The sequence below is a fragment of the Oreochromis aureus genome, linkage group 11, assembly GCF_013358895.1.
Source record: "Oreochromis aureus strain Israel breed Guangdong linkage group 11, ZZ_aureus, whole genome shotgun sequence".
In the NCBI taxonomy this organism is placed as follows: Eukaryota; Metazoa; Chordata; class Actinopteri; order Cichliformes; family Cichlidae; genus Oreochromis; species Oreochromis aureus.
Window position 1 is genome coordinate 570,749 of NC_052952.1, and position 72,089 is coordinate 642,837.

Here is a 72,089-nt window from a genome sequence, read left to right on the forward strand (position 1 = left end):
ACAGTTGTGTACTGTATTTATTCTTATCTTATTTTATTCTAATTTTTCCTTCACAACTTTTGCACTGTCCACTTCTTGCTGTGACAAAACAAATTTCCCACGTGTGGGACTAATAAAGGTTATCTTATCTTATCTTATCAAACCTTTAGCTTCCAGGTACACTCTATAACTTTACATTTTAATCTCACAAACCTCTAAATTGTCTTTGGGGAAAATCTAACAATGTTTGAGCTCTGTTTAGCGGTCTGTTTACTTCATCAACTTCCTGTTTTGTTTTAGACTCCCATCTTAGAAAATAAAGTCTAATGGGTTGGTTTAAAACTTAGACTTTCCATATATAAAAGTACTTTGGCAGGGCTATACAGGGAGTGCAGAATTATTAGGCAAATGAGTATTTTGTCCACATCATCCTCTTCATGCATGTTGTCTTACTCCAAGCTGTATAGGCTGGAAAGCCTACTACCAATTAAGCATATTAGGTGATGTGCATCTCTGTAATGAGAAGGGGTGTGGTCTAATGACACCAACACCCTATATCAGGTGTGCATAATTATTAGGCAACTTCCTTTCCTTTGGCAAAATGGGTCAAAAGAAGGACTTGACAGGCTCAGAAAAGTCAAAAATAGTGAGATATCTTGCAGAGGGATGCAGCAGTCTTAAAATTGCAAAGCTTCTGAAGCGTGATCATCGAACAATCAAGCGTTTCATTCAAAATAGTCAACAGGGTCGCAAGAAGCGTGTGGAAAAACCAAGGCGCAAAATAACTGCCCATGAACTGAGAAAAGTCAAGCGTGCAGCTGCCAAGATGCCACTTGCCACCAGTTTGGCCATATTTCAGAGCTGCAACATCACTGGAGTGCCCAAAAGCACAAGGTGTGCAATACTCAGAGACATGGCCAAGGTAAGAAAGGCTGAAAGGCGACCACCACTGAACAAGACACACAAGCTGAAACGTCAAGACTGGGCCAAGAAATATCTCAAGACTGATTTTTCTAAGGTTTTATGGACTGATGAAATGAGAGTGAGTCTTGATGGGCCAGATGGATGGGCCCGTGGCTGGATTGGTAAAGGGCAGAGAGCTCCAGTCCCACTCAGGCGCCAGCAAGGTGGAGGTGGAGTACTGGTTTGGGCTGGTATCATCAAAGATGAGCTTGTGGGGCCTTTTCGGGTTGAGGATGGAGTCAAGCTCAACTCCCAGTCCTACTGCCAGTTTCTGGAAGACACCTTCTTCAAGCAGTGGTACAGGAAGAAGTCTGCATCCTTCAAGAAAACATGATTTTCATGCAGGACAATGCTCCATCACACGCGTCCAAGTACTCCACAGCGTGGCTGGCAAGAAAGGGTATAAAAGAAGAAAAACTAATGACATGGCCTCCTTGTTCACCTGATCTGAACCCCATTGAGAACCTGTGGTCCATCATCAAATGTGAGATTTACAAGGAGGGAAAACAGTACACCTCTCTGAACAGTGTCTGGGAGGCTGTGGTTGCTGCTGCACGCAATGTTGATGGTGAACAGATCAAACACTGACAGAATCCATGGATGGCAGGCTTTTGAGTGTCCTTGCAAAGAAAGGTGGCTATATTGGTCGCTGATTTGTTTTTGTTTTGTTTTTGAATGTCAGAAATGTATATTTGTCAATGTGGAGATGTTATATTGGTTTCACTGGTAAAAATAAATCATTGAAATGGGTATATATTTGTTTTTGTTAAGTTGCCTAATAATTATGCACAGTAATAGTCACCTGCACACACAGATATCCCCTAAAATAGCTAAAACTAAAACAAACTAAAAACTACTTCCAAAAACATTCAGCTTTCATATTAATGAGTTTTTGGGTTCATTGAGAACATGGTTGTTGTTCAATAATAAAATTATTCCTCAAAAATACAACTTGCCTAATAATTCTGCACTCCCTGTAGAACACATTTGTGTGAAACAGAATATATTAATAATGACCCCTTTTAAACCTGACACTTCATGACTTTTCCACGTCACAGTGTCAGCCGGAGAGAACTGCAGAGAGGATGAGAGCAGAGACATAGCTGAATCAGAGGTGGGCTGAAAATGCATATAATAAGAGCTACCGACTGGCTAATTCCTCTTTGTAAATGCAACCCATACAAGTATTATTTCACTTTGATTACAGCAAAGACACAAAGAAGAATTGAATATTTTTGAAACACAATCATAGCAATGATTTAGATCGCTTATTATGGATTGTATGATGTAGTTAAGTGTAATTTCAGATATCTTTACATATTAGCTAGTTGATTTAACTGAAAGCAGCAGACACACTCTGCTGTGCACCTGGGGTCATTGACTGTAATGCTGTTGCTTATGGTGCCCACCTGCCTCTTTCTATCTTATCTTTCTTCATGTTCTTCCAATAATGAAGTCTGCATATGGTATCTTAGTCCCTGCTTGGAAAACATGAACTCTGTACTCTAGCGGTGGTGCTGTTACTTGGTGTTCGTGTGTCAGATGTGTCAGATGTTTAGTTACTCCTCGGCCTCCTTTAGCAGTAATGATACTTGTAATAAATGTATCCTGTTTGTAGTTCTGGAGGCCAGGATCACTGAATTGGAGACTCAGCTTCGCAACCTTGAAAAACCCATAAGCCCCTGTAGCCTGTGCAGCCAAAGGTACATGGACTGATTCTTATTTAGCACTTTACTACTCTTCCAGAGTACTCAAAGCACCGTATACAACAACAACATGCCTCATTCACACCCACTTCTAAACTCAAGTGCAATCTAACTAACATTCACACTCCGATGAACGCATCGGAGAGCAACTTGGGGGGTAGTATCTTGCAGACTGGGGAAGCTAAGAATCGAACCACCAACCTTCCAATGAGTAGCTGATCTGCTCTACCACCTGAGCCACAGCCAGTTCCCTGGCAGCAGCAAGATGGCTTACTTATTTGACTTATTTGAGGGGTTTTTAACATAAATGGATGCGATAGGGGTCCCTAGGGCAGTAGCAGCATAAGAAGTATGGTGACCTTTTTGGGAAAAGGTCAAAAGGGGGAATTTTGAATAATATAGGCTTACCCGCATTGGATTCTCTACAAGGGTCATATCACAGTTAAGATAGATTTCTGAGTAATTGTAGAAGATCACCAAAAAAGGAATCGTATCTAGCTGTCACTAACTGTAACTGACAGTCAGAACATGTAATGTTATCTTTTATTATAAGACTAATAACGAGAAAAACAGGAAACAGGGCGTGAACCCTGACTGAGTAATTGTAGAAGATATAAAACTGTGTATCAAAGTGCTGTTTTCCTCGTGAACCCTGACATATTGAGATCTGCGCGGAAGGTGGTATTGTGTACAGCTCCCTTGCATGCATGATAAATAAATAATTGTGGATTGACTGGACCTGCTCTGAGTATTGGTTGTTTGTTCTCAGCCCAACATCAAAGAATTCGGGACAACCCCCCGGTCAGCTATTGAGCGGGTGGGTAACAGACGTCTCCGAAAACGTTGGAGCACTTTTGCAAATATGTGATGTCTTGATAAACCAAGCAGATATTTGAAGTTTGCACAGCTACATTCTCGCCTGAAAATATGTTAAAAGTTTATTTTGTGACCCAGAAAGATTAATAAGAGTAAGATTAAAACTTAGTAGCGGCCGCCATTGTTGGAAACTGGAATTGGCTGGGCCGCGCTATGAATTCTGGGATATGGTGGGCCATGAAGGACACACCCGACCCATCCTTTAAATTCGGGGAAATGAAGGACGCATTTGTCGGCCGCAATTGAAGGAGTCGACGAATTGGGACAGCCTTCGTCGCCTGGCTGTGATGTAATCGGCCTTCAAATGCGGCCTCCGAAGGATGCAGCCAATGTTTTGGGACACAGCTTTTCTCCAGCTGCAGGCAGTCAGCACCTGGGCTGGTTTCCTCACCTGTGGGTGATTGTGTCATTAGCTGTTCCTGATCAGCCAGGAAGTTGTGAATCTTTTTGCTTAGGACCTTCAGCTTTTATCTAACAACAAAATCTTTCTGTTGTCTTTTGTTATTGAATCTTTCACTGTAAATAAAAACACTGAGTGATAGGATGTCATGTGAAAGGATGCCTCTTGTGCACCTTTTAGGTGAGGTGTTCTGGGCATCAGAATCAGAATCAGAATACTTTATTGATCCCAAGGGGAAATTATATAAGTGCTCCAAGGCAACCCCAGGACCCATGAGTTTGAGTATATGTTAGAGTAACTGGTGATTCAAAACCAGCCTTAAGGGCATGGTTATCTGTTTCTATGTGCTGGCTCATTCATATGGTGTATCCTTATGACAGCCAGAGGTTGTCAGATGGATCGATCACCAAGTTGTAGTATAATCTGGTGTTGAGCAGTGGTTTCTTGATTCAGACCTAGTTTCCCAAGCAAATGTCTCTACAGGGCCATTATCTTGGCCATGCAACTCACCAGACATCTCCACTTCATCTGGTCCTATCAAGAAATTATCACGAATATCTGCAGTAGTTTGTTTTCTCTGCATCTTAGACACTATTAGTTTGGGAGCTTCAATAAAGAACTATACTGGACCCACTCCCTACTTATAGCAAAGACTTGGGCTATCCTGCAAAGACATTTCTTTGGAAAAGTACTCTAAAAATCATGTCCATGTTTTATTGGTGCCTTTGAAATGGGGTTTAAATTTGCTAAAAACCACAACCTTACATTCTGTCTCATAATGGAAACTGTCTCCATCAACTCACCTTCCAATTTCCCTCCACCTGGTTGATTGACATGCAGCCATCCTTTATAGTAAGAAGACTATATTGACTGTCCATCGTAGGGGCTGGGGTCTCCACTATCTAGTTCACTGGACAGGTTATGGCCCTTAGATCTACCTTTCCTACCTTCCCACCCCAGTGAAATCTGTAACCTGTCATCCTTCTCTGTCAGTCTCAGCCTATTTCCTCCCTGTGCTCCAGTTCATCATTTCTGTGCTATCCAGCTACCTTGCTTTTTTCAGTTTTGGATACCTGCCTGGTGTTGCTGCTGTAATATCCCCACAGCATTCCAACAGCTCTCATTTTGAGTGTTGATTAAGGTTCAGGTTCTTACTTCAATTTGTCACCTGTCTGTAGCAGAGGAAGTAAGTATATATGAGTGGATTGATTTATTTACACAGGAATGGCCCTTAAGGTCTTAATTGCCATAGGCAAGATTTTAGACTTCAGCAAGACTTTATATTTACAACTTTTTCCTCTTTTCTTGTAAAATAGTGGAACGTTATACTTCATCACACTTCTGAAAAGGGCATCTGTATCTCAGGTCATAGACAAGGTTGTTCACTTAGCAGCTCAGTCACTGTTGTCTCCATATGCCAGTTTACTACTGGAAGAGATAAATTGTGTGTATGAACAGGTGAAAAATGTTATAGTGAATATTAAATATTGCTAAATTAAAACCATTTTCCACTGGTGCAGTTTTTTTGTCTTCCAACAACACAAACAAACCCAGGTGATTCCTTTCAAAGCTGTTCACCTACAGTGGATAGACAAGACCTGTCGCTAATGTGTCTGCTCTCAAAATACTGTAAGCAGTACTGTTGATGTGACAAACAGCAATATCACTGTTTGTCACCCAGCTGCTAAGGAGCGACTGCTATAGACCAAGCGTCTGAGGATACAGTACATCAGCTACATTTCGTTACATCTTTGACATACTCAGGAATGACGCTGCGTTTGATGTTATCACAGAACTAGGTGGTTTGTGCCACCCTGTCATGCAGTGAATAGATATTAAAAGCTCTTTATAAATGCACAGCATTTACTGTGTACTGTTCTCTGCTACAACAATGCCCTGTTTCACAAAGAATGAAACATTAAGAAAGATTTAAAAAAAAAAGATAAGGAAGATAAAGAAAGATTTTCCAGTTTGGTGAATGTTATGAATGTCCTGCACGGAAATCTAAAACATTTGAAATGAGTAAAATGTCTGCTGTTAGTCAGGGCTTATCACCTTCATTCTTTTTCTGAGCACTATGTAGGTGTAGTTTAGTGGTGACTGGAGGACATGAGGCTGACTGTGAGGGGTTATGCTTTCTGCTTAATGAGTAATATTTCTGTTACAGGCAGATAATTTTGTTTTTAGAGTATAGTAAAATATTTAGTGGCTAGAGTATTAAACAACTTCAGCTTAATTCATTTAGCTAGATTTGTGTGCGCGCGCGCGTGTGTGTGTGTGTGCGTGCGTGTGTGTGTGTGTGTGTGTGTGTGTGTGTGTGTGCGTGCGTGCGTGTGTGTGTGTGTGTGTGTGTGTGTGTGTGTGTGTGTGTGTGTGTGTGTGCAGGTGTGTGTGTGCGTGTGTGTGCGTGTGTGTGTGTGTGTGTGTGTGTGTGTGTGCGTGCGTGCGTGTGTGTGTGTGTGTGTGTGTGTGTGTGTGTGTGTGCGTGTGTGTGTGTGTGTGTGTGTGTGTGTGTGTGTGTGTGTGCGTGCGTGTGTGTGTGTGTGTGTGTGTGTGTGTGTGTGTGTGTGTGTGTGTGTGTGTGTGTGTGTGTGTGTGTGTGTGTGTGTGTGTGTGTGTGTGTGTGTGTGTGTGTGTGTGTGTGTGTGTGTGTGTGTGTGTGTGTGTGTGTGTGTGTGTGTGTGTGTGTGTGTGTGTGTGTGTGTGTGTGTGTGTGGTGTGTGTGTGTGTGTGTGTGTGTGTGTGTGTGTGTGTGTGTGTGTGTGTGTGTGTGTGTGTGTGTGGGTGTGTGTGTGTGTGTGTGTGTGTGTGTGTGTGTGTGTGTGTGCGTGTGTGTGTGTGTATGGCAGACTTTTCTTCCCTAAAAGCTCTTAGTTTTGTTTCATGTGAACTTATTTCTAACTCTTTCCTCACTGCTAAGAATCATTGCATAAAAACAAATTCTATGGTTTTTGTATTAAACTCATGTAAGATGTTGTGTAATGTGTTCATTTGCTTTTGGAAATATATTTAACAAACATTATGTCTAACTGACATGACACAGCAGATAACACTAAAGTGAATTCTTCCATCTATCTATTCAGTTTTCTTCAACTCATCCATCCTGTTGTTTACTTGGACGTAGTCACATTTTTATGAGCATGGATAAAATGTTACCACTTACACGTGAATGTAGGCTGTAACCTATGCCAATGCTGCCGTTTGAAGAGTTTATCATTTGAAATTTGACATACTTTATATATTTGAAATATATTTGACATTCAGTAGAGACAACAGACACAAGAACCGACAGGGAAGTCAACAAAAATTCTTTGTTATGTTGATTGTAACATAGCTGTTTAGGTTGCCTCGAGGTGCTTTATGCTGTGAGGTCAAGAACCTACAATAATACAGAGAAAGCCCCAACAATCAGACAATCCTCTATAAGTATTTGCTGACAGTGGGATGGAAAAACTAAGGAAGTGAGAAACCTCTGGCAGAATGAGGCTCAGTCAGGGGCAGCCATCTGGTGTGACTGGTTGGGATTGATGGGTGGGAGACAGGACAACAGACACACTGTGGAAGAGAGCCAGAGATGAATAAGAACTAAGAACTATTCAGTCAAAGTGGTGTACAAACACCACTCTGGAACAGAGGTGAGTGAAGAAGAAGCCCCCAGGAGCCTAGATCTATTGCAACATAGCTAAGGAAGGGTTCAGGGTCACTTGATTGAGCCCTAACAAGGAGCTTTATCAAAAAGGAAAGGTTTAAGCCTAATGTTAAAAGACAGATCTCCTGAATCCAAACTGGGAGCTGGTTCCACAGAACAAGCTCTGCCTTCCATTGTTCTTTTAAATACCTAAACAACCACAAGAAAGGCAGCAGTCTGAGAGCAAAGTGTTGTATTAGGGCGAAGGATTTTAAATTCTGTTCTGGATTTTGGAGAGATCCAGCGAGATCTGTGCTCCATCAAATATCGGCTATAAGACTGCACTCTGCTAGATCCATCACTTTGAGCCTTGTGGTTATCTTGATTGGTTCTTGATCCATTATGCACTTGTGTTGTGAGTTGGTGCTCTATAGATAAAACTGAATTACACTGAATTCTGTTACACTTACACTTTATGCAAATCCAGGAAACTGAATTTGCTTCTGCACTTTTTAATACAGTGAAAGTAATAAAGACATAACTTTCTTTTATACCTCATCCTCTTATGTTCAGTCTCTATGGGACATAAACAAGTTGACTCATACAGAATCAACTTGTCCTGCCCAGAAACAACAAGGTGTCAGAAAAATCTTCAGTGTGAAGGAAAATCTCAGCTGATCAAGTGAAATATTTTCAGCTTGTTTCAGTGTAAACCTTTTTGCATCTTTGTATGTAATTGTTCCACATGAAAGCTTCACTTTACTTCACTTGGATCACTCCATAGCACTAGAACCAGTCATGAGTGTTACTATTTCCAGGCTGCTCACTTATGATTTTGGTGAAGAGCAGCACAGTGGTGCAGCGGTTTAGCACTATTTCCTCTTTGGGTCATCCAGCTTCAGTCCAAAGACATGTAGGTGAGAAATGGTGATTCAGAATTTGAAGGTGACAGTGAGAGGTTGTCTTTATGTGTTGTTCCTGGACCCTGTGACACCTGTAGGAATGGCTCCAGCACACATATACGGATTGTCACGGTCCTCCGTGTCTCCCCGACAATCTCACTCAGGATTGTTATTGTTAGTTTCTCTCTCTCTCTCGCTCCTCCTCACCTGAGTGGAACTCACTGCGGGTTCCCGCCTTTGGGCCATGCACCTGCAACTAATAACTCACCTGCTGCATAACCAGCCACTACTTAAAACGGCGGCTCAGTGCTTCTCATCGCAGGATGGTTGTGCGACTCTTGTCGGTGTAGCTCCGGCTCATTCCTGCTTTTCGTGTGTTTGTCTCCATCGATTGCCTCTTGGACTCTAACCCGTGTTTTTCTTTGTACGTAGACCTTCCTGGACCCGTCCTTGTTTGCTCCCCTGAATTACCGAGTGTGACTGAGACAGTTCGTGAGTGTTTGGCAGAGTGACGTGACCCTTTCTTCTCCTGGGTTTCCCGGAGCTCATTCCACCTCACATTGTGTATATCAGTTGGTGTCGCGTAAATAAACTTTGTTACTTTAAGATCTTTCAGTCCTGTGCTTGAGTCCGCTCGTTCATGCTTGACATGGATGGACATATGGATGCTTGTTTCAGGCAGCAGTACGTAGTTACCAACAAATCTGCATACCAATACACTGGAGCACGGGAAGTTTGAGCTTACATGAATAATGTTGGGCTGCAGATTGATAGAGTGCATTATGATTACACACCTGCCTATATATAAAGTTTTTTAGCTGGATGAGTCACAGTATTGAGGTCAGCTGATCAGTTTGGCCTGCTGCTGGGTTCCACTCCTAGTAAGACATGTCTTACTGGGAGTGGAGTGATACTGGAACTCTGATAGTTACTGTAAGAGAAGAGGGGCTTTGTCAGGGGCAATGCATGGCTTTGCAGAAACTGGATCAGTTATATTACAGCATGATCAGGCTGACCAAAAGTGAACACACTAATCAGTCTAGATAAATACAGGCTCTGTGACAGATGGGAAAGCAACCTTTTCACAGATTCAAAGAATTTAATAATAATAAAAATAAGTTCAAGTTCAAATTTATTTATATAGCACTTTTAAAACAACAGGTGTTGACCAAAGTACTGTACAATAAAATGGACAAGGCAATAAACATTAAAAAGAGAATAGTGTTTTAGAAGAGAATAAAATCATAATAAACAATAATAGTAACAAAGTCATGATGAATCAAAAGCCAGAGAATAAAAATGGGTCTTTAGACGAGTTTTAAAAGTATCCAGTGTTGGGGAGGATCTGATATGCAAAGGCAATGTATTCCAAAGTTTGGGGGCAGTCACTTCAAATGCCCGGTCTCCTCTGTGTTTTAATCCGGACCTAGGGACAACCAAAAGCATTTGGTCTGCAGACCTCAAGGGTCTTGGGGGAGAATACCAGATTAGGAGATCAGCAAGATATGTAGGGGCTAGTCCATGCAACAACTTAAAAACAAGTGTTAAGATCTTAAAGTCAATTCGAAAGCTGACTGGCAGCCAGTGTAGTGATGCAAGTACAGGAGATATATGATCTTGCTTGCATGTGCCAGTTAGGAGCTGTGCTGCAGCGTTTTGGACTAGCTGCAGTCGGCCGATTGATGAAGAGGTGACACCAGAATAGAGACTATTAATTCAATTCAATTTCAATTCAATTTTATTTATATAACGCCAAATCACAACAACAGTTGTCTCAGGGTGCTTTATATTGTACAGTAGATCGTACAATAATAGATTCAAGATTCACTATTACAGAAGTCGAGGCGAGATGAGATGAAGGCATGTGTCGCTTTCTAAAAATCGCTGAAACAGAGAAAAAGCTTCACTTTTGTAATTAGGCGAAGATGAAAGAAACTGGTTTTGATATTTATATCACCATTATATCAAATGTTAAATTGCTGTCAAAAATCACCCCTAAATTTCTTGCAAATGGTTTTTTATAATTTTCTAAGGGGCCAAGGTCATAAAGGTCAGAAGGACCAAAGACAATGACCTCAGTTTTCTGTTCATTTAGCATCTCTTTTAAAAGGAAGAGGAAACGAGGAAAAACACAGGTTTGGAGACGGGTTTGAGATTGCTCAGAATCTTCTAAAAATATATTTTTTATTTGGTAAAATAACCTAATGGAAAAGCTTAAATCAGAAGACAACTAATGTTTAGTGGCTAAAACCCCACCCTGACCACAGACAAGCCCCTGATGACCTGGTGATTGTGAAGAGGTTAATACGTCGATTGCTTAATTAAAAAAGTTCCTTTCAGAGGTTGTATTGTCTCCATTACCTTCATTTCTGGAAGCCAGCATTAATCAGTGATCACTGCAGCACTCTGTCAGACAGAATTATTCATCTCTAAATAGTATTTTCTCATATCCTATTCTTTTTTATCTTATTCAAGGGTTTCAGATGCCTTTTATGTCCCATGGGTAAGAGTAGTAGAGGTTGTTGGATCACAGAGCTGTCATTGACTATTTATTTGTAGCCCCCACAATTCAACTTTTCATGCTGCATACTGTGGTGGGCAGGAGGGGAGGGGAGCAATCAAAGCTCCCTTTCATTTCAACTCCAGACTGTGGCTTCAGATCAGGCCTTCATCACTGCAGGGATGTGCTCCTCCACCACCAAATTGTACGTCTGTGATGGTTGCAGTTATTTCTGTCTGATGGACTCATTTTGTTCCCTCCATTTCTTATCCTGCATTTTGATTGGCCCAGAGCTAAAATTCTGTTTATATCAAGCAGTGAATTCAGGAATTGGATCCAAAAAACCACAGACAAGAAAGGACACTGCAAAGCATGGGATGTAATTATATCTGTTTCAATGCAAATCAAGATGTGTCAGCGTTTTTCACAAATTATTTTCTCTAATGCTGACATACCGTCGCATGCTTCTGTAATAGAAGATAAAGTGTTTGTTATGCCTGCGGTGCTGGTGTTTTTGTCAACACACACATGTGCATACATGTCATTCTATCTATCTATAGATATAGATATAGGTATATATAGACTGTTGATGTCAGTGCAATAAATATATTATATATGTATATCTATATCTATAGATATAGATACATAAATAAAGCTCCTTATTATGCATGGATGGTTAGAACTACTATCCAGGATGAAATAAAAGATGAGTACACCAGAACGATGGCCACAACTGATCTTGTGATTAGTGAATATCTCGGGCAGCAAAAACCTGAGAAAGAAGAGGGACAAGAAGAGGTATGATCATGGAAAGGCCCCTGCATGGCATGTACCACCTGCAGAAGAAGTGACTCATATTGAAACATCCTACCAAAGACTGGACAAAGCTGGACTGAAGCTGCAGAAAGGACAAGCTCGACAGAGGCTCTACCACATCAGGCAGGACTGATGCAGGCTGTGCAAAGATGCCCCTGAGACAATCCAGCACACAACAGCAGGGTGCAAGACGCTACCCGGCAGGGATTACATGGAACGCCATGACTGAGTGGCTGCCATATATAAACAGGACCACCTGTGCTGAGTGTAACCTGGACATTCCAAGGTCAAAATGAATCATGCCCACAAAGGTGGTTGAGAATGACCAAGCTGGGATCCTGTGGGATTTTCTGGAGCTCCTCTCTGAGCCCTTGGTACTTCTCCAGCTTCTCGTGTTCCTTCTTCCTGATGTTGCTGTCACTTCATATAACTACATCTATCACTACAGCTGTCTTTGTCTGCTCATGCACGAGGGCAGCAAGTAATTAGAATTAAAAATATTTAGTTACATTATGATGTATAAATGTAAGTGATTGCAACACATAGCTGATCTTTTTTTTTATTGCAGTGTGGAGTTTTTCCTGTTTGGCCCCATGATAGTGTTTGGCTATGGCATGCTTCCCAGTACGGATGGCTCCCAGTACGGATGGCTCCCAGTACGGATGGCTCCCAGTACGGATGGATGTTTTATGTTCTGAAATTCATTGTGTGCTCTTTATTTGTCCAATGTAAACTTGGACACAGAAGCATTTAAGAATTTAGATGACTGCTGTCGTATTGCAGTCATATTGTACATTGTACTGCAGAATAGTTTAGAAGTATAATGAGGTTTTGTAGCATGTCTGCCACTGCAGGAACTGCAGCGTATACACAGAGGAAACAGTGCTTGCAGATCACTGCATGGTTCTGTACTGCTTTGTACGACGGTGCCCAGCTTTGGGTTGCTGTTAGAGCTTCGTCAGGAGTGATCCTGAGGCATGGGATACACATCAAACTGTGACACCTCATTCTTGCTGTGGCAGTCTACACAGAACAGCATAAACCCATCTTTGTTCATCACAACAACAACATGCTCTCTGTGAGTCGTCTATTACTCTCATCTCCAGCACAGCATGTTGGGTAATCTATAGGACCATGCGTCCATCTCATCTCTGCCTTTGACCCACACCAGGGTGTGTTCTTCTCCAGTGCAGGTGTCACACCTCATTATGTATATCTAACATCACATAATGCTATGACTGTACTGCATCAGTGCACACCATGTGACCATCAATTTTTAACACTTGGTTGAGGCCAAGGTAGACTGCTTACATCATTGTGGCACAGACTCCACGTGACCCTAACTATCATGAGTGCACCCTGATCTTCTCCAGGACCACCTGAACTATTACGTGCATCTCTCACTCAGATGTTCCTGACTGCAGCCTCCTGGCTGGTGTGTCATTGAGCTTCTGGGCGAAGGCAAATGGCCGATCTCCTGTCCCCATACAAGAGTCACAGAAGCGGTGATGAGGTCCTCCAGGGAGAAGCCTCTCAAGCTACTGTTGCTGCACTGCTACCCTCTCCCAGTCCATTGTGGCCATCTCTGATGCAATCAGTGCATCACTTGCAACAGCCATATGGGAGGGTGTCCGACGTCCTAGTGTTGAGACTACCTGGATGCCAGTGTAAATGTCTGCCATTGTCGGAACGCCAATGCCAACGAATGACATAAACAGACGACACAGCACTTCCAGATCACTACATGATTCATTCTGATTCCGCATAGATGGAACACGTCAGCTTCAGGTTGCTGTTGCAGCTTCCTGTTGCCATTCCCAATCACCTGCCACTGTAACAGCGGTCTGGCAAGGAAGGAGCGGCTAGCAGGTCCCACAGGCATGCAGCGTGGACGTTAGCTGGGCAACTTGGAGGCCATTCAGTTAGAACAACAGACTTTTATTTGGCATTAACTGAAGACCATAAGATCATACAAGCAAGGTCTCCACGGCTCTACGCATTACAAACATGTTCCAGGGTTAGGTAGTCTCGCCAGCCCTTTACAGTGGTAAGGTCTCTCTAAAACAGATGCACAGAGAGCAGCATGCTGGACTGTAATGGCTGTCCCTGCCCTCACTGTAGGAGACTCCAACTACTACAGTAATAGGACGACACCCCCTAGAGGTGCTATGCCATAATTAGGGTTGTTACATCACACACATCTGTCCCAGGGCACTACTGTAAAATAGGAGACACAACTGGCAGCTGTGCCAGCCAGACACCCTTAGCACTGCCCCTGAACTCTCTGCTCCATGCCCCCCCCCCCCCGCAGCTGAACACAGTCACGACAGGACTGTTTGACTGAAGGGATAAATGAGCTCTCAAAATGACAGAAGATGGTTCTCCTTTTAAGATGTGCCAGTGCCAGTTATGTTTCTGATTGCAATGGTTAAACTCAGTGATGAAAGTTATTCTTTCTTTGTGGCAGTTGGGATTTTAGAGCATGCTGATGCTCTGTTGATGTTGGAGGGATGGTTCTTTCTGTCTTTGAACCTTGATTTCATCTCCTTTGCCACACAGTTCCTCCTAAGGCGTGTAAATTGCTTACCCTGCCATGTTTTCCATCATGTTGTTGTAGTGAAGAATTATTACTTTCCACTGGTTTCCATAGTGAAATAGTTTCTATTTAGAGATGGCAACATCTAAAATACTTACAGTGTTTAAGTCACATGTCATTTCTGCACCTTTCTCTCTGATCTGAGTCAGTTCACATTTGTGCTGTAGGTTGCCTCTTCCTCCTCCCACTGTGCCACAATCAGGGATACATGTGTTGTAGCAGCTGCTCCCTTTAATCTGTACAAAGTAGCTGACCTGAGATAATTGTTTGGTCAAACTACAGTGAGCATTTGTAATAGCAATTTGTTGGAGTGTCTTTGGGAAAGATATTTAGAGATGAAACCTATTTCATTTGGGATGCAATCATGACTCTTCCATGGATAAGAGTGTTGTGGGATTGTCCACAATGTAACCTTCCAAGCAGGTTAGTGCATCTTCTTTAAGGAAGGTGTTGATGCTACAGTATCATTCAGATAATCACACACTTTGTTAGAGCTTCTGTGGATTATTCGACAGCTCTCAGTGTGGAGTTATTTACATTTTTGCATCTTTTAAGATTCCCATAAATGACTGAATATTGTTCTGAATATAATTCAAACTCACAGCGAGATCCACAGACATTCAGTCGCATGCCTGACGAGAGCATCGGTTTTATTTTTTTAAACATTTCATTTAGTGGATGCTCTTCTAAGCTCTTCATAGCACTCTGTTCTCTCAACATTCAAAAGCATCTGAGTCCATTAACAGTTTACATCCATGATCATAATCGCCCCTCTTGTCTGCAGATTGGATTTCTTTTTTTAACTCAGTTAAAGCATAAAGCTCAGCCTTGGTGAGATTATATTTTAGTCCTATGTCTGTCTTTTATTTTATTTATGTTTTTGTTGAGTAGTTGGATCTCCTAAGCAGCTCGTTGGGATGTTTTTGGTTTAAGGTGGAATTCAGGCCCAGGTTGTTGGCACATTGCTTGTAGATTCCAGGGATTTTCAAGGACTTCAGTACTTTTGTATTCATTTGACTATTTTGACATTTATTTATAAGAAACAGCTTTCACAATGGAGACCAAAACGACACATTAAAAACATCAGAAACACATCACAGCAGGCAGCAGTGTTGTGTAAAACAAACAGGAGGAGTGGGTCCTATGTGTGAGACATTCAGCTTGTGTTACAATACAAAGCTCAAAATGTGAGTGTGCTTTGCTGATGAGGCTTCACAGTGCGCAGTGTCTCTAACAGGTCAGTGCAAAGATTTTGGCGTGATGCTCTGACGTCACACTAGCATCACGTCCATGTAGTCTGTACCTTCTTGGTGCAGAAATGTTATATTTTCCTAGTTAATCTGCTTTAACAACAACAATGATAATAATTTATTTATTATTATCTTTAAATTATTACTTAATTTAAACATGTTGTAAATTCAGGTTTGTTCCACCGGCCAGTCCAGCTATGCCTACGGCTTCACTGTGTTCTTTCCACAAGGAATAAAAAGTAAACATGAAACACAAATGCAAAATAAATTGTGTCCACTCTTGCATTAAGTTCTACAAAAACGATATTGTACTCTTAGCAGTTAATCTAGGAAACTTGTTAATATAAACCAGAGCTCAAAAATCACTGTTCTCTACTTTTTTACCCACCAAACACTGGTTTCTGTTTTTTGCTTCAGCACTTACAATAAAATGTAATTTACTGAGTAAGTATTTTGCACACGCAGTGCACATTTGAAGTGCAAATATGTGACCGAACTGAAGCAGCCAGCTGCGCTGGGTCCACCAAGCTCAGTATTAATCCACTAAACACGGGGCTCTGCAGCAGCGAGGCCCCGGTGATAGAAAATCCCTTCTTTAAATTCTTTTTGAAACCTTACTGTCACAGTTTGAGATTAAACTGCACACTGCTACGTGAAATGATACCTGCGGGAGAATAAAGACAAAGTGGCTCTTAGTACTTAATGAAGGCAATCTTCATCCCATTGTGATGCGCATTTATTTAGACTCGTGGCATTTAAGCAATCTACAGGATCAGGTAGGGGCTTACCGAGCCGGTATGTCCTGTGGTCACTGCCACAGCCCCAAACTTTAAGGTGTAGGTAGATCCGTGCGGTTTTGTTCATATGGGCATCTAAAGGATTGGAGCCTGACCTGACAGGCAGTCGCCCCGCGGGGGAAGCTGCAGACTCGGTGTCGGTGAGCCTTCAGTCCGGAGCGTCCCCCTGTTGCTTTAAGCAGTGCGTCCTGCCGTCCGACAGGAGGCGTGTCTCCCCTACGGCCGGAGCTCAGCGCTACCAGATGAGAGTGCGGGGGAAGCGACGCGGTTCTTCCGTAGAAACAAACCAACTTCTTTGTGCTGCTTTGATGACTCTTCTCCGCTCACGCTCTGTCTAAGGTAGGCACGCTTTTTTCTCCAAACTTTACACTTATTTCACGCTTTAAATGCGATCCTCTGGATTTGTTCAGGAACAGGTCAGGTCTTGTGGAAACAGATCAGAACCAGGTAGAAGCTTTTTCGCATCGTTTTCCGACCTCCGCCGCTGACGCCTCAGGCGCGGTTTGAAGTTCGTCCGTGCACTTTATCCAGACGAATCGGCTCACCTTTACAAAGAACGATGTCCATGTCTCAAACACGGCTCCTATTTGTGCTTCAGAAACTCTGAAGGAAAGTGACCTCCCATGTCTTTTCACGACCTCTGTCTGGAGACGCTTGTCACCTTACGGCTACCTCCTCCTCTTTCTCCTCCTTCTCGGCCTGATGCTCTTACTGCTGTGGGCTTGTAAGACATTACAAGGGTCGTTAAATTTCTACCATGATCCACTTTATGAATGATCCGTAAATAACGTCCCTAGTTCGCGCGGTTAGATGGAAACTCACGGAGATGAGCCGCACATTTGACACCCACAGTCCACAAGCGCATTAGCTGTAAATCAACTTTATCATCGGGCAGTGCTGCCGGTGGAGAGGCTCCCCTCATGCGCTCTTTACGTCCTTTCCAAATGCACAAAGGGACATTTGTTGACCTGTAAGTCTGTCTGTGAAAATATGAGACATCCGGATGAGTCTGTGTGCTGGTGCCAAGTGTGAGGTCATTTTTACCTGTACAGTCCACCAGCACTCCTCTATATTAGTTTTCAAAGCTGCCTCTTGTTTTTCTCCTGACCTTTGTGTCCAGCTTTTAACTGCATATTGTAATTTCCTTTTGATTTAGCAAACATAGTAACGTCCTGTGAAATCTGAGGATGAAATGACAAACAATGTTACAATAACAGCCAATAGTAATACAATAGTAATACAGTAGTAATATCAGTTATTTGGTGTGACAGGTGAGGTGTAACGGCCCTCAAACAATATTCACCAGAATCGTTTTACATTTATCTTCTGCACACCCACCTACATGTCTATAAACGGCGGGCACAGCAGTAGTTTTTTGTGTTGCCTACAACAAATGATTGCAAATATGGAATCAGACGCTTAGGGGTAACAAGATAACCCTGACCCAAACTATGGATCATCAGTCCAAACAGAACATCTCTGCTAATTAAGGAGGCAAGCGAGCAGAGGAAGCTGGCATCATAATGGGAGCATATGTGAAACCCAGCGATCTCCTGCTGAAGCCTCAGAGTATTTGAAATCAAGCCTCTGTTCGTGGTGCTGAAACACACTCGGGGTATCTCCTGCTTTAAAACATATTCTCTGTTCAGGTGCTGAAATAGCCGCAATGAAAAGCTGGATGTGAAACACAGGCGGTGTCTGCGCTGTGGAAAACTCAGAGAAAGACTAAAATCCGGACAGCCGTGGCCTAAAGCCCACGGAGAAAGTCCGCGTTAGCACTCCATTATCATTACCTTATTTTCTTTGTATTTTCAGTAGTTGACAGCTGGGATTGAAGCTAAGATATTTTTATTTAATGCATTTTAATTAAATGATCCCCACTTCCGTACACCTTCACCGTGTCTGCGTTACGAAGTTTATAATCTATAAGTTTTGGAAATTATGCATCACATTAATAAGATGACTGAAAATCTAACTGAAATTTTGGAAACAAATACATTTTGTTTTTTTTGGTTTTGGGGGCTTTTTTTGCCTAAAAATCCAGTGACTTTTGTTAAAATGTTAGCTGAGAATATTCGGTTTCATTTCTAAATGCCATCCTAATAGAGAGCGTTACAGTCACACGGACTTTTCTTCACCTTCAGCGTCGTCAGTAATTCTGTGCTGGTATAAAACGACAGTGCCTCCAGAGTCAGCCACGAAGCACATGAAATTTAAATTTGATTTCGAGGCTTGTGTCTAACAGGTTGCCCAGTCTCGGTCTGAGAAGAATCGAATTTCAAAAAACGAAAAGTAATTCCAAAGACAGAAGTCGAGTGCTGAAACACCGGCGCGCCGAGCACAGCCTATTCATCACGCTGAGTTACGGTGACAGCTTTGCTTCACACATGGAGCGCACGCAGTCCGTGCTTGAATGACTTCGATCAAACACTGGCGATCATTTCGAATTCATGGCTTGGCTTTTATGGGGCTGTGCACGACAGCGTTCGGCCGACGGAGATTGAGCCGAACCGGGGAAACGTCAGCGCGGCGGCTGGCAGGCTGGCCGGGGATACAGCAGGGAAAGGAGTGCGGGAGGTATGGCACTTTGGGTAGGGGACACAGATCCAAGAGTGAAGTGTGAGCAGCAGTATACTCTGTCCATCCTATGCGCTCGACGTCAGATGCTGTGCGGCAGTGCAGCGGGAGGAGCTCGGACTGGGGAGGCTGCTCAGACCGCTTCACTGTTTTTCACTCTCACTTTGTCACTTCGGTAAACCCCCACCCCTCCCCCCAGCCCCAACTCTCACCCTCTTCTGTCTCTTCCTTTGTCTTTCAGTAAATGGATTTTCCTGCCTAGCATGGATGCCCCGACACCACCACCTCCACATTCACCATCCTTTTGCTCAGCTGAGGGCTTTTTCTTCTTGGCGCAGTGAGCTGGACTCGTACTGATTTTTCCCCTCTTGCCAAATGGATGTGGGAAAACCGCTGCTCAGCCCGCTGGTGAAGATCATGCCTTGATCTTACAGCTGCCTGAATTCACGTCGTAGGGGTTAAAGAGAAAACAATACAGAGGAATATACCGATCCAGGGATTAAAATCCAGCGTACCAAACAAGCACCATGAAGATCACCCACCTGATATTTAAAGCCAGGCTCAGGTGCACCGTCAAGCTTCTACTGCTGCTAACACACTGTGTGGGGCTTTTACATGGGATGCCACATGTCCTGAGATTTGGTAAGACGCTTCTTTTCTGTCTTCTGTTCAAAAGTTTCACTGCTGTGTTTTCACCCCATAAATGATGTTGCTCCATCCCCACCTGTTGGAGACTCGCTGTTTCTCCCTGTCCCTGCTCTGCTCTCCTGACTGTTATTTGCAGAGTAACAAGAAATTTAGGGTAATGGTCGCGTGTTCAGAGAGTTGGCACAGACCTGCTGCACAGAACGAATTTATGAATGGCCTACAAGTTTAAGGCAGTGTGTAGCGTAAACATTCACAGATCTTAACAGGAGTGATGCGCTTATCCCACCCTGTGTGTTTAATGAGGTGATTTCAGGTGTGATGTACTGATGTGGTGATTTTAGTGAAATTACACAAAGAATAATATTCATACACTTCAACTCTGTGCTGATGCTCATGCTTTAGAAAATAACAAATGAACCACGTATGGTTTTTCTAACACATACATGATAAATGATATGCAGGCAGGACATCTTCCAACCCCCATGATTTTGTAGCTGCATCATTTTATTACATTAAATTATTTTCTTGAATTATTTTAAATACAAGTTGAATTGACTAATTTACAGACTTGAACGTGATGCTTGCAAAAGCTTAAAGCCACTGATTTCACCGTACAGTGTGGCTAAAACAGTGACAAAAATAATCGATCAAAGGTCAACTTTTTGTTGAATTTGATCCATCAGGTCACGTGTGGAACAAATTTAAAGCCACATGTAAACACAGAAATACGCAAAGCGCACAAAGTGTTTTAACATAAACACAGGTGCTTCTTCTTAATAACATCACGTCGTTTATTAATTGAAAATAAATATAGTAAAAGGATTCTGTGTAATTAAAGCCACGGTGAACATTTCTTGAATTCATTAACAGGAAGTGATGAAGTGCAAATTGATTTTCTGCTGGTGGAGCTGTGTTGGATTTACACGACACACGTGAAGAGAACGAGGAGACTCTGAGCTCTGGGCTCGTCGGTGTGTCTTTGCATTACGGTGACCGCCTCCCAAACTTATTCAGTCCACATGTAGAGAGCACACAGAATGCCCCATTACATCCCATCATATCACCACAGTCCTTTACTGCTCTGTGCTCAATCGGCCTGTGGGACAGGTTATTCCTTTCTTGCCACCCGCCCCACACTTGTGTGTGTTCAGGAGGCATCAAGCTTTCATTACAGAATGCAATGGACCTGCTGAAACATTCAATGTAAGCATTGCACCAAACATCCATTAGAGTCTTTTATCCTGGGACAACACAAATGTACATGAATATTAAGCATGCCGTTTGCAGATAGGTGGGCAAACTTGTGAAAAACACACTGAATAACCATCCGTCAGAATCAAAGTTGAAGATGCTGCTGACTGTAAAACACGCTTCCCCATGATCCAGCTCATCAGCGTCTGTCAGTGGACACTCTTCGTATCCCTGCATTTTGTGTTTGAGATTTGAATTTTCAGGCTCTGTGTCAGGAATGACGTCATGTTAGTCACGAGACATGTTGAGACTGTCACAGAAGACACAGGCCCAGCGATGACGACATGTAGAACTATAGGGGCCCATTAATTACATTTCTTCATGCATCAATTCCCTAAGGCTCAGAGCATACTGATGTTTTTCTCTTAGTCCTCCCATATAGTCAGATTTCACCAAATAGAGAGGCTAACCCTGCAAAAACTCAACTACAGTTACAGTCTAGGTTTAATGGACATTATTATCAAACAGCAAGGAAAAAATGTGGCAGTCCAAAGTCCATACATGACAAAATTGTGGAACCACAGTGACTGTAAAGGATTGACAGTAATTATCATCATCGAATGCTGTTTCCTCTCTGAGGATGATCGGCCATGCTGTTATTGCAGTCACCTTCACTTCTTTGTGAGTTGCCCTGCATAGCTGCACACATATATGTACATACAGACAGGAAGAAACCTGGTGGTTGAAACAGAGCTAACTAAGATATCAAACAAGCAGATGAAATAAAACAGGTAATGGCAGGAACACCGTCCCAAGCAGGTACAGCTTGTGGGATGTTGGCAGGCTAGACTTCATGAACAGGGGGGTCAGATAACCTTTTTCAAATCAAAACCTCCTGAACACTAAAACCAACACTCAGTATTTTTCCACACTTCAGCAGTTACAGCAAATAGAAGCTCGCAAACAATTCACACATTTAAGAGTAGTCACTGTTAGAAATACACACCCAAAAAACCAGTTAGAGTAAAGCTGCCACCGCTGGTGTGACCAGCTCCTGTGATATCAAACAGACGTTACAGGAACACTGAGTTCTTATAAAACCTTTGAAACTGAACTTTTAAATGCTTAAGATTATTTTTTATCCAGCTGAGCAGAGAATAGAGACATTACATCGCAGCGAGACTTTAAATGTGATCGTGTGTCTTTTGAAGACAGACGCATGCTGACAGAAACCTCATAACTGAATTTTCCCATGGCCCATTGAAGCTAAAGCCTGAGTCGGATCAGCTGGAAGCACTGAACCGTGATGACATGTGACCTAGTATCTGTGTAACCAGGACTCCAGCCTGCTGGCTCTGCTGAAATGTCCCAGAGTTTTGAGGAGATCTGATGGACACAGGTGATGTCAATTTGGATCACCTGTGTGTGGAAGAAGTCACATTCAGGGGCACCTCACAGAAATACAGGGCGGTGTGTTTCATACATTCACCTCCTGAGCTGGTGTTAGAAAGCAGACGCTCTACCATTTAGAAAAAGCAACATTAACAGAGAAGTTTAGGTCGAAGAGGTGCTCCGACTTACAGATACTTTAGAAAGTTGTCAAAATAGAGAATTTTTCATCAGTCGTACAAAGATCCTCAAATCTGAAAGAAGTGAGTTGAAATTGGATTTCTGCACAGTAAACACACCAGTTTGCACCGTGCCTCTGTTATGTCTCCAGCATGGGTGTTGAGTATGTTGCATTAGCTGCTCTGGTGAGCATTAGTATGAAGGTCAGTGTTTAATGGGCCAAGCTAAAGCTAAATGCTGCAGGTCAGGGCCAGAAAAACGTCCTCTTAGAAAGACCTCACTCCCCGACAAGCCTGACTGTCAATACGTGAACAGAAAAGTAGACAGCATCCTCCGGGCTCTGGCCTGGGCCTCACTCAGTGCAAATAAAATGATTTGCAGAGAACCAAAAGATACTTGAGGGTAATGTGCAGCTAAGTGGATCACTGTGCAATATCATGTCAGAAGCAAACAAGCTAATTAATGTAGCGTTAGGTGTGTTTTTACAGGAATATGACTGATCACACATGTCACTCCAAACTGTGTTTGGATGCTCAGCTGAGGGATCTGATTTCTTCCTGTTTCTATAAAGGAGAACAGCAGCCACGGAGGCTGTACAGACAGCCAGGAACTCAGTCAAACATTTGGACCACGAGCAGTAAATGAGCTGCTCTCTTTATGGTCACCACGATATGTACTCTGCAGCAAATAAAGTCTGTCGAGCTGGTGGTGACAGATGGTAGAAGAAGAGAAAGTCTGATGACAAAGAAAGTTAACAGAAGTGAAAAGAGTCTGAGAAAGTCACACATAAGGAAATATGGTCGTCTCTACACGGTGATAACCTGAAAGACTTCACAGCCGATCCCGAGGGTGCCGTTAGATGAGCAGTGAAAAGAGGACAATTCGTTGTGAGCAGCCTCTTTAGGTTTATGGCCTTTGGACATGGAGACGATGGACAGGACAGGCTGGGATTCCTAAACACTTCATGCTGTTTTGTTCAACAGCTGTTTGGTTTAAACCCACTGTGGTTGTGTCGACGCCAAACACAAGAACGTTAAACACAATCAAGTCCAAATATAAATGTTTCCTTTCTATACTCAAATAAAGCTCAGTGCTGACATCCTGCTCAGAGACCTGTGTGTTTTTATCATGAACACGTGTGTGTGTGTGTGTGTGTGTGTGTGTAGCTCTGATTGTGTATCAGTGTCTCAGTGTCTTGCCATGACTTACAGGCTTTGTGTAGGTGTGGTATGATGATATGAGCCGAGTCTAAACTGTGAAACGACGACAGCGTGCGATTTCTCTGTTACTTCATTTTTTATGCACACGATTTTTTTTAAATATTAGCATCAGCAAAATGTGTGACCACTTTAGAGGTCAGCGAGACTACAAAAGTGTGCCTTAAATACAAACATATTATTATCACATGTAAGTGCTGCAAGTTTTGGAATAATAATAAAATAAATATAAATTTCAATAAAACTACAAAGTGAAGCTTTCAAATGTGGTCAATGTATGTAAGTTATCAGTGGTATTTTTCTCAGGGGGGTAAACGAACTCCCATAGTTCCCAGATCCCAAAATGAAACACAGGGGAGTTAAAATCCCGTGACCATTGCTCAAAGGCAGAAAGGCAGTCCAGTGTGTATAGACTGTAATGTGTCAAAGATTCAGTATTGGCTGGTTATACCACATTTAGACATCATTTACACACACACACACACACACACACACACACACACACAGAAAAGAGACAGTACGACATAAGAGACTATAATGATGTTCATCTTTAGTGTTTGGACGGCCACACTTGGATTGCTCGTAATGTTTACTGCGTGTGTTGTCACACTTTTTAAATTTGTGTTGCCACACGAGACACAACACTGCCAGCAAAACGCTGCAATGTATCCTCCTTGTATTTTCATGGAAATGATGACATCAGCGATATTTCCTAGGCAACAGACCTTGTATACAGAAAATCCAATATAACAGGAACATGAATCTCTCTCTCTGTTATATATATATATATATATATATATATATATATATATATATATATATATATATATATATATATATATATATATATATATATATATATATATATATATATATATATATATATATATATATATATATATATATATATATATATATATATATATATGTATATATATATATATAAGCACTGGGGATGCAGGCCTTATTGCTGTGTGTGTGTGTGTGTGTGTGTGTGTGTGTGTGTGTGTTTTGAAGAGCCGTATTTCAAGTCTACTCGAGCAATATCACGCTAGCTGGTGAAGTAAGTGATGAAATCTTGAACATAATCAATAGTGATGATGGAAGAAAAAAGAAAGAAAATAAGGTCGAGGTTGAAAAATGAGGCAGGTTATGGATTTTGAATTGCACTCTAGTCAGACAGGATTACTGTACATCAAAGGAGATTGGATCATTTATATACAGTATTTGGCAGAACAGGCTCTGTGGTTTGACTGTGATTATAATATGAATCCGTGGAGCATGTTAAAGATTCAGCGGGGATTGTGATGAAACCCTCTGGGGCACAAAGCAGAACTCAGAGCAAACAGAGGACTGGGGAAAAGATTCAATTCATAAGGCAGAGGATGCAGTTTCAAGTGTCATTTGAGAATTAGTCAACCTTCCAGGAAAATGTTATGTTTGCTTTCTGCAACAGTAAAATGACAGTATCAATATGAATCTTATATCCATGTGTTCAGCACAAATCAGAGGCAGGCATGGTTAGCCTAGTTTAATACAAAGACTCAAAGAGAGGCTGGCACCAGTTAATACGCTTCTTTTTATATTCACGTCACACTAAAGAGGCATGACAGTTCAAAAGACTGACAAAATCCAGAAGCAATGAAATCCACAACACAGGGAGCCACGAGACGGAAACACAAATGAAGACTCGGGAAGATGAGGGGGAATAAAGAATCACCAGGAAAAGGGATAACAGGGCACAGGTGAGTTCTTTCAGGTTGGACCAGAGGAGGAAAGTCAAACTGGAAATACGCAAGAGGAGCCGAACGACGACAGAGAGTAAACTCACACAGGCAGAGCACTGAGACAAGACGGGATGGACAGGGTGGGAAAGATTCAAATCTACAAAGTTAGCGTTGTAATAAAAACTGTTGGTTAAGCCACTGAACGTCTTCTGTGTTATTATCTATCCAAGTTTCTAACCTTGAGCCATGTGATAAACTTTGGAAATGCAGGAGCTAATTAGCTTAAAGTTGTCAGCCACAGTAATTGTCCTACAGCTAAGACACATCATATGAACCTGTTGACCAAAATGACCTTTTTGATTGATTGAGGCTTTTCACACACTCTGGGTCGTTCAGTAATAAAATAGAGACTTTGTCAGACGTCTTATCTATCAAGCATATCTTAGTGCAGGCAGAAGCAGTTATTTCAAGCTTGCTTAGGATACACTGTATACACACAGACACAATCATGGGGAAGACTGCTGACTCGACATTTGCTCAGATGACATTCATTGGCATAAACCACTGCCTAGCTGACAAAGACGGCTGTTTGTAGAGGCGTATTAATAGAAAATTGGAGTAGGAAAAGAAATGCACAAGCATGAGAGACGACTGCAGCCCTGAGGATATTGTCAGGAAAATTCTTGACGGTCCTTCCAGGTATTTGGGATAGTTTTCCAAGAAATGGACTCGGGGTCACATCTAGAGCCACCACAAATGGGCTGCAACTATCACAGTCCTAATATGAAGGCACCTTTGAACTGCTGAAAACATATGACATTTCTCACCTGGACTGAGGATTTATTTTTAGTGAAGACTTTTTTACGATGATAGTAAATTTTGCAACTCATTTGGAAAACAAGGTTGTCGTGGAAGAAGCTTCCAGGATGTTTGAGGTGCAGTGTGATGGTTTGGGTCCAAAGGTAACACAGCCATCTAACATTTTTAGAGCACCTCAAAACTACCACTACTTAGTTTGTTCACCAACCTGTGACTGCACTTGGTGGCCAACCAGCTCACCTGACTGGAATCCCATAGAGAACCAATGTTGAGCTTCAGTAATACCTCAGCAGTGACACGCCCACCGCCCGCTGCACTGATGCTGAGAGAGCCTCAGTGTATAAACTAACTTACTTCTGAGAAGTTGGACTTTTCTGTATTATAAATAATTTTTTGATCTTAGGAAATAGCTCTCTGTAATTTTAATATGTTGTGTCACACTGAGTCTCAGTGGGACTGCCTGTATGAAAGGTTCAATTAAAAACATATTGTAATAATTTCAGAAACAGGATTTCTGATTTTTTTTGGCCTGATGAAGTCACGATGATTAAAATGAAAACAAAAAAATCCTGGAAATAGCATGTTCATATTTAATGAATGTAGACTATGTGAAGGTTTATTTTTTTATTAAATGACCAAAAAAAACATTAAGTCATGATATTCTAATTATTTAGGACGTAAACCTACGCACCACCAGCTGGTGGCGGCTGAGAATAACTGAATTCTGAATCTTTTGTTTTTTTTGTTCTTAATTTTCTGGTCATGTAAGAGTTAAACCACACACACACACACACACACACACTCTCTCTCTCTCTCTTTGCTCCAGATTCTTAACTTTCCCTGTTAACATGAATGCTGAGCAGATGAAAGCTGAGGTTGTGGGTGGAACAAACATCGTCAGCATGAGTAATCTGTACAGTAAAAATGGGAGCTGTCATATTTGGAAAGAGCCTCTCATTGTCTTTCACAATCTTATAATCAGTTTTCAATCATATTTAAACTACTGCAGTGATTTGAGTGAACGTGGCGCTGCGTTCAGTGTGCACGTGACAGCAGACGCAGTGATATTTACTGGGAATATGTTTGCTAGCTCGCGCTAAGCAAACTGAATGAGAAGTGTTAGAAGTGAAGGTGAGCCAGAGCTAAGCTGTCATTTCATTTATATGTATGCTGGCTGAACTACTTTGACCTCAATCAGAGGAAACTCATCTGATGTGATGGAACCACATTTTTCAAAGAACATACTTTTCATGCACTCGTGTGTGTGTTGTGGTATGAGGAACAACAGCAGGGCTGGGCTGTTTCACTTCCTGTGAGAGGGAAATCAGCTTTTCTGTTATTAGTTATTAACTTTAAAAGTCTACTTCATTATGAGCGCTGTTTGCATTTTGTAGTCTATGCTCAAGGTGACAGATATGAGACATAACAAAATGTGCTCCTCCTTCCACAGTATGAGAGAGCGTACACCTATACAAAACCAATAATGCTGAGCACAGAGCTTTTATATTTTTAGACTCAAATTCACTGCTGCTCTCCTTCAAGTGCCTTTGTGCTCATAATGAACACTGTGCTGTGCAAGTGTGGTTTATGTATTACCATCTGCACTCCTTTCACCACTAAGTGCCCCTTCACTCAAAGCTGCAGCATATATATATATATATATATATATATATATATATATATATATATATATGTATAGATATATGTATATATTGAATGTGTGGCTGCATTTCTCAGTAACCCGACTAGGGTTGAGCAGAGGTTGCTTTCTGACACTGTGATGAGGACACGAGGGTATCTTGTGTATGTTGCACAGCATTCAGTTTTGATTGTTGGATGTCATGCTGCAGTGATGGCAGGGTGATAAACCTGCTGGAGATCGCTCCCAGTGGCACTATAAATAAATAAAATGAGCCAGTTCTTACTAAAAGACAAGAAATACACAGCTTTAGTGTGCAAGCATAGACTCTGTGCACTAATGCAGGGAGATGTTTGCTTCTTGGCTGGTGACCCTCTCCTGATGACTGATGGTAGAAAATGAAATGCTGTCACTAAGGACAGTGTGGGTGGAGACGGTCTGTGTGTCGTCTGCAGTCAGCTGTGAGCAGTGCTTTTAATGATAAAGTATTTCTCCATGCTCCGTTGGCCTATAAACTGTTCCATAATGGCGTTGTTAACATATACCAAATGTTATCATCTGACACTATTGCAAATATTAGATTGTCAGTTATGTTAAATAAGTTTATGTGTTGTCAGGTCTTTGGTTTCATCTTCATACATCAGGCTGTGAGCTCGTTCAGGCAAACTTGAACTGTACTGTGTCAGTCACACTGCTGTGTATCACTCCCCTCATTAGAAACACACTCCCACAATGTAGCATCCTATTTTTAGATGCAAAACCAAAAACAAACAAGTCATCTCTATGAAATGTCATTATTGCTTTTTCAGTTTGTGCAGAACCTGTAGGCTCTTGGGCGTCACTTATTCATTACTTCCCAGTTTCTTGTCCCCAGAGTTGTGGGTGGTAATGACCCAGATGACAAACTGATTGAATAAATTGATCATTTCAAATCTGATAAATGTGATTTGTCTGTTTTCTTAATAACTGATCAAGGGGCAATGAAGTTCAAAATCCCAAGAATATCCTTTCCAAAGGTGGTTTCACGTATTGTACCATCATCAGTCAGACTAATGATTGTACTGTTTCACTGAGTGACTACTACAACAAGCCGTACCACAGCAACACGTCCTTTTACTTCTTCTTCCAGTTTAACATGATTTCATACTAAAAACTGCACTTTTACTGTACTCATGTCTTATAAGGCTGAGAACCGTCATTGCTTCTTTCCTGACAAATATTTGTCTTTAAACTAAAGATAGCACTTGTCCTTTGTTACTAATGTAGGAGTTAAACCGTATTATAAACCTGTACTCTAATCATCTACTGGGAATGATGGTACTGAAAATAGAGCTGAAATCTATGAATAGCATTCTGACACATGTCACCTGACATTCACGGTGAGTCAGTGCAGCATGGAGAGACTACTGATGTTGACCTGTTGTCCCTCCATCCAAACAGGTTTTACTCCAGAGTGGCTCTCAGTGAAGATTCGATGTGGCTTAGCACCAGCCTTTCAAAGCACTTAATCACAGTGGGTGTGAGAGCCACAAGTAATGTGGCCTTTGGGAGCGGACAGACACAATGGTGTGGGTGTGACCTCTCACTGCCACAATGCACTGACCCAAGGCATTTAAGGATAGTCCACAGTGACAGTGAGACATTAGCATCAACACCTCCAGCAGCTGATTGCTGGCTGGGATTTGTCTGCAGCTTGCCCAGGACGAATACTGCAACATTTCCTGTGCTGACACTAAATGCTGTGTTGTCATTGGTTGTTTGTGTTGCTGTGCTGCTCTCTGTGTCTTTGCTTCATCCATTTCCAAGCAGGTGAAGAACTTGAGCTTCACTGTTGCTATTGACTGCATCTATAGTTTATATATGATGGGTCCCCTCCCTGGAATGACTGTGAAGCTTCAGCCTGTGGGCTACCTTTGCATCCGTGGTGGCTCCCCTCAGGTTGGACCTGGCAACTTGAAGACTGACATCCTTGGAGCTCGTGGATTGTTGTTTGACAAGTATCGCATGTGCTTAATAGTGGCACTGTTCACAGATTTCCTTATATAAAAACAAGGCAGTGGCAGTGTAACCCTCGATGGCACACACAGTTACAACAATGACAACCATGAACAGATCAAAGTGTGAGTGCTGTGATGAGTGGTGTCTGTCTGTTTGTGCACCAGTTAGCATTAGAGTAAACACACAGCCCCCTCCTCTGCTCTTTGCAGAGTCTGTGTTTCTGTCTCCACAGTGAGCTGTGCCGTCTGGTAGAACAATAGTTTGCTGAGAATGCTAGTACGAAGCCAGGTTTGGTGATGGTCATTATTAAGGAGTCCCACATGGATTTCTGTGCCACCATGATCAGCTGTACCCTGGTTTGTATTCTGGCTCTGCAACCCTGCTTCTGCTTCGTGCGCTCCACCGCCTCCTGTCTTCAGCCCATTGTGGTGATCACTTGTCCTGTGTAGCTTCTGCTTTGGGATGCATTCTTATGAAAAGGTCAGAGGTAAATCTACCACACAGCGAGAAGCTCAAATCTTTAGTAGTTCTTCAGTGTGGAGTGTGGTGCAGAGGTTTCTCATAGAGGGCTATTTTCACCCTCTCAAAGTTAATTCTTTGTTGTGCTTGGACTTTTCTTTCAGTTTTCTTCAAGCAGGGTCAGAAGCCCTGCAAGGCTTTCTGCCAAACAGCATTCAGAGGGAGAAAGATCACTTAAGTGTTTGCTGTGCACCTCACGCATTGCAGAGGACACAGGGTCCAGGAACCAAGGGAGTTCTGTATGAATGACCAGGCAAATCATGGATTTTAAGATGTAGTCAGATATTCTAATGGACTGACAGACTGGAGTTTATACATGCTTGTGTTCAAAGATTTAATACTCATGAATTCATACATTTCCTTTAATGTGTGTGAAATGTGCTCAGGTGAAACGGCAGTTGTAATAAGTGTTACCCTGCAGCTTTTTGGCACTAAAAAAGATGTGATTTTCACAGTGAATGTTGGGACTTACTATATATAACCAACTAGAAATTATCCATGTATGTACTGAAGCAGAGTGCACTAAATGATTATGAGGTTTTGTCATTTGGTCAGAGACCGAATCATCAGGAGCCTGCTCGAGTGGAAAGTATTCCACAGAGTCTTCAGTGGGAACTGAGCGCAGCACAGATGCGACATCTTCTTATTGGTCATGATTACACACCCACACATTGCCGCACATGTCTAACACACCCAGGCCAATCTATACCAACAACCAGGGCGTACGCAAAGCACAAACTTACTGTTCAGTTCAGTTCAATTTTATTCATACAGCACCAAATCACAAAAACAGTCACCTCAAGGTGCTGTGGTCTTGGTTTATATGTTTTTATATGTTATGTCCAATTCTGCTTTAGGATACCTGTAAATACCCCAATGCCACACTTGCTTGATTAGAGGCTGTATATAGGCCAAAGCCTTGGCTGACCAGTGTTTATCCCCTTATTGGATATAGTTCAGTAATACTGTCAGAGGCCAGCCATCTGGAAGACCAAGCCACTTTTTATTAGTGGACACTTGATGCAGAAGTGCCCAGACTGTCTGCACTGAAACCACACTCACCTCCACATAGTGAGATACTTTGCATCAGTGAAATAACAAATCTTTCAGGTATGTGAGGGCAATCATTTTCACTGAGGCAGGTGTTGTTGAGAAGCTTTTGAGTGCTTAGCTGCGGATAGTGATCACATGTATAACATGGCTGAGTACAATGGACCCCTCTTAAGGCCCAGATAATAGTGCTAATACTCCAGTTGTCCTCAGCTACACTCACTGGAACCACTCAGGTCTGGTCATTGGTGTTGTTGCTGTTGTTTTGCCTATTCTTCTTTGCCACGTTCGCTCTGTCTTCACATCTGTTCTTCTCCTTGATGTTTTTTCAAAGTACCAGAAAATGAAATGCTTTAGCTGAATGACTTTATTTGCCTTTTTGCTGTTGGTCCGAATTATCAGCTGCCTTAAAATGAGTGTAGCAGTGGCTTTGTGAGCAACACTGTCTTGGCCTACAGCCAACAGACTGCTGGTAAATATATTTAAATCAGTGCTAAGCTGCTTAAAATGATTATAGTTTACTCATAGCTAGTTTATAGAAATTTGAAGCTATCCCAGGCCGCCAAACTCAGTTACATGGATAAAATAAATATAGCATTTATCATTTTACAGTTTCAGGTGAACAAAGCAGAGGCTGACACTGAGCCCCTGTCCACTGTGTAGATAAAAAACACATGCCACATTCTTCTTAAGCTCATGGTACTGCCATGTTTATGGGTGGTTACTGTGATGCATTAAATCTTTACACTGCTTCATCCTGCCCTTGGCTTACAATAGAAAGTCTCTGCAAATCAGTTATGTATATATCTGTAATTAGCTGAGCCTGAGATGCTGACTGAGGCTGAGCTGGAGGTGACCTCATGTGCGGACTAATATTGACCGAGACACTCTGTTCCTGCTGTACCAGAACACGCCGAGGACATAAGTGACCAGATCCGTTTCCTGTGTCACTGCAACGGTAATATGAGCCACACGTCTCATGGAACTCATCTCTCCCTGTGATTTGTCCTACGCTTTAGTAACTGTATCCTCAGAGCTGCATCCTGCCACGATGACTAATCACTGACATATATTTACACTTTTCAGTTCACACACACACACACACACACACACACACACATGTATGTATATATAGGTCCCAACATTCAAAGTTTGGAAACAAAATCGTGGTTCCCAAACATAACGTTAAAAACTTCCTGTGCCCAGTGATCGTCCTTTGTGCAGACATTTTAATATCACAGCATAATACTCCTGCCACAGCTTTCTTTGCTCTGAGTGTCTGTGGTCATCCACTGAGTGTCTCTGTGTGACTGGGCAAAGAAAGCTGCCTCTGATAGTCTTTGAAGTGTGATCTGTTTGTTCTGTTGAAGAAATGACTTAATGTGCTTTTTCTCATGGTTTGCTGTGATAGCATGTTTATGAAGCATTCCAGTATATAGAGTGGGTCTGCTAAGGTAAGCTGACCCTCAGCCACTTAGATATAAACAAGTACAACAAAGGGTCAAACACTCCCGGGTAGGCAAGTCTGATTTCAGTACTATAACCACAAATAATAGTATGTAAAAACCAAAAGATTTAGAAAATAGTGAGTCTTTCTTAATATTCTTCACCAGTTCTCATATTTGTATAAAACAGATGACCTAAATAACCCACTGGTCTCTCTGGCAGTACTACATTTAGCCATAACTCAACTAAAAGTAGTAAATTGAAAATGTAATATCCAGTACTTTGAATAACAAAGTAATCACACTATTGCACAAGCAGCTGAGCATGAAGCAAAACTTGGTATCTCTAGTATTGCTAGAGCAGTGTTCAATCTCCCGAAAGCAATCTCTTTCTGTCTGAGCCGTCCAGATGTCTCTATCTTTCCTCCCACTGCCTGGGAGACAAGTGTTTGGAGACCACTTCTGTATATATTGTAGGTAAAAGCCTCTGATTGAGAACGGCAGTGAAGCCTCTACCAGTCAATAACTCATTTGGAAGGGGTTATGAATTAGAATGATCTTGCTTAGGGGAAGGTAGACTCCAGCCCATATCCTGCCTGGAGTTGCTGAAGAAACTGGAATAATAATCCTGCAGGAAAATCGATGGCAGAATGCGCTGCCACAGGGACAAATACCAGCACACGCCCCTTTCCAGACCACGCAACTCTTATCTGCCAAATATCTGCTGATATGCTATAAATCCAATTCTCAGTGATGTTACATTAAAATTCAGGACATTTAAATTAGCCTGTGGATGGAGAACGATGGCTTCCGTCTCACAGGGGCTGGGATTATATGTCAATAGTGTCCTCCGTGCCAGGAAGGTTTTTTCTTTCAGTTTGAATGATTTGTAACTGGTATGATTTCGTTTCCATGTTTTCCAGCAGTTTGTGTGTTCTTTCTTTTTTTTTAAAGAGTCTGTTTTTCTCAACTCTGGAGCACAGTGGTCGGTCCAATAACTCAGCAGCCCTTCCACGCACATGCAGATAATAACGAGACAAAATGCAGAAAGAACAGCAGCAAAACAGAGCAAGAGGCAGTGACAACAACGCTGATTAAGCTGGAAACAGAAGGAATAACATGACACTGAAGCTGAGTTTTAATGGGTTGCAAAGCTGCTTGCAGGGCTAGCAACAACTACTGGTAGGCTGAAGCATTCGTATTTGCATATGAGAATACCAGTAGGATGGCGAGAAGAGTCTCAGCCTGGCCATCAGTTGGCCACCATCACTGGAGAGTTCGTGTCCTTCATGAGAGCTTTGGTTTTACTCAATGTTTACTTTGAAATTCAGTCCCTGTGTAGTTTAGAGAGATGTGCTGTTTGAGTTCAAAAATGTCCTGTTACTACATTTACTATGCAAGCTGACAAGTGGTGCTAAAGAATGATGCTCAACCAAACCACCATATGTCATTACGTGAGAATAACAGCGTTTACACCATAAAAGAACCGCTATGTAATCACACCCAACTGCGATTACCATGTTTACACCTGGTCAAACGAACCACAGCACGGGGAAAATTAATCTGAGTTTGATTTTAACCGACTAAACACCGCAGTAGCAGTTAGCACCTGCTACGGTGCATAAACACAGCATCAATTAGTCAGTGAAGAACACGTAGTTAAACAGTGCCTGTCTGAAAACTATACTTCAAAGTGTAAAAAAGGAAACTGACAATTCAACACTCACATACAAATCAAACAGACTAAATAAATGTGAGTTCTGAAAGCTGGCACTTAGTATGCTTTAGAGACGGTTCCTATGGTCCAGTGAGTCTTTGGCTGTCTCAGAACACTCTAAACACAAAATTGAAACTAGATAGCAAATCCGTCTCAGGGAACATTTAGACACCTTTCAACCCTGAATTTGTGCTTTCAAGAATAATCTGCACCTGCACCTCAACTCAACTGCTGCCCAGCTCTCTAACCTTCAGTGCACAACTAAGAAATGTTTCTAATGAACCTCACATGCACAGACACTGGGTTGTGTTTCATAGACTTACATGAATGTCATAGATAACTTCTACCTTTATGTAGATCCCTGCACTACCATAAGTTATTAATGAATGGACTGGTATGTAGCGCTTTTCTACTCTGAGTACTCAAAGCACTTTACACAACTTGTACATTCATCCAAGTGTTTTTTTCCTATGCTGTTTTTATCTAACATTCATACTCCAATGGATGCGTCGGAGAGCATCCATTGGAGTATGGGGGATGAGAGCAGTATGGAGTATGAGGACAGTATGGGGTTGCCCAAGGATATTTGGCTTGCCGACTGGAGCAGTCTGGGATGGAACCAACACCCTTCCGGTTAAGTACATGACCTGCTCTACCACCTGAGCTACAGCCACCCCAGGGTAGGTAGTAACATAGCCTTCCTGCTGAATCCAGTTTTCACTGTCTATGCCACTTGTTAAATGGCAGCCAGGATGGTGCAGCAGAAAGAAAGTGCAAGTTCCAGGTATGGTGTTGAATCTCTTTCTCAGTAGCAGACAACTGAGAGTTGGTGGTAAATCCAGTGCTTATCTGGTCATGTTTATTTAGATCACTTCTGTTTGAGTAACATTTACTCAAACTACTGTTACTAGCAGCTTTAGGAAACCACTGAAGCCCTTTTTAAAAGGGACCTGTTGTGCTAATTTACAGCACTGTACTTTTATTCATGGACTTAACTACAGCAGCTTTGAATAATTCAAAATGCAGTATAATCCATGTTTGTCTTATCATGATGGCTGTCCCACAGTATACCCACTGTTAGCTCCCATCCACCTGTCTTTAAGTCAGCTTTCTTTTGATTGGATGCTGATTACAAAGAGGTTTTAAAAGCAGGCAGGGGGAGCTCTTGTGGTTAAAGTCAGAGCTTTACTGTGAGATGTGCTTGAGTTGACCACATTGTGGATATCATTCACATTTACACCTTATAAAGTAGAAACTGTCTGAGCATTTACACCAGTCTGAAGCTTGATCACTTTCACAGATTAGTTACAATTTTAGTCATATTCAATATGAGCATTCACTATTGTAACAGCCCCTATACAAGAAAAAAAGAAGAATAGGTCCATTCTTTTAGCAGGAACCAGTGAACTGGAATTGAGTGACATAACGCTGTGTGAGGCAGGACTGATGATTGAGGCAGACTCGCAGGTAAAAGTCAAAAACACAGCTTTATTATTAGATTTACAAACTACAAAACCAAACTGGAAGGCACTAGAAACTAAACTAACAGCGAGAACACACAGCCAGAGAAATGAAGGAGAACACGACAAGGAACAGGGGGAAGTGCAGACATCAAATACATACAAAGGAAAAGGAGAGAAGAGGCAGCGGGTGGGAACACAGCTGAACATAATCTAAATAACAAGACGAGGAGGCAAAACTGAACAAGATGCACACAGGACAAGAGACTGTCAGAATAAAACAGGAAGCACATGAAACACACTGAGAGACAGAGTGATAGGGAACAGAGGGAGCGAGAGAAACCCACAGAGACATGACTGGGAACAGGCAAAGAAACATGGAGACAGAGACAAGACTAGAGACATGATGGACAACACAAGGAGGCACAAATAACTAACACAGAAGATGCTGATGAGGACATAGAGACAAGACCAACAGACTGGACACAAAAGGGAACTATATAAAACAGGAAACCTGGGCCAAAGACACATACTTTAAATATGTGCGTATGAAACAGTGGCTGCTGTCAGGCTACTATTATCAGTGTAAGTAAGAGAGTATTAATCGAATGACTGTGTGTTAGATAGAGGTTGACTGGGCAAGCCTTGCATTGTATTTTTAGTTAACTGGAAGTCTGCTCCCTTGTAATGCTCCATGCAGTCCTTCGCCCACTGAGGTCACTGTGGCACCGTTGCTCAGTGACGGTTCACCTGATCATCTGTGTCCTTAGTACCTCTTTCAAAAACATGAACAGAAAGTTGCTGTCATGGTGGAAGTGTCTCATAGTGGGCTGACTGGAGAGTAAAGAAACACTTCAGGCATTTCTTGGAACTGCTGTGACATCACAGTAGTGAGGATAACTGGTAGTAACTGAGTGTTTTATCTGTACTTTTAGTGTGTGTACTTTATCGTGCTGTGGGACTTTGCTTGTATGTGTTTTGTGTCAAATTTCCTCTCTGTAACTCTGATTCTCCTGATCTTTCCTTGCAACTCAGTAGGGAAATCTGTACCTCCCTATTGCCTCTCTGTAACTGTCTTTGATTTCCCAGGACATGTTGGTCAGGTATCATTGCTTTCAGACAGCAATCTCTACCTCAGTAACCGACTTAAAGGGGAGAGAAGGGAAAGTGCAGTGAAACAAGTGCACACATATGTGTGTCAGAAAGAGCGAGAGACAGGATCGGGGGGAAGAAGGTCAGGTGGGAAACATTTGCTGGAAAATATGACGGGGGAGGAGAGAGCACATTGCTTTCTTTGGCCAATTGTCTGGAATTTAAAGGTTAAAAAAATCTTCATACTGGATCTACTTTCTAAAGTGATAATGTGCCATACAGTCATTAAAAGGTTCTGTTGGTTTGTGACAATCAGGCAAAGATCCTCCATAAATCCTAGCAGAGCAATGTAACAAGACCATAAGGATGCAGAGGTTGGTCAGTAAACCCTCTCTCATCAGATTTTAACACATTGTCTGGGTTCAAATACAGCATCTATGTTAAGGCAAACCAACCCAGTCTGCAAAGCTAGTTCATGATGTTTCCTTAGTTACCACTGCTATGCTCCTGTGAAAGCAATGACACAGGTGGAGCACTTTTCCATCTGAGACAACACATCTGTTTCTGACACCGAGGGAGTCTGTTGGATGTTTCCCTGGAGCACCCAGCCTGTGCCACCATGTTATGAGCTGGGAGTAAGGAGTTGGTCTTGGTGGTTAATACTTTTTCTTCATCCCTGGTCTGAACTGTCCAGACTCAGACACTTTTTATTTAATTTAATTAATAGTTATTCCATCTGTGCACAGTTTGTGGTAAAATAAAAGCATCAGAAAAAAGAGTACAAAGATACAAACTTTACAAACCTTTTAGCATCCAAAATAAAGTCAGAGTTGAAAGTTTGATCTAAATAAATGTTGTACACACACACACACACACACACACACACACACACACACACACACACACACTCTATCTCTCTCTCTCTCTCTCTCTATACAGCTCTGATCCAAAGCATGAAACTAAGGAGTATATAGCTGTTATTATAGCTCGTCTGTTGTTGGTAGGGATGGGTATCGAAACCCGGTCCTTGTTGAGAACCGGTTCCCACTGTTTCAGTTCCTTGGAATTGTTTGCCATTTTTGCAAACGATTCCCTTATCGATTCCAGTCGCCCCGAATGACGTCACCACGTTGCGGAGCGTCATTTACCTGGCAGGGCGCCTAAGCGGCTCAAACGCTCAAAAGTTTGGTTATACTTTACGAGAACGGATGACAACAGGGCAACTTGCAATACTTGCAAAGTAGATATTTCATTTAAAGGAGGAAACACTACGAATATGCAAAAGCATTTGCTCACAAAACACGCGATGACCTTAAATGAATGTCGTGTTTTTAATTCCGCTCCGGACTCGTGAATCTCAACCCAGCAGCAGCGGTAACGTTTGCACGCCCTCTCCGTTAATGCGGCAGGTAAATAATCAACTAACAGTGCATATTATGTTAGTGTGATCTGCCTTATTACAAAACCTGCCATTACTGTGCATTTAGGTGACCATGATGAGACAGACAGAGTCTGGCTGGCAGTTCTCGCTGCAGTCTCACCGTTAGCGTCTCCTTTCAGGCCAGGATAGACGAATGTCACCGAGCAGTGACTAAGTTTGTGGTCAAAGGCTTGCACCCATTTGCCACAGCAGATGCCCTGATTTTCCGGTAAGTGAATGTGTTTAATTGTAGGCAGGGACATTACTGGATATTCTTGTGTAATTGCTACAGAATAATTTATGTTATACTTTGTTATTGCTACAGAAGAATATTTATTTTATTATTTTACATTTACAATTTTTTTCCTGGGGACCCTGTGACACCCCATTGAAGAGTCGTGAGGCTGTGGATCTCTTAAGATCTCACTGTTGGGTTTGTAAGGCCATGTTACTCCTAAATTTCTATCTTGTTCAAAGAGAAGATATAAAACAAAGTTCTAAGCTAATCGACCTTAGTGTTCTCCTTTTTTAAAAGAATCGATAAGAGAATCGATAAAGAATCGAATCGTTAAACAGAATCGTTAAAATGGAATCGGAATCGTGAAAATCTTATCAATACCCATCCCTAGTTGTTGGGCTCCAACATTCTTGGATAAGATTTAAACAGGGTCAGTTTAAGGTCAGGACATTTCATTTTCTATGATGAAACAGTGAATACATTTTTCATCAGTAGTACAACCCTCAACCCTGTTACAGTTCATGCATTTCATTATTTAACAATGCTGCTTCCATGCTTACTTATTCACTTCTTGCAGCGTCATGATAACCTTTGATATTCATTCCATGTATTAAAGGTTCATTACATATATTTGGGTTTCATTCAGCATGTTCAGACGTTTATTCTAATACATCTAAATGAGAGATTTGAATTTGGTGAGATTTTACAAAGTTTATGTATAAGTTTTACAAAGTTTAGAAGGAAGTTATAATTTCAAATTATTAATTTAATTTAATTAATTTCAAATGAAAATCATCACATTCAATTGATGAAAAAGATCAACTGACAGGATGTACACTTCACCTCAAAGAACTGCCAATAAAACACATATTACAGCTTCATTGTGTTCCTCCTTACTTATCCACATATGTTGGAAGAACACAGTACAGTCACATGTTAGATGGCTGGTATGAGTGCCTATATTAAGCAACACAACTTTGAAAAAGCTAATCTATCTTGGATGACTAGCACTCCTGTGCTACACTATTGTGCACACTCCTGTGCTTCACTGCTGTGCTACACTGCTGTGTTACACTCCTGTGTTACACTCCTGTGCACACTCCTGTGTTACACTACTGTGCACACTCCTGTGTTACACTCCTGTGCACACTCCTGTGCTACACTCCTGTGCTACACTCCTGTGCTACACTCCTGTGTTACACTCCTGTGCACACTCTTGTGCTGCACTCTTGTGCTACACTCCTGTGTTACACTCCTGTGCACACTCCTGTGCTGCACTCTTGTGCTACACTCCTGTGCTACACTCCTGTGTTACACTCCTGTGCACACTCCTGTGCTACACTCCTGTGCACACTCTTGTGCTACACTCCTGTGTTACACTCCTGTGCTACACTGCTGTGCTACACTCCTGTGTTACACTCTTGTGCTACACTCCTGTGTTACACTCCTGTGCACACTCCTGTGCTACACTCCTGTGTTACACTCCTGTGCTACACTCCTGTGTTACACTCCTGTGCTACACTCCTGTGCTACACTGCTGTGCTACACTCCTGTGTTACACTCTTGTGCTACACTGCTGTGCTACACTCTTGTGCACACTCCTGTGCTACACTGCTGTGCTACACTCCTGTGTTACACTCCTGTGCTACACTGCTGTGCTACACTCCTGTGCACACTCCTGTGCTACACTCTTGTGCACACTCCTGTGCTACACTGCTGTGTTACACTCTTGTGCACACTCCTGTGCTACACTCCTGTGCACACTCCTGTGCTACATGTTCATCCACCAGCGTCACTTCAAAAGGCTTCCCACCTGCTTTCCCATAACTTTTAGAGGCAAAAGAGGAAGTGGTGTTGGAAGTGCCGCTCTGCTCCTGACTTTCATTCAGGCGCCAGTCTGTTATTTTCCTGAGTGACTGATGTGTATATGTTCTGCAGGTCAGCTGAGCGTGCCATATTCGCTGGAAGCCAGATAAGCAAATTTAAGCATGTAACCAATTAGTTAAATCAAGAGGGGCTTTTCAGTTGTAAAGTATATGTAGAAGGTCTAGTTTAACAAGCAAGTGGGTCATTTCCCTGTGGGTTTACAATTACCTTAATTGAAAAAGCTGGACATGGATTGAAACTGGCAGTCTAATTAATGGAGTCTTTCACACACCTCCATGGAAACCTTTATTCACTCTAATACTTACACCTAGAGCTGGGCGATAGAACGATAACGATATGTATTGCGAAATAACTTTTTCTCGATAGAAAAATTAAACTATTGCAATAGGCCTCATCTCTCTTGTCCTCTTTAAAAAAAAAAAAAGAACAGCCAATCCAAATTAAGTAGCGCAGAGCCGAACCAATCACAGCCGCAGCGTCACGTCACGTGACTTGTTATGTACAGCACAAGTGCCAAGCCGCACGTGTGTATTTGTTTGGGAAGCAGCCAGCCGCCGTGCCGCCCGGGTAATGGAGGAAATGAGTTTGCCGACTAGAGAAAAATCAACCGAGAGCGTGAGCGAAGGTTATCGAAGAGAAAACAGATGATGGTTCCAATGCTGGAGAGATTGTCGAACGGAAAGGCCATAGAAGTGGTGTGAAGGTATTTCAGCCATTTCAAGTCTGACACTGTAAATTGTGCCGAAAGCAAGTCTGGAAATACAATAAAGCGGTGCATGCTCAATCTCTGACTGAAAGCGCTAATTAAAGTCATTCGGCTTTTGTCAGACTAAAGCAACTGTTAAAACTGTTTAAACAAAGTGTAAAACAAACTAAGATTTATTTTTTTAGAATTAATATTTTGTTTCTAAGTGGAACTGACAATTTAGTCTGTTTTGTTTGTTCTATTTTGAAACTTAAACGCTTTAGCTTGCTGCCTTTTGTGTAGTTTGCAATATTTGCCTTTATTTATCTGAAACTGAAGTCTCATGTTCCTTAAGTACATCTGCCCTGTTGAACTTATTATGGGAAATAAATATTTAAATCAAAACAAGCTGCTGATTATTTCAAATATAGTTATTTGGCTTATATCGTGATATATATCGTTATCGCCTGAAATGAAAAAAACATATCGTGATATGAAAAAATCTTATATCGCCCAGCTCTACTTACACCCATGGGTGGCCCCATACTAAGTTTGGTACTGCTGTTGTACACTTGACACCAGCGCATTTATTTTTACCCACCTTGCTGATGTTATGATTGCTGTCTCACAGAAATTAAAGGCACATCTGAGTTCAGATCCTTTCTGCTGTGTGGCAATAGTGACAACACATTCAACTATTCCTCAGTAGGGTTAGAATGAACGTGAACATCTGTGTGTGCTGTATCCCATTTTTTCCTGATATGTAATTCTATGTGAGTTTGAATGGGACCAGCTTTGATATGAGGGATCTGAGATCATGAGCTTTCTTTACCTCATCTTTGTTTCATCTGTCCAAAGAAATGTTTTCCCCTGATTTTAGACTTTGACAACAAAAACTCGACCTCTTCAAGAATATCCTCAACTTTTTTCTTAACTACAAAATGAATATGATGATCATGCCCTTTAGTTGTCTGTTTCTGTTTTCTTACTTTGACATAATGAGTGCCTCAGGGGAAACGATACTCTGAGCCAGAGCCTCACTTTTGTTTTTAAACCATTGGCACTCTGGTGGGAGGACTCTGCCTTCCCCCTCAGACACTGTTGTTTCAGTTTCTTTAGCTGAACTTTCTTGCCGTAGTGGTGCAGGATTACGATGCTGTCACCAGATTGTCTGCTACACCTGGAGGTAAATGTGTTTTCTTAGACTGAAAGCTGGGAGCAGGACAGTGTGCAGATATAATGCAGGTTGTGCGAGCCTGCTGGGTTAGAGCAATTCTGATTCTCTAAAATAAGCATGTTCGTAAGAACAAAACAGGGTGGTATGCATGTTTGATGAAGTCAATGGCAGTTTAGCATATGTCCTGATTTTTTGGCGAGGGTACGTTTTCACACCGTTATTTGTGATTGAGCCCATTAAAGTCTGGGGTTAGGTTTCAGTGAGGTTTTTGTGTGTCCTACCCCTCTTTGTCTTTGTAGGCTGATCAGCACTGTTTAAGTTTCCCCTTATTCTCCTTCCAGAAGGTCAGTTTGTTTGTGTTAGTGCTGTTGTCAGAGTTCTGTTACTATGACCTCGTTTTAAGGCCCCAGATTTAGATTTTTTGCATAATTATAAGTGTAAGTTTGGATTTGTTGGGTTCAATAAAAACCTTATTTTCCTTTACTGCTCGTCCATCACAGGGTAGCAGAACATTAGCTGCCACTATGAGGATCTTCCAGGCAAAACAACACTGAGATCATGTTGTGAGTGAGCATTTACATATGTCTGTGACTCAGCTCGTTGGCACAGTGCAGTACACTAGAGTGCTCTTTGCCTCACTGTCTGTTGTGAGTGTAGATTACTGTGTCCTGGCTGTCCCGGGGGAAAAGTGGAGGATACTAACAGCAGCCAAACTGCAGTTTGCCACAGGAGAGAACATTGTGTCAGCCTGCCCTTCTTTCTCAGTGGTTTCAACAGAGGTGATGCAAGACACTGAGGATTTACAGGAAAACTAGGGCCAGCATGCCCTGACCCTCCATCAGCCAGAGCGTTCCAACTGAAACCTGAATATGAATACATCAATATTCACATACTGTATTTGTGATCGAAATGAAGAGATTACTAGAAGTGGATGAGCGGCATGTCAAATGAATAACCTGCTAGTTACAGAGCTTTTTCAATGTTTTGTCTCAGATATGTTTAAAGGAAAGGTCCAAAGGATGGAGGATAGTCTGTTCCCACGGCCCTCGGTGATGAGAGGAATTTAGCATCAGAGGTGTGAAGGATGGGGTATAAAACGTGTTTGTTTAAGAGTGAAGAGAGGGGCTTAAAAGGATTGGCTGTGAAATATCTGGAGAACAGGAATGATGTTTCAGAGAAGCAGAAGAAAAAAAGCTGAGTTCTGGATATACGAGAGTTTAAGATGTACTGGATGATGCACCATGATGAATGGATGGAGGCATGGATCAGTGCCAATCTCACTGTATGTGTATGTGAAGACATTTTCATTGCCGATACTATCATATTATTATGTTGTTAGGTAATACAATAATAGAATAATATACTACTACTACTACTAATAATAATAATATGTTTTATTTAAAAGTGCTTTAAGAACACTCAAGGACACTGTACAGAGCAAAGTAGTAAAAATAGGCATAAAAGCAGGGAACATACACAATAATAAGAAACATAATTGAAGGAACAGCTTAAAGTTAGCAGAGTGGAAAGGTCATGTGGAATAAAATATTTTAAACAGGTGAGTTTTGAGTTTAGACCTAAAAAGAGAGAATGAGGTGATATTTCTCATATCAGGATGTTGGGAATTCCAGAGTCGAGGAGCAGAGCAACTGAAGGCTCTTTTATTTCAGTATAATGTTTGGTGCTTCCAGGGTTCGAACCCAACATATGAAACAAATGAGTGTTCATATAACATTTTCCAGCATTTAATGATGATTTTTTCCTTCATTGTTAATTTTTACAAAGGTTACGTAAATAAAGTTTGGATAACGATGAGAAAATCTTTGCTGCAGAGTGTAAAACGCTGCATGAGAGGAAGGTACAACACGAAGATGCAATCCACCACTCAAACACTGAGGCTCTGACTTTACTAATTAAAACTGAACTGAAAAATAAACCTTGGAACAAATGATATGTCTCTAATATTTCTAGCACTTTAAATCCAGGCCTGTGGCAATTTAAAGGAAATACATGAATAAATAAGTAACAACTGCTGACAGGTAAACTGCAGCATGTAACATGAACATCCATCGTTTCTGCTGACATGTTTACAAAGTAAAGTTCGCTGCTTGTTCTATAATGAACCTGTGTGCTCATGAGGACGGTGTCTCAGGAGCCTCGGAGCACCACAGCTCCTCACTGACACACTTTGATTTCTCTGTTGGGGTCAGTCTGGGCAGGTTGGCGTGGCCAAAAGCAAAACAACTGAAACTCAATATTAACTGAAAATTTGTGTAATTGCAGGTCTTGTTGTAGTTTTTGAAATGCAGAAAAAGTGCCGAGAGAAGAAAGAAAAAGAAATCCTACAAAAATAACATTGTGCAAATCTTTCAGTGCTATGAATATTTAAACAGCCCTCGTCTTTTTACTCGAGCTGCCTTTTCTGTGACATCTCCAAAGTGCAGACCTCTGCCCTCTGCCCAATATTTTCCAATCCGTTTTAAAGGGACGTACTACACAAATGAACGTGTCTTATTCATTCAGAACATGGATGACAATGAGTATTATTCATTAGAAGTTGGCAACTAGGAGAATGTCTGGTATCTTGCTCTTTTGCTCTTATTCACTTGCACTGAGTCATTCAGTCCTATTAAGAGAAGGCGATTAAAGGCAGGAAGTGGTGATTCACAGTGACTCAGACAGCCTGTGCTCTCAGTACAATCTGAAAGCAGCCTTGGGGACACAGTGGCAGAGATATTTGTGGGCTCTCTACCACATTCAAAGGTGCAAATAGGCACTGTGCATCCACTGAGAAACAGGAGTGTTGGCAGGTGTCCCACATGGAGGACTGTAAGACAACTCCAGGCTGCATAACATAGTGAAAGAACTAACACAAACACAGACTGGATGATTTTTGCATAGTTGAGCGAGTAAGATGTGAAACAGAGATCAGAAAAGCAGGTGGGAAGGAGCTGCAGTCACAGCAGGCCCACGAGGGAAAAGCTGGCCAAAAGCAACACATTAGCACGTTAGCACGTTAGCTCGTTCTGTTCTTTCTCGGGTAAAGTACTGAAACCTCAGCTCAGCACTGGCTAATTTAGGGGGACTGGGATAATGCTAATGCTGTTGTGTGAACTGATTTCTAAAGGTAATATGTACACTCCTCAAAAATCTAAATGGACTCTAACCCTAACCTTTTAATCAGAGGACAGCATCGAGTCCATGAAACTTTGATACTGATAGTTAAACTGGGATATTGATCAGGTCAGCTAAGTTAATCAGATTCAGATGCTTTGGGGTTTATGTGATTAACAGCAGGAGCAACGACGAGACGACCCCCAAACAGGAATGGTTTTTTGGGTGGAGGGCTCTGATGTTTTTCCCTTTTCTCCTCATCTTTTGTGCAGTTGTTTGGATCGTTGTCACTGCCCGGAGCCAGAGGTGGTAAATGTACAGACATTCTGTACTTAAGTAGAAGCATAGATACTTGTGTGAACAACTACTCTGGTAAAAGCTGAAGGACTGACTCAACTTCTTTATTCAAGTCAAACAGTAGCTCTGTTGAAGAAGGTACCCAGCCCATATCAGTGTGGAGATCCAGCACCGTTTGTTTCTCACTGAGGACTCGTGAGTTTTCCCAGATTAAAAAAGGCTGAAAGAAGCAAAGCACAGCACATAAACCCCAACAGGCTCCACAGAGATGCTCTGAAGACATGCGTCCTGATATAGAGAGCAGAGTTGTGTCTGGACAAAGATTTACATACACGTATTTAACTTCCATCTAATAACTCACATGAAACGTTTGCTAGACATGATTTTGAAACTAACAGAGTAGAAAATTGGAAACTGTTTCTGTCATCATCAGCAGATTTACATTTGCATCACTGCACACAGAAACTTATCACCTGACATCAGACACAGTTTTCAGTGGTCACGTTCCCACATTTGTAGTGATAGCAGCTGATTTTAGGTCATCTGGTTTCCCTCAAATGTTTAGCAAAATCCACCACTTAAAAACCGACATGTCCTGGTTTATTATTTGCTATTTCTAACACATCTCTAACATAAAATCACAAGTAGAAGGGTTAAAAGGTAACAGATACACCCCCAGTAGGTCTCTTACCCTCGCTGTCTGTTTCTTTAGACCAATGATGTCGACACACAGACACAGCAAAAGAAAAAAGGCTGCATAAATGAATGTCCAGCAAAAAACAATAAAAAAATGTTTTACTGAATGCTCTGTATGTGAATATCTTTCCCTGCTCCGTCTCTCTGTCTCTTTCTGCTTCTTGCTTTGTGACCCAGACCTATGGAGGGCGATGGGCTGAAAATGGAAACAGACGGTTTGCTCCTGTTCTCTTCTTTTTTAATAGGCCTAGTATTCCTGGAGGAGCAGGCAGGGCTTCACCTTCATGTCACATATCAGCAGCAGGCTCAGGCCTTCCACACTGACTCTATCACTGAAAGGAGGATGAGGAAGTTTGCAGTTCTTCTTGATTATTCACCTTTCTCATTTCTGTTAGTTATAGTGTTGTGATTACTGAGAGTGATTTTGTTTGATTGTTATGCCATTTGTGACTCTGTTGTGTGACACGGCTCTGGTAATGCTGGGGGATGCTTCTGCATGCTTCTCCCCACAGATGTGTGAAGGTTTCAGTGTGGTAGTGTTGGTGGTGTGCAGGGGCACATGGAGCTTTGCCAGTCCATGTCTGCTTATTGTAGCTGTCACAGGACACAGTGTCAGGATGATGTAATGTGGGGTGTTCTCCTTGGCTTAGCAAACACCGGCGTTATACTGTACAGAGATCTTTTCTGTAGCGAGTTAAGTACTGGCAAGAATGGAAGCTGCAGCAGCTTCAGTGCTTCTCATCAGTGCTATTTGATGTTTTTATCATTTCTTTTCACATCCATAGTGTTTGTCTTTCCTCTTCCATCACATTTTTCAGCTAATCAGCATTTAACCTGTGCAACACTGTCTGTGCTTCTGGCTGTTTGAAGGAAAACATGCAACAATGTTTCTGTGGCGTCTGCAGAGCAGAATTCCTACAATTCTTCTTTTTGGGTCTCGACAAAGACCAAACAGACTCTATATTTCCCATTAGTCACAGATTTCATTATTATTAATAATAATTGTATTTATAGATGTCTTTAAACACTCTCGAGGTCACCTTACATTAGTGCAGGAAATTAAAAACATATACAAAGTCAGTTTTGAACAGGTGGGTTTTCAGATGCGAATAGTTTGGAGATGGAAGTGCATTCTGGCATAGACAAAAGAGCGGCTGGAGAGGAGTGCACGAAGATCAGACAAATATGGAGGAGCAAGGGTGGGAAGGGCTTTGACAAGCAGGAGCTTGAATGATGAAGTATGAGTACGGTGGTACTGTTTGGAATAAGTGAGGGACCAAGGTGATTGACACTGTGAAGATAAAGATGGACAGACACACTGATATGATTTATATGTGCTGTGAAGAAGTGACTACTGTCAAGGATCAGACCCAGACTTACCTAAATAATGAAAATTATCAGATTTAGTTTAGATTTGACATCAGTGGGAATACATTGGTTTATTACAATTAAGTTTAAGAAAATGATGAATAAGTGAATTTAAACAGAAACAGATGTGTGTGGGAGACTAGCAGTGGGTTGGAAGAGAAATATAGCTTGGTGTCGTCTGTAACAGTGAAACTGGATGTTGTTTCCTGATTGCTGAGAGGTAGGGGATAAATAATAAAAAGCAAAGGCTCCAGGACACAGGCGAGGGACACACCACATATACCTGAAACAGACTGTGAACTGTGAGTACGTAGTTGGAACTGATGGCCAGAAACCATGCAAATGCTACATTACTGATGCTAATGGAGGCTAAAATATGGAAGAGGGCGTGGTTGGAGATTGTATCGAAAGGTTAGGCTAGGTTAAGGAGAATAAGTGTGTGAATGTGTGAATGCACTAGCAAAAAGTGCTTGTATGAATGGATGTAAATGGGTGAATGAGGCAAGCTTTGAGCACTGAGAATAGAAAAGCACTATATATATAAAACCAGTTTATTTACCACTTAGAATCAACTGTAGGTGAAAGATCACTGTCACTGTGTCTGGACTATGAACATAAAGAAACCAGAGTGAAACTGTTCACTAAGGTGTTTATGAACCTGTACAGCAATAAGCAAGAAATGATTGAAACTGGTCGGTGCTAAACCAGTTTGTTTTTTCAATGCAGTTTTAAGAGCTGACCGAACAGAACCAGAGACAAGGAAGGAATGTACAACATAAGTGTGTCATGATAAGGGAAGGAACGTTTAACAAGATTTTTGGATCAAGATGGCATGTTGATGACTTTAACTTACTAATAATGAAGATATTTGAATTATTGAAGTTCAGAAATGGATAAAGATGACAGCTGGGTAGAGCAGTTCACTATATTTTGCTAGAAGAGGGCAGCTGTTAATAATGATTTGCAATTTTGCAATTTAATTACAGAGTGACGTGTACGTGCGGTAAGGTTTCTAGAAGTTTCTAGAAGCAGACTGAATAATATTAGTGTAGTCAGCTTATTTAGCATGACAAATAGCTCATTTATTTTGTTGTATATGGGCAAGATACATACCGTATTTTTCGGAAAAAAAAAAACCCCAGTCAGATAAGTCAAACTTTACTTAACTCATTCTTCTTGCTTCCTCCACTTCTGTACCATTGATACATTAATGCTGAATTCTCTCACAGCTGCTCTATTCCCATGTTGTTGCAGTATATTAATGACTAACCTCGTATTGTGGATGGATTATCTCAGTTGTTCTCCTGACTGAAGTTTAGTCCTTTAATAGCATCCTGCCAAGCTATTGCATTTGTCCCTAACCATCAGGAACCCTCACGTTAATTTTTATCGAGTGGAAAAGTGTTAGCGTTCATTCTCCAGCTTCACTGTTTATGTTATGCTAACATAGCTGTGTCGCTAGCAATCACGTAGCACATCATTATATACCAGCTAGCCCAACTTCAGTAACCCTACAAACGTCACTGCTGTTTAGTTTTCTGTCTTCATTTATGTTGGAAGTGATAGCAGAGCTGTACGTTTGAATGTTTCGAAAATCTCTGTCAGAACATGCTATATCATGTTTAGGTGGAAGCTAGCGAGCTAACTTCCTGCTAACTTCTGACTCTGTTAAATGTCATAAATCCTGTTTTCATGGATGCCTGGATGTTAAACTTAATTGTTACACCTGGTAAAGCAGCAACACTGATCATTTTATTACAGATGAAAGAATTTAGACAGTTTGTAACTCTCAGTGATGCTGCAGTGTTCGTTTGACTTTGGGACCTGAAGCGGACGGAGTTTAGGACCCAGATTACTCCGCGAGGCTCCTGACTACGGTAGCTGTAATGCTCCAACAATCCATCAAGCGGTGCGGCTTCGTAGCTTACCAAAGTCGGACTAAAACATTTTTTGACAGATTTTTGAGCACCGTGTACCACATAAAATCAGTTCGAGGTCAGTAAGCACAACCAGAAATCATACATAAGGTGCACCGGATTATAAGGCACACTGTCGATTTTTGAGAAAATGAAAGGACTTTAAGTGCCCCTTATAGTGCGGAAAATACGGTACTCTAAATACCTGCCATTGTTGTCATTCCCAACCCAAAAAGGAAATGGAAAATGTGTGAGTTTTCAGCTAAAATACTAGTAGTACCATTTCCACAGTGTTATGTTGGGGTTCCTTTGTGGATGTCATTACATTATATTTGCTTTGTCTGTGAAGGTTCTCAGTCATCCAGGTCATCGTAGTCAAAGGAGTTTGCAAAGAAAAGCGTCTGGACTTCTTTAAGTTGCTTGAAGACGTTTCACCTCTCATCCGAGAAGCTTCTTCAGTTCTAAGGTCAAATGGCCGAGAGTCCCAGATTTAAACCCAGTGGGAGTGTCCCCCCAAAGAGGGACAAAGGACCCCCTGGTGATCCTCTAATCACATGCGCCGAGGTGTGAAGGCGGGTGTGGGACCTAATCAGCCAGGGTTTCGGGTGAGCTCATTGTGAAACCTGGCCCCACCTTGTCATGTGAATTCCTGAGGTCAGATGGCCCAGGATGTGAGTGGGCGTTAAGGCGTCTGGGGAGGGAACTCAAAACTGGATTATAGATGGCAGACAGTTGGTGTCGTAAACCACCGCCTCTGTTCAAAGATGGTCGCTCACAGTGGACATAGATGGCCTCTTTCACTCCTCTTTCAAACCATCTGTCCTCTCTGTCCAAAATGTGAACATTGGCATCCTCGAAAGAGTGACCTTTATCCTTAAGATGCAGATGGACTGCTGAGTCTTGTCCTGTGGAGGTGGCTCTTCTATGTTGTGTCATGCGCTTGTGAAGTGGCTGTTTGGTCTCGCCAATGTAGAGGTCTGGGCATTCCTCGGTGCACTGTACCGCATACACCACGTCTTCAAGCAACTTAAAGAATTCCAGACGCTTTTCTTTGCAAACTCCTTTGACTATATTTGCTTTGGTTCTCTTTTATTTATGCAAAAAAATCTTTGGGCACTTAGTGAGGTCAAGACCTTACACAAGATCCCTTACAGCAAGCACTTGATGACAAAGGATACTCTTCATTTTGAGAGGAAGAAACCAGTAACAGAACCACACTGTAGGTGGGCGGCCAGCTGCCTGAGGTGGGAGGACAGTGGCTGCAGAAAAAAGAGCACTGAGAAGTAAACGGTAAACACCAAACAGGTTAGTAGAATAGAATAGAATGCCTTTATTGTCACTATACAGATGTACAATGAGGTTACAGTGAGGCCCGTAACAGAAGGAAAAACTGCTTTTTCCAAGTGTTAACATGTGATATATCCACAAAGATCAGATCATTTATTCAGACAAAGAACAGAATGTCTTTAAACGGGAGACTTGATTGGATTCATTAAGGCTAAGACAAAGTGTATTAAAATTCTCCTTTTTTGAACTGTGTCATAATATTATGTACAGACCATTGTGCTGAATTTGAATCTTTCTGCCAGGGTCATTACTTTAAGGACCTCCTATAGAGGAGGCCCCCCTCTATAGGAGGTCCACATGTGGCCCTCCTATAGAGGGGGCCTCCCATGTGGGCCACAGTTAGTCTTCTTCCTCATCATCATTTCCCACTCTGCATAGCTGTCTCACTCTAGTGCTCTCTCTCTCTTTTCTCACTCTTACTCACTTTCTGTTTTTTCTCTTGCTGCTGTTTGGACAAACACTTGACCGCAGCGTCCAGCAGGTCAGACAATCGATAGCAAATGCCCGCGGCTAAATCAAATTACTTCTACTTGATTTCTAGCTGGGGACAAAATAAAGAAGAAAAAAATATAAAAAGTGTTATTTCCAGGGTCAGTGGCTGTCTGAAGCCTTTTTTGTTCCTCTCTGACTGGGAGGACACACAGCACTGAGTCAAACTTTATCCTCTGCTGCTGTTGGCGCTGTGTTGTCTGACGATAGAACCAAACTGATGAAGCAGTGGGTGGAAAATCCAATATGAATATGTTCTCCAATAAAAAAATGTAATAAAAATAGCCTCAGACAACAGGAATAACAAACTGTGACTGGTCTCCAACGTGTATCATAAAATTCTGCATTCATGATAATTTCATATTTCCGCAGCACCAATGCAAAGAATGCAAAGCAACAATGTAGAACAACTGGACACTGACACAGTCATTAAAGGATTTAATGCATCTCAGTTAGGGTACTTGTTATACTTTATATTGCCAAAGGTATTCGCTCTCCTGCCCTCTGAACTTGAGTGGTGTCCCATTCCTAATCCATAGGTTTAAAATGATGTCAGCCCACCCTTTGTAGCTAGAACAGCTCCAACCCCACTGGGAGGAATTTTCACAAGGTTTAGGAGTGTGCCTGTGGGAATTTCTGCCAATTCTTCCTGAGGTGCATTTGTGAGGTCAGACAATGATGTTGAATGAGAATGCCCTGCTCGCAGTCTCCGCTCCATTTCATCCCAAAGGTTTTCTATCGGATTGAAGTCAGGGCTCTTTCCACTCAAGTTTTTCCACACCAAACCAGACCGTGCTTTGTGCACTGGTGTGGATGGAAGGGGCCATCCCCAAACTGTTCCCATAAAGTTGGCAGCATGAAATTGTCCCAAATGTCTTGGTAAGCTGAAGCATGAAGAGTTCCTTTCACCGGAACTAAGTGGCTGAGCCCAACTGCTAAAAGACAAGCCCACACCAGAATGAACTGTTCTTGAGCTAATCTAAAGGCCACATCGAGCTAGGAGGTCTTTGACTTTGCAAAAAGTTGGCGACCTCTGTGCACGATGTGCCTCACCATCTGCTGACCCACTCTGTGATTTTACAGCCTCGTGGATGAGTTGCTGTTATTCTCAGTTGCATCCACTTTATTATGATACCATGAACAGTTGGAATATTTAGTAGCAAGTCGATTTCACGATCTGACTTGTTGCACAGGTGGCATCCTTTCATTATACCATGCTGCAATTCATCAAGAGCGATCCATTATTACAGAAATGTTTGTAGAAGCGTTTGGTGCTTGATTATGTACACCTGTGGGCACGGATGTGATCAGAACACCTGAGTTCAGTGGGTAAGTGAATACTTTTGGCAGTAAAGTGTAGTGCACTGTTCTAAACGATGCACACATGCACACTTGAATTCTAATATAATGGTGCTTTATGAGCTCAAACACCAAAATAGTACACATAAATTATATTTGCAGTATGTGACTGTGATTGTTATTCATGCAGTTTGTAATCATGTATAACGCCTAATGTCTCTGACTGCACACTTTACAGTATGTCTTCTGTACTAAAGACAAAACAATCAGAAACATGAGGTGGTTTTACCTGTAATACCTGAAAAGACTCGACAGGCTTTATGTAACGTAATGACTGCTATGTAGAAACAGCATTATTTTTATATTTATAATCAGTAATAAAAATATCTCCTCTCAGTAGGAGAGGAGATATTTCCTTGCCTGAACTGCCGCTGTGAAAACACATGACGTGTGTCAGGCTGAAGAGTGTAAGCTAGCCATTTCTCTGTCTAATGGAGTTACAGCTGGCCTGTGCTGACCCTTAAACCGTTTGTAGTGGAGGAAACAGCTCTTGGTGGCGACATTAGTGTGACATTGTCTCCTTGCTGCCTGTTTGTTCTCTGCCAGCAGATCTCATTTCAGGCTGAAAAGCCCATTTTGACAAAGAAGGACCTTAAATGCAGGGGACTGATCGATTTGTTGCAAGATCCAGGGAGGAGATTGTCTACACACATCCTGTGACGGTGCGGGAGTTCCTGCCCTGAGTGTGGCGTTGGGGTTTGTGGACCTCCGATCCCCCAACTCCCATTTCTCTCTGTTTCTGTTTGGTGTGCTATCTCTGCACAACGAGTTCTAACTGGAGCTGCAAACATACTTTCTATTTGCTGCATTGTGCATCATTTATCTCATTTTCAGTCATCAAACCAACTAAGATTTAAAGAATTTTAAGGAAACAAGCTGCCCAGAAAAAATGTCAAATGTTTTTGCACTATTGATCTCTTCTACCCAAAGGACGAGCACGGCTCTGTAAATCTTTCAGTGTTAGAGTCAAAGATATCCACTGGGACACAAAGAGGCATCAGTGTGAATCTACTGCCGTCAGTATTTTAAAACCAAGGTTAACTATGATCATTAATTATTATTATTAAAAAAAATATTGTTAAACAGTTTTTGTTTCTTTTCACCTTTAAATTAGTTTTTTAGGTTTTCATAACTTGTTTTGTATTAAATACACTGTGCTCATCATAGAAGTTACTGAGCAACAGCCACATGGTAAAATAAACAAGTCAAAGGTAGGCCAATCAGACAGGTGTCAACAAAGCCCAGGCTACCTAACAAAGTCATCAAGTCTCCATCGTCTCTGGCCAAAATAATTCAGTGTGTTTCTCTTTCGTTCACTTCAAATGATGTTTCAGGCCAAGCTTCAGATCACAGCTGTTAGTTTGGTCAACCCAATTTTATTATTAATGTTGTTGTCTGCAAAACTACATTTGTCTTCCTCCACAACAAAGAAAGCTTTATGCAAGATTTTATAATAAGAATGTCGTCTTTGCTACATGAACAATGATGGATGACTGCAAGAAGCAAAGGCAAAATAAATGTTAGCGTTAGTTTAGCACCAGGGTGGATGTAAAGGCAGTGATACAGAGTGTCAGGATGTAAACAGCATCTTATCAGAGAAGCAGCCTCATCCTGTTCATGGTTGTTGTTTACTGGTTTACATCAGGCAGTCGTACTCTTCCCTGTTTGTCGAAATGTAGTTGAAAAATGAAAGGTGAAATTTTAACAAAATGAATTTAACTGTTCACCAATTCATGTTTACAAATTGAGCTTTTTTTTGCTGATTGGAGGTTGAAATAACATCTAAATCGTACGTAGTCATAAAGGTTTAACAGCTTTAACAGCTTTTGTTAAAATATGGAATAACTGTTTTTAAAAACAGAGTGACAGAGAGAGAGAGATGAAAACGTCACAATTATTTAACAAAGTGCTGAGTCAGAGGTTAGCTAACATCGGGCTAGAATTCTTGCTGCAGCATCCTGGGCTTAGCTGGCTGTTTTCTGCATGTTATTGTCCTTATTCTCTCCACCTGCTTCCTTTTTACCCTTCACGGTCCTATCCAATATAACAAAACAAACAAACAAACAACAAAAAATCCCAAGCAACCCCACAACAAACCAAACAATCAAAACAACCCTCTGGTCAGTCAAGAATAGCTGATGCAGTGGTTAGCACTGTTAGCACTGGTAATGGATAATGGACGCCAAGAAACACTGAGTGCTCTAGTGCAGTAATTAGCATCTGACCCACAACTTCTAACCAAGATAATGTCCACACGCATACAGTAAAAGTAGAAGAAAACCAGGGGTGAGTGGTTTGGGGAGGCAGACTGATCCCGTTCTTTGCCTTCTAACTGCTGTGGGAATTGAGAGTTAAAGTCTAACTCAGAAAGCTTGCTATCTATGATCCAGACAAAGGGAGAGAGGTGACACAGAGATGCTGAGAAGAAAGGATTAAGAGGAAAGATGAGACGACAAATCTGTTCTCTTCATCCCTTTCTCTCAACGTTCAGCAACCGTCATTAATACAAAATGCCTGTCATCATGTTCTTCCTCCCAGCATCCTGAAACATTGTTCCAGTGCTCAGATAACTACCACAGTGGGAATGAATCTGTTTCATAAGGAGAAAAGGCGCTCGGATAAGAGAGGACAGGAGAAAGAGAACTAGGAAAGAGTTTGGGAATGAGCTGCCGAGCATTATGCTTTAGAGGACAATGGTTAAGAAATTTTATGTTACAATATTTATGCAACTTTTCTATATATCTGACAGTTTTCATGCTTTGATGTTGAGTCTGTTTACTATGGAACTGTCGACATTTCTACTGATTGTGCAACTGCTACAAATTATCTACAAAAGAATGAATTTGAACTGTAACCAGCCATTGGCTTCAAGTAATGTGCCAGTAATTTTGGATTAATCTGATTCATCATTCTGTCTTTGAATTTATTATATTCTGACAGTTACAGTTGCTTGATAAGTAGTTCAGTTGCTGAACCATCCATTTCTTTCACTCCAGCCACCCCACATCCATTTCAGGATGTGGGGTGGCTGGAGCACATCCCATCTGTCACAGGGCAGACACAGGATATATACTGGTCACCAGTGTGGCACAGTGCTCAGACAGTACAGTGCAAAGTTTGTAAAGATTCATACTTTTAAAAAATGATTCAAACCAAATTTTATATGCAACTCTAAAACTGATGACTTTACTAATCATAAATACAGGAAACGTGTTTCTATCAGACTGTAGATTGTGGACACATTAAAGAACCGTACATACTTCAAATGTGTGTATAACTTGTTTTTTAGTTTCAATCATCTCAAATATTATTTGATTTATCTCCTGTGAGGAAGGAATACCTCCATATCTGTGGCATATAAAGTGTTGAGTGTCAACCAAAATTGCCTCTTACTTAATTTTATTCACTTTAATTTTATTTATATAACATTAAGTCACACCAATAGTTGCCTTTATATTGTAAGGTAAAGGCCCTACAATAATACAGATAAATCAATAATTGTATTAAAAATATAGATATGGATTGGATAATCATATTTTTTTCTGCAGAGAATAATAAAACAAATCTTTTTGTGAAGATTAGATAACGAACCTTGGCTGAGGGTTAAGCTTCTCCTGTGTGATAGGGTCAGTAAACTGAACGTGGCTTTATCAGCGAGGGAGCATTCACGTGATCATTAAATCTTTCTTTTCAACGTAGATTTGAATGTTTCTTGTGTACAGTACTGCTGGCAGCATTAGTGGGAAGGTCACAGGCTAAACAAAAACAGTGTTGTAATGTCTCAGTAATCTCACCAGAAATATTCAAAGGGAATAAATGTGCAGTCCAGCTTGTGGTTGTCTTAATATCTTGTTCCGATCCATTGTGTTAGACTCACCAACCGATACATGATCATGCTTTGACCTTCCTGTGTTTGAGTGAAAATATGTCCAGAATCATGTATAACGCTGACACTGACTTTACAGGCAGAGAATTATAATGCGGGTTTGTGGGGGTGGTAATGCTCAGTGGTTTATAAAAAGAAAGTTGACGTCCTCTCACATTTGGCTGCGGGGCACAAAGTACTTCCTCATCTTGGCATAATGAAGTAACAAGTCTGTGCGTCCATATGTTGGAGCTGGTGGCCTTGGATTCCACAGGAAGGCTTATTAGCATAGCACTGGCTGGAGGACATTACCCTCATGCTTTTATAAAGGTAATGAAAAATCATCTGAGAGAACTCGTGCTGCGATCAGGCTGCCATCTGTTACCTGCTAACACTCCTCACCCCGGCAACGAGGAAAAACATGGAGACACTACACTGCCACGTGCTGCGCTCTTTGTTATGCTAGAGGTGAACACTTATTTTACAAATGATGTATTATTATTAAAAGTGTTGGCCATTATGCTCACGCTGACATTTTTGGTCTTTTCTTTTTGTTGTTCAGGTTTGTCTTCCTTGGGGTATTATTTGGGATAAAAATGTGATTTTATTTAAATCAAAGCTTTGGCCAATCACATGCTTGATCTGATGGTGTCATTAAAGGATATAATACCCTGACATAATTTATGAGAAAAACAAACGTTTCCACTCTTAGTACGAGCTGTTTGTCTGTTTGTTACCTGTTAAGTAGCACCATTGATGGTCTGTCCCAAGAATAAGACATTAAAATAAAATAAAATAATAATAAAATGGTTTCTTGAACCAGTTGAGGCCTCTGAAATTATTTTATTGAACCTCTAGAATAATCTGGCATTCTGTTCTTATAATGTCTTGTCTGAAATCATTGATGTTGGCTAAATATATACAATGTAAAATAAAATTCAGTTGCAGAGTCCTCGTTAAATCATGAATTAACTATGAGTAGGGATGGGTATTGATAAGATTTTAACGATTCCGATTCCATTTTCGATTCTGTTTAACGATTCGATTCTTTATCGATTCTCTTATCGATTCTTATTTTTAAAAAGGAGAACACTAAGGTCGATTAGCTTAGAATTTTGTTTTATATCTTCTCTCTGAACAAGACAGAAATTTAGGAGTAACATGACCTTATAAACCCAACAGTGAGATCTTAAGAGATCCACAGCCTACGGCTCTTCAATGGGGTGTCACAGGGTCCCCGGGGAAAATTGTAAATGTAAAATAATAAAATAAATATTCTTCTGTAGCAATAACAAAGTATAACATAAATTATTCTGTAGCAATTACACAAGAATATCCAGTAATGTCCCTGCCTACAATTAAACACATTCACTTACCATCTGCTGTGGCAAATGGCTGCAAGGTTTTGACCACAAACTAGTCACTGCTCGGTGACATTCGGGCCTGAAAGAGACGCTAACGGTAGACTGCAGCGAGAACTGTTAGCGAGCGCCAGCCAGACTCTGTCTGTCTGTCTCATCACGGTCACCTAAATGCACAATGGCAGGTTTTGTAATAAAGCAGATCGCGCTAACATAATATGCACTGTTAGTTGATTATTTACCGCCGCATTAACGGGAGAGGACGTGCAAACGTTACCGCTGCTGCTGGGTTGAGATTCACGAGTCCGAGCGAATTAAAAACACGACATTCATTTAAGTTCATCGCGTGTTTTGTGAGCAAATGCTTTTGCATATTCGTAGTGTTTCCTCCTTAAATGAAATATCTACTTTGCAAGTATTGCAAGTTGCCCTGTTGTCATCCGTTCTGGTAAAGTATAACCAAACTTTGAGCGCTTGAGCCGCTTAGGCGCCGTGTTTCCTGCCAGGTACGCTCCGACGCCCGCAAGCGTGGTGATGTCATTCGGGCGACTGAATCGATAAGGGAATCGTTTGCAAAATGGCACGATTCCAAGGAATTGAAACAGTGGGAACCGGTTCTCAACAAGAACCGGTTTTCGATACCCATCCCTAACTATGAGTAACTATTTTTTTAAGGGTTAGGGTTCAATTTCACTAGCCACATTTTATACCATGAACTGCATAAATTCAAGAATCAATGAGAAACAAACTCACTGGCATTGCTGGTGTGGAAAGGACTAAGAGGACTCCAGTGAACCTGAATAAGAGCCATTATTCATAAATGGAGAAAACGTGGAACAGTGGCTGGCAACAATTACTCAAAGAACGTGTCAACAGCTTATCCAGGAAATCACAAAGGAACCCAGAACATCTAAAGAACTGCAGGGCTTACTTGCCTCAGTTAAAGTTCATGAGTCACCTGGGCAAAACTGGTGCGAGAGTTCCAAGGTGAAAATCACTGCTGACCAAAAAGATCAGCACCTTTTCCAAAAAGCATCTTGATTATCCTCCAGACTTTTGAAGGTTTGTATTACAGTATTTTCCGTACTATAAGGCGCACTTAAAGTCCTTTCATTTTCTCAAAAATCGACAGCGCACCTTATGTAAGAATTCTGGTTGTGCTTACTGACCTCAAACCGATTTTATGTGGTACACGGAGCTCAAAAATCTGTCAAAAATGTTTGAGTATGACTTTGGTAAACTACGAAGCTGAACCGCTTAATGGATTGTCGGAGCATTACGGCTGCCGTAGTCAGGAGCCTCGCGGAGTAAACTAGGTCCTAAACTCCGTCCGCTTCAGGTCCCAAAGTCACACGATCACTGCGGCATCACTGAGAGTTAAAAACTGTCTAAAATCTTTCATCTTTAATAAAATGATCAGCGTTGCTGCTTTACCAGGTGTAACAACTAAGTTTAACATCCAGGCATCCATGAAAACAGGATTTATTAAATTCAATGGAGTTAGAAGTTAGCAGGAAGTTAGCTCACTAGCTTCGCTAGTTTCCACCTAAACATGATATAGCATGTTCTGACTGAGAGATTTCTGAAACATTCAAATGTACAGCTCTGCTATCACTTCCAACATAAATGAAGACAGAAAACTAAACAGCAGTGACGTTTGTAGGGTTACTGAAGTTGGGCTAGCTGGTATATAATGATGTGCTACGTGATTGCTAGCGAAACAACTATGTTAGCATAACATAAACACAGTGAAGCTGGAGGATGAACGCTAACTTTTTTCCACTCGATAAAAGTTAACGTGAGGGTTCCTGATGGTTAGAGACAAATGCAATCACATGGCAGGATGCTGTAAACGGACCAAACTTCAGTCAGGAGAACAAGTGAGATAATCCATCCACAATACCAGGTTAGTCATTAATATACTGCAACAACATGGGAATAGAGCAGCTGTGATAGAATACAGCATTAATGAATCAATGGTACAGAAGTGGAGGAAGCAAGAAGAATGAGTTAAGTAAAGTTTGATTTATCTGACTGCTTTGTTTCATTTAATGCGCCTTATGTATGAAAACAGACCAGTTTATCAACAGCGTGCCTTATGGTCGAAAAATACGGTAATCAAATCTGATTAACACATTAACAAAAACCATCATACCAACAATCAAACATGGTGGTAGTAGTGTTATGGGCTAAGGCTGCTTTACTGCTTCAGGTGCTGAATGACTTGCCATAATTGATGGAACCATTGATTTTGTAAACCTACATGAGTTTGCATGTAGTCATCCTAAGTTAGACAGATCAAACCTTGGATGGTTGGTTTTGCCGATGAAAGAACAAAGAGGATTCTCAGACATTATTACATTTATTTGCATTTACTCATTTGTTACAATGTTATTTGAAATTCTTCTTATCTTGTAAACTGTTACCCATGATGGGATAATCCCAACAACTCTCTGCACCACTCAGGCGACAAGCAAGCAGACTGATTCAGCGCTGCTGCCACACAGGCAGATACAGGACATCTTTCCTACCTCATGTGATATCTCTTTACAGTGTAAACACACATGTCCCGACCAGAATCATCTGTGCTGTCATTTTTGTATTTGGGATGCCAGCTGATTTTTTTAAATTTATTTACTGCACTGAGTAAGCAGGCATTTTACTTATTACATTAGCTGTTGTAACAAATATGAGAAAAATTTCCCAAAATAGTATATCACATATCTCATCTCATCTTATTTACTCATGGCTTCAGTAATATTGCACACAGTGGGTTTAACTGTTTATGGAGAATGACTTAATATTGACAGTAAGGTTGGACAGTAATACCATCAGTGGCTTCAGTGTTATTTGAGTTTATGTCAAATATGTTGCCGTTTTTTTCAGCCAGTGTTCAGTTTGTTGGTGTTTTGAGAAATATTCTGTGTGTACAGCAGAGAGAGAAGAATCAGTGTTTCCAATCAGTGCTGACACAGTCAACGAGCAAAATCAAATCATGGCAGTTATTTTTATGTAGAAGCAGTTACTTGGTGCATAGTTTTAGACTTTGTTGCCATTTGCACTGTCTTCATGTTTGCCATGTGATTATGGGCGAACCAATTAAACTCGCTGCAGACATGAGAAATGAGAAGAAATGAAATCAATAACATCTCGAGTGTAAATTCTACTCTGCTCTATTTTGGTCTCCCATCAAAAATGGCTAAACATACACACACACACAGACACACACACACAGATGCTCCCAGACACACAGACACACACACACACACGACACACACACACACACACACACTGCACACACACACACACACACACACACACACACACACACACTCACACGCACACACACACACAGTGAGGAGCTGGGGCTGTTAGTTAACAGGAAGCTGGTATCCGGGCAGTGAGGTAGTGAATATTGATGTCTGCAATATTGATTGAGGACCTGCAGGTTTGTCTTCTTTTATCCAGCTCGCCTTCTTCCTGTCCAGCAGATTTTATAGAGCGTCCTGTCCACGCATGGCTGCACATTACGAGAGGTGTGGAGGAAAAAACACACAGCGTCCACGTCGCCACAGACTGGGGAGAGCCTGGGCCAAACAATTCATTCATTTCACTGACAAACATGTCTTTGCCTCCATCCATTTAACATTTAAAGTAGCACAATGTACTTTAGTTTTTGGCTTTATTAGCGTCTGTGCTCCCAACACAAGGACATCTATTTATTTTGAGCAAGCAACAGTGGCGCACATCTTCACCTCTCTGTACTCCTTCATTACTCATATAGTTAAATAAATATCTACTGCACTACCCAAAATGATTTACTATGAGCTGACAGTGATAGGTGGTGGAGGACTTTTTCAAAGCATCCCCTTGGGAAAAGAAGCTAAAAACACTATATTATAATATTATAGGAAAATTGTGCATAAGGTGTCAAAAATAAACATAATTATTCTGCAGCTCAAATTTATTACTGCTGCATATGTTTAAGGTTGAGCTCATTTCACATACAAGAATATACTGTGTGATTAGACTGAACTCCATGACTGTCTGGTACACAAGCAGAAATGACTCAGGTAAAATCTATTAATAGCAAACAACAACAGTTATAAAAATCTTATGATCTTCTTGAACATTTTATAATTTCTGATTCTGTGCAAAGCAAAGCAGAAGTGCTGCTGTTCTTTTTAAATGTTAGGCAGGTTTTTGCTCTGTTGCTGTAATTTTAAGGACTCCAGAGCTACTCCATCATGAAGTGCTGTTTGTGGCTCTGTGGGCTGGAGGCCTCTGGATTTTTGAAGCCTTATATAACACTGTCATTCAGCATTAAGTGGCACTTATTCAGATTAGTGCAGTGCTCGGCTGAATCACCTGTTTTCACAACAGTTGTACCCACAGAGTGGAAAGCATCGGGCCTTTGCCAAACACGCGTTACTTTATCTCGTGATTTGTGATTTAGATTAGCTCTGATCTTAATGACCATGAAAAATCCTTTTAGTGTTTGTGTGGAAGTGTGTTAGGAGTGAAGTGTTTTGCAATGCCAATTAAGTAAGTAATGTTAATATATATTCATCAAAGTATTCACTCGAAGTAGGCTACTGCCAGCTGAAACCTTTATAATGCATTTTGTATTATGAAAGTCTGACATTTCCGCCTAAAATAAACCTCCTCAGCAGGGGGCGACTCATCCAGCTGTCAGAAGTCAGTTTGCACAGGAAATAGCCCTGTGCTTCACTGAGGTATGACTTCAGTAGAGGTTCTGGGCTCTGATAAAGCAGGGCTGTCCTCACTAGCCTATATCTGTGCCCGGGCCTATCAAGCCTGCTTTCCCAATGGCTGACAGCAGTAAAACTGCTCAGCTTGAGGCTTCTTAATAGGACGTTGTTAACAAACGGGTAATGTCACCACAGACTCTACGATCATCTGCTCCGTTTTATACTGAGTCCTTATTTCCTCTGCTCTTTGCAGCCATCCATTCTCAGTGCTCTCACTCCACTGCCTCTCTCATACAGAGTAATTATACTGAACACAGTTTTAGACAATCGTCTGAAGTGTTTCCAGTTCCTCTCAGACTCGTCCAGTTGCCTGATGCTGAGGACAGGTTCAGCCTCTCCTTCTTTATGCTTCAGTCCTTGAGATGAAGCCTGTTGCAGACCCTGCAGGGAGTCTTCAGCTGTGTGGTATTGCTATGAGCCACGAAGACTCTAAGGTGTGAATTCATCTGCCATTAATCTGTGTAAAAAGCTCACATGGACATTTAGCAGTTTCAAATTGTCCCCAGAGTGAAACATGAGCAACAGTGACGGCTCTGCTGTAGCATCGCCTACCACAGTGTTGATGCTGAGGTAAAGACAAAAGGATGTAAGGTATTAGTTTATAAATATTTATACAGCATGTATTGTATTAATACATATCTAAATGTTTATTCATGATTAATAAACTGACATGTTTATTGTATCATTGCTTTATGAAGCAGTTGGAGTCACATGGTAGTTTAAATAAGCTGATGAGTCTTCCTTAAAAATAAAATTTGAATACAGTTATTACAAAACAATAGTGAATATTTTACAGAGCTTCAGCTAAACAAATGGCCATGCTGCAGGAAAAATGTCTGTGGGCTGTTTCACCGTGGACGTCCTGAGGGTTCAGCTGCTGCTGAATACATCAGGACGTGGAGCTGAAAGAAACACGATGGTTTCCTCCTTCAGCACAAATATTCATTATGTTCATTTTATATAACAATAATAATGATAATATGTAGTATGATAAATATGAGTACTGGATATCTGTATTTAAATTAATAACCTTTTTTTTTTCAAAACAACAACTGTTCAAAACATCTGCACAAACACAGTGTTACAGCAGCATTTCTGGGTTTTTTGGTTTGTTTTTCATTATGGACATTAATTATTGGTATTTATTTATTTATGTATTTAATGCAGTACAGGCTGGGATTTTACGATGTCATGGAGATGCCACTGATGTGGGATTCTCCCAGTGAGTATGGAGAACCACATCTTGACCTGATCACCTCGTTACCCCAAGGAGCTGCTCCAAGTTTTCATTTATCTGTGAAAGCACAGCACCTGGCAGCCGGACTGTTTCGTTTAATTTAGCAGCTCTTTGGGACCGAGCCCGACTGCACACTGTCTGACTAAAGTTAGTTAATGGACTACAAACCAGAGGAAAGACAGCCTATCATATTATATTTTAAATGAAGAAGCTTCAGTCCGGCTCGTGCATCTGATTTAGGTTCACTCTCTTACAAACGTAGACTCTGGTCCTACAAACCCAGCGTGGGTTATGTTTGCATCTGACAATAAATATTGTTGTTGTGATAACTGATACAGCCTGGGCGTTACGTCACTCATCCAGGTGACGTCTTCAGTGTCAGCTGACTGAAAACACTGAATGAACAGATTCAATGTTCTGGGAAGGTGAAAATAGGCCTCACTTTACAGACACTTTGTTAATCATTTATACTTTATGATGATTTATGATGAATATGTTGCATATAAGCTTGTTAATCAAGAATTTAAATTATATCTGTATTTATAAATTACACACGAAGGACTTATTAATAACTTACTGATACTTAATAGTGTCAGACGTTTTAAATCATGGCGCGTGAGTTTGAACATTTTATGGATTTTTCAATATATTTTGTCTTTTTGATTATAGTTTTAATAATAGTATTCTTTACTTATGTCTGTTCTAGATTATATTGGTTTATACAGATGTAATTCTGTATATTACTGTAGGGTCTACCTTACAGTATAAAGCACCTTGAGGCGACTGTTGTTGTGATTTGATGCTGTATAAATAAAATTGAATTGATTCCTTAACACTCCTCAGGGTTCAACGATCCTTCTTACGCCGCTGCCTCTCAGGAGCTTTAAGCTGATGTTAGTCAGGAGTTATTTGCAAAACAATCTGCAAACTATGCAGATAATTTCATGAACTGAGTTGGTAAAAGTGTCTAAGAGATGCTTAGCCATAGGATAGTTAACATGTAGCAAGGAGCATGTGTCTGTGTTTGGTGTGGGATTGTAATTAGAATGATAATGCATTATTAGAGTGACACAGCCTGTTGTATGGGTGCGACTTTGAAAGAAAGGAGTTCATTGGGGAGCGTGTTCAGACGCTCACTGAGACCTCAGGTCTCATTAACCTGCCTTCTGTGTTATTCATACTGCTGGGTGATTGGACGGCTAACAGATGCAACTGACAGAACATAGCAGTACTCATCTGCTTTATAGTTCACTCTGTATGTCTTATTAGCATGTTAATAGCACTGATACAAACATTCCACCTAATGTTGTACCTGCTGAATTCAGCCCTCGTTCTTTAGCTTCAAACAGCACCAGGTGAAAGGATGCTAGCTGCATACACAGTTACACATGAAAGAGCTAACTTGACATGTGTGTAGCTTCAGTGTCATTTAGGAAAACGTTTGAACCACAGCCTTTATTTTTCATTTTGTTTTCATAACGTCTGTTCTTCATACATCTAAAACAGCAACTTCATTACAAGAGCTCTGAGAAGGAGTCCTGTTGTATCAGGCACCACGGTGGAGTTAGCCCCGCCCAGAGATACTCAACGGGACGGAGATCTGTGGGCTGATTTCCAATGTGGCAGGGTTTATTAAGTGACAATCCTGAAACACACACTGTTTCCATCTTAATGTTTGGTTGTGCGTACTACTTCCAGATATTATTCAAGCCACTAAGTAAATCCTAATAAAATTGTTGGAGTTCTGTTTATTTCCTGAATCTCTTTGAGTTCTGATGTTGCTGATTCTTCCCTCAGGCTTTAGAAGAAACACCAAAGCCAGGAGCAGTATTTCTGGGTACTGCGGTTTGACATTTCCCTTTTCTGCAGTGGCTCCACACCTGTGACAAAGGTGCTTTCCTGCTTTTCATCATGGCCAAAGACTCCACTGGCTGCTTGTTTTTAATGGGATAAGCTGCTAACATTTTCACTGACCTCTGCCGTCTCTAAGCTCGACTTCAGGAGCTCAGCGTTTCAGAGAGAATGGCATAAAAACTGTGTCAGACCAGTTAAGAAACAAACAAGCAGTCTGTTAAATAAATCAACTTGTAACAACTGTTCTACTCGTCATTCAGTTCAACTTCTTTTAAACAACTTCCATTAATATTAAGTGCATGAATTATTTGTTATTGCTGTTTAGAAGTTGTGAATATGTTTCCATATGAAAGTGTTGAAATGTCTCTGAGACTTAACGAGTTAAACTGATCCAAAAATAGACAAACATTTAGAGAACGTGTCCTCAAAGATGTGGTGAAGGAGTGTCTCTCTGGAGGACTGGGACATGAAGGAAAAGCATTGTTTTTAAAATGATAACACTGTAGATATGTAATGAGATGTATCTGGGCAGAGAACAAGGAAGTCAAATCTGTCTGTATACAAGTGTTTAAAAGTGTTGGTACCTTTAGTTCAATTCAATTCAATTCAATTTTATTTATATAGCGCCAAATCACAACAAAAGTCGCCTCAAGGTGCTTTATATTGTACAGTAGATCGCACAATAATAAATACAGAGAAAAACCCAAACAATCATATGACCCCTATGAGCAAGCACTTTGGCGACAGTGGGAAGGAAAACTCCCTTTAACAGGAAGAAACCTCCAGCAGAACCAGGCTCAGGGAGGCGGGGCCATCTGCTGTGATTGGCTGGGGTGAAAGAAGGAAAACAGGATAAAGACATGCTGTGGAAAGAGACAGAGATTAATAACAGATATGATTCGATGCAGAGAGGTCTATTAACACATAGTGAGTGAGAAAGGTGACTGGAAAGGAAAACTCAATGCATCATGGGAATCCCCGGCAGCCTCTCTATTGCAGCATAACTAAGGGAGGATTCAGGGTCACCTGGTCCAGCCCTAACTATATGCTTTAGCAAAAGGAAAGTTTGAAGCCTAATCTTGAAAGTAGAGATAGTGTCTGTCTCCTGAATCCAAACTGGAAGCTGGTTCCACAGAAGAGGGGCCTGAAAACTGAAGGCTCTGCCTCCCATTCTACTTTTAAATACTCTAGGAACAACAAGTAGGCCTGCAGTGTGAGAGCGAAGTGCTCTAATAGGGTGATATGGTACTACAAGGTCATTAAGATACTACAAGACATTAAGTTCAAAGTGAATAACTCATCTATTGAGGATGAGGAACGACGTGGTTGGCAGCTAATGGAGCAAGAACAGAAAGAAACTGTAACGCCAAACTAATCTTTAAATGAGCCCAGATCTTGATAGTAAACTTGAGGTTTAATAGTCTTTCTTCACAGTCTTTATCTACGGAGAGGACTTACTATCAACAGTAGGGTGTAATAAGACCTTTAAAGAAACATGAATTTTCTTTTGGTGGAGAATCATCATTATCTCATTAAAACCAATAATGTGGTGGTTTAATATCGGCAGCTGATATAACCTTAGCAGCCCTGTGTTGCATGACTGTGTCCTGTCTCTTCCATTAGCTCCGCTGCCACAGATTTCTCCTGAGGAGCCAGAACACAGCTGGCTTTATTCAGCAATCAGCCACCCAGCAGTATAGTCAGTGAGTGGGCCCCCCTCCAACGGTGAGCTGCTGTGGTGTGGGCTGAGATTTGGTTGGTCTTTCTTTGAGTAGCTAATACCTTTAACTTGGTTACCCATCTCCTGGCTTTGTATAAGGTAATGTTTAATTAACCTGTAAGCTATAACAGGCAATTTTGACTGGAAATACAGGAAGAGGAATTCAATAGCAGCCTTATTAGTAGGAAACATTTCAATCTTACTCATATTTAGCTTCTATCCAAATATTTGGCCAAACGACTGAAAAACATCTGGGACAGAATTACATAAATATATAAAGAAGATTTCAACCATGGAGACAAACCTTGGGTCTGATCCTATTCTGAATGATGCCTGAAACCTGAGGTTTAGCCTGGAGTGCTACAGCTAGACGCTCAGCTGCTGTTACGAATGATAGTGAGCTCAGCCCTGTAGAATAAACCGAGGAAGGTGAAAATACTGATTTATTTATTAATTACTGCGTCTGACACAGGCCTGTGGGGAATAATACAGTAACTTAATCCAAACCAGCATTAAAACCAAATTTGTCTAAAGAGTCAAATAAGTGACTCATCTCCAGTCTGTCGAAGAAGTCAAAGTTTAATGAGTGTCTGTGCTGGCAGTGATGTAAATAGTGTTACAACAGTAGGAAAAGGAGTGCTTTCAAAATAAATCTAGTTTGATCTGGATATGATGGAAGGAGTCCACACACAGTCCACATTAAACAGGCTAATCTGGTAACAGGACAGCAGGTCTGTTCAAGAAGAATGGGGGAGGAATTATGGATAATGATTAAGAAACATGTCGAACAATAAGGGAGGAAAAATTCAGACCTTTCAGACTTTTTCCTTTCAGACAGTGAGACAGGCCTCTGCTGCGTTTTGACCAGTAACAGTCATTTCTAAATGTTTAAATGTCTTTCTCAAAGGTCTTGTGTAATTCCAGTCCCAGCCTTATGCCCACATTCAAACCGTTTCCTCTCTGATTTGCTGAGCTGAAGCAGATGAGCGTGCACACCGGTGAAACCGCACCACAGACCCCTGGTACTTAAAATGATTTAGACAATGTTGTTTTGTTGGCTATTACATATTTAAAAGAATTAAATTCTTCGCTCCGGCTCTCCCTGCTTCATCCTGCTTCCTTATCACACACTCTTTGTTTTCTTGCCTTCTCTCTGTTGTATTCTGTCAGAAACCCAAAGCTCCTCTGCTAACGGGCTGCTTTAACTCAACGAGAACAAAGAGCCACAGTCCTGTCTGCTCTGTGTCACACATCTCTGGTGTCGATTATTTATACCTCATCTATTTATAATCTTCTCTCTGTCCTACATATGTCTTTGACAGCTCTCCTGGGACGTCTTTGTCACCAAAAAGTCTGCTTCTTTATCTTCCTTCAGATAAGGTCAAAGAATACAGCAGCAGAAGGAAAACAGATCTTCAGTTTTTCTACGTCTTTAATAGAAAACCAACAAAAGTAATCCTAATAGTCAGTTTTGATAACTGTGGGACTGCTAGGCGCTATATTTTTGATATTAATGTCTGCTTTCGAGCACTTTATTGTGTGAATTTGAGGAGAAAAATGTATGAAGTCAGCTTTGGAACAAGGCCTTAACGTCATATATTGTGGGACAAGAAGCGCTGTGAATACTCTTTAAATGCACTGTGCATGTTTCCTGAGCAGCATATCTTATTAAACTGGAGTATTCATGAGCATTTAACCCACAAATGAAATGTTTTAACTTAGTTTGAACTGCAGGTTTCAGAGGTTTGGAATTTATTACTGTTACTATTATAATTACTGTCATAAAGCTGTGTTTTGTACAGAGTTACATTATAATACATGTGTCCATAGAGGCACTATTAAAAATGATTACAGAAACAAAATGCATGCATCATTTGATAGGTTGACTTTCTGACAGCTGACGGTCTGTCTTTACAGCACGCCCACTGTTTCGATCATAGCCGACCATCAACAGTGCTGGAGCACCCAGTCTGGTTTCTGTGGTTTTACACCTTTGCCACATACACACTGATCACAGCCAATGGGACAAAGAACTGAAACCTGAACTAACATGACTGTTAACGGATCAGCTTTGTGAAGCAATCCTAACAACATCCCACCAACATAGTGTGACTGTTTATCTTAACAAGACAAGCTAATTCATTCACAGTCAGTTGCTTTCATACAATAAATATGTTATACATACAAAGTTACTTACACACTAAAATATAATCACGCATAACAAAAGTCATCAGTTGTGTCAAAACTCACTAGAGGGAGGTGGTTGGCTGTAGGACGCTTTCTTTGTGCGGCTCCTTACTCTCCTCATGGACTGATTGTCTTTTGTTAAGCACACGCCCTCGACACCCCCCACCTACTACATGACGAAGCTCCTCCCTCTCTGTGGAGCCTTGGCCGGCCGTGGTTGTACTACCTGTAGATATTCATGCCACATTTTTCTCACACTTTGCTATTTGAGGAACTTGCACCGAACACACCAAGTGAGAAATATTTCCACTATACTCCCACCTTTAGCATTCACACCATGCACCATGTTGTGTGTTTCCACAGCTTTGCACATGTTCTGTTTGGGAAGCCTGTGCACATGCTATCAAAGTGTTAATCTGGCTATTAGGAGAGAGACTGTGTGTTTGAGTACACACCCTGCTGCATGTACTGAGCATGCCGATGAAAGTGGAAGTGGCTGGATCCATGCGGGGGTGTAATGGAAGCAGAGTTGTGTTGGTGTGGAGTGTGCACGGTGAAACTGGACCTCAGCAGGTGTTGTTGGTAACTCATGTGGGAGGCAGAGCTGGTCCTGGGCCTGTGCCACACTCAGGACCACTGCTACACCACACTGTGTGGGAGGTTCATGTCATCATGACTGATAGACTCAGAGTTCTTTCACGTCTGTGTTTCCCCCTTGTTATCTACATGCAGATAAATATTTTATGCAAATGCATTTTGTGACAATCTAATTCATAAATGTCAGAAATGAAAGGAATCAACACGTTGAGGGATTTTAAATCAGTGCAAACACACTGTCAGCCTCTTTGTTGTACTGTAGCCACGACTAACACTCGCTTCCAAAGTTGTGCCTCGATGTTGGAATAATCTAGTAAGGCTCATATCCATCTATATAAGATCCCATGGTGGGCAGTGCTTGCACAGACTACGCTGTAAAGTCCAAGGACTTGCTGTAGATCTCAGAGACAGGATTGTATCGAGGTACAGATCTGGGCAGGTGTACAGAAGGTCCCACTGAGCTGCTTCGATCATCTGTAAAGGCTCTGATGAAACAAAGACTGAAGTTTCTGGCCTGGATGTCAAGCATCGTGTCTAGAGGAAACCAATCACAGTGCATCGCCTCACCAATACCATCTCTACCGCGGAAAATTGTGGTGGCAATGTCCCATTGTGAAGATATTTATTGTCAGGGTCAAGGGAAAGATGAATATAGAGGAACATGTATAATGATAACGTGCTCCAGAGCACTCTGCACCTCCGTTTGGGACTGTTTGTGATAACGAGGTGTTGTGTGTAGCATTTAGACGTGAAAAATGTTTGTAGTCAATTTTGTAACAAGGCTTTAACGTGACATAATGTGGGACAAGAAGCACTGTGAACACTTTTTAAATTCACTGTATATTAAAATGAAGCCGTTTCTTGAGCAGTTGACAGATTGATGACATCAAAGTAGATCAGATATCTTATTAAACTGGAGTATTTACCCCACACATGAAATGCTTTAACTTTGTTTAAAGTCTCATCTTTTTAAGGGCTAGAAGTTTAAAATGTATTCAGTCAAAAATGAAGGGAGCATTAATTTAGTCCATGAACACAATAACTGTCATTTTCAAAGGTCTGATAACAGCTGTAGCACAGTAATTATAAAGCAGCTCAAAGCACTGGTTGTTTTTAAAGCTGGTATTTTGTATAGAGCTACATTACAATACACATGTCCATAGGTGCACTATTAAACTTTTAAATAAAATGCATCATGCTTACCTTGACAGATTCAGGTTTTGACAGATAGTGATTATTCAATCATACATGTGGGGTTCTTAAGACAGCCTGTCTTTTAGCAGCTATTTAGTTTTTATACATATATTATTTAAATCAATGTTTCTAAATGTATATTGTGAAGGAAGACACAGATCTGTTGTAATCGCTAAGACAAAGGAACTCAGTGAACTGTGCAAGTGAGGAATGCAAGTGGATGAAATG

At 41.3% G+C, this 72,089-nt stretch overlaps 1 long non-coding RNA gene across 1 annotated transcript; it reads left to right on the forward strand.

Annotated features, from left to right (window-relative positions):
• The first annotated feature begins 16,341 nt into the window (after positions 1 to 16,341).
• Positions 16,342 to 23,479, forward strand: LOC120442819. The gene is made up of 3 exons (XR_005614950.1): positions 16,342 to 16,752; positions 19,232 to 19,632; positions 22,970 to 23,479. It is a non-coding gene; the product is annotated as an uncharacterized LOC120442819 (long non-coding RNA).
• Positions 23,480 to 72,089: the final 48,610 nt, after the last annotated feature.